A 72,089-nucleotide genomic window follows, 5' to 3' on the forward strand; every position below is an offset into this window, starting at 1 on the left:
AATGAAATTTAACGTAAAAAAAGTCATTTAAAACTGCTTGCGGTTTTAATGTAATGTCTGATTTCGGCAATACGGATGAAAACCATTGAGAAAAATGGCATGGGTAGCCCCCCTGCCCATTACCAGCCCCCTTGAGTCTTGTACAGGTATTAACGGGAACCCCGTACTCAAATTAAAAAAAGGAAAGGTGTCGGGCCCCAGGCCCTATATACTCAGAACAGCAGTATACAGGCGGTGCAAACAAGACAGGGACTGTGTAGGTTTGTTGTGTTAAGTAGAATCTGTTTGTAATTTTGAATTGGTAAATTTTTAAAGTGTAGCTCCAGTCAAAAAATCTATTTTTAAGCTTTTTGGAAAACATAGGGAAGGGTTATCACCCCTGTATAATTTTTTTTTTGCTGTCCGTCTTTTTTCATCTCCCTTCCTGTTGTCTCCTTCCGTTTGCGAGTAGGAGACGTTTGTAAGTTGGATGTTTGAAAGTAGGGGCCTGCCCTATATGCTCTGCAGAAATGTGGGCCTAAGTTGTTGGTGTTGCCCCAACACTGTAAGCCCTCAAAGTGACTCTTGGTGGGCGCTGGAGCTCCCTGCTGGGAATGATTATATCAAGAATTGTAATTACATACCATTATTGAACATTGGTAGAAAAATTGGGCTTTTGGTGGTTGTGGTGGTGGTGCTGGTGCCACAACACTATAAGTCCTCACAGTTACTCTCGGTGGGCGCAGGAACGTGCCCTGCTGTGAAATAATTTATCAAGAATTGTAATTACATGCCCCTGTTAAACAGGGGCTGAAAAAGTGGGCCTTAGGCACTGGTGCCATGACACTGCAACCTCTCGCAGATACTCTAGTTGGAGTGCAGGAAAGGAAGTCCACAGAGCTGCAGGCACAGGCTGTGGGCGGAGGGACGGCATGACAGGTGCTGGGACTGCACTGTCACCATTTTAAGAAAGAAAGGGGGCCGCTATAAGGGAGGACTGGAAGGCGGGTCTGGGGGCGGAGCCTGGGGTTTCGCCAGGAAGCCGAGCGGAAGTCAGGGCAGTCGGAGAGCGGAGGAGGACGAGATTCCCACCCACCCTCCCTTGATGTTGGGGGGTTGTTCCAGGGCTCGGTTACTGGGGTTCTTTGGGGTCAGTTGAAGAGGTTGCAGGTAGAAAATATGTTGTACCCATCCATGGGGATGGGGGTAGGAAGGGTAAAAGGGGTAGGTCACTGCGCTGGTTTGGGTATAGCCTCCGAGATAGGGGATTCCGTCTGGAGGTCAAGAGGTTAAAAAAATGACTGATGTAGTGCACAGTGACCAGTAGGTTCTTGGGTATACTAATAACCCATGATCCAGTACAAATAGAAGGTTTTACATTTACAAAGTTATTTATGGAAAGTTTATATTGATATATATTTGGTTAATAAATTAAGGCCGGATGGCCATTTACTCCAAACATAGTCTGGTCATTTGTTAATGGGGGCCGGGTTTGGAGGTGGGTTGGGTTTGTGGAAAGGTTTGATCATGGTGGGTGTCAGTCACTACAGATGTCATGAGCTCTGCTGCAAAGCATTGCATCAAAAATTGTAATTACATGCCCCTGTTAAACAGGGGCTGAAAAATTGGGCATTAAGCACTGGTGTTGGTGCCACAACACTGCAACCTCTCCCAGATACTCTAGTTGGAGTGCAGGAATGAGCCCTGCTGTAAAGCATTGCATCAAAAATTGTAATTACATACCCCTGTTAAACAGGGGCTGAAAAATTGGGGCTTAGGCACTGGTGCTGGTGCCACAACACTGTAACCTCTCCAATATATTCTATTTAGAGTGCAGGAATGAGCCCTGCTGCAAAGCATTGCATCAAAAATTGTAATTACACGCTCCTGTTATACAGGGGCTGAAAAATTGGGCCTTAGCCACTGGTGGCATCACCCAGAACCAAAAATGTTCTTCCAAGCTATCAGCAGGATCATTGAGGAGGAAGAGGATAGTCAGTCAACATAACAGGACAGTCACTCAGCATCAGGATAGGCAGTCTTGAAGGGATGTGACATTTCAAAAACAAATATTTGGTTGTATCAGCTTCAGGTGCTTGGTAGTTGGTGGTGATCCAAGACTGATTCATCTTTATGAAGATCAGTCGATCAACCGAGTCGGTGGACAGGCGCACCCTGTGATCGGTTACAAAGCCTCCAGCAGCACTGAAGGTGCATTCCGAAATGCAGGATGCAGGACAGACCAGTAGCTCAATTGCATACTGTGCAAGCTCTGGCCAGTGATCCATCCTCAAGACCCAGTAAGCCAGAGGATTTTCGGTGGGAAAGGTGTCCAAGTCTGACCTTGCCCCTAGGTGTTCCTGCGCCATATAAATCAGACGCTGGCGATGGTTGCTGGAACAGATCATACCTTGTTGCTGCAGACTAAAAAATTGTCTGAATGCATCGGTCAGACGGCCACCTTCTCCACCGCTACTTCTGTGACTAATACAAGTATCACTGATAAATATCCACTGACAAATATCACTGATCCTAGCGCTCCAAAGAAGATGTTCAAAATTCAGATCAAACTTCAAGCTGCTATCATACACAAAATACAATTTCAAAAGAACATATAGTATCACTTATTCTAGAAGACCATAACACGGTGTTACTATATTGACAGCGCTAGAAAAAATAAATAAATATAAAACGAACAGGAAATGGAAGTTAAAAAGTTCATAGGTATTGGGAGATGTGCTGAATCTTAGAATGTGAATAGAGTGCTCCACTAAGTTCTCAAAAGAGAAAAAGAAGTCCACTTCAACACCATCCACCGCACTATTTCTCTCCAATGTGAAACTTCGTGCTCCGTGTCACTCCCAATGGTAATGCACTTACCCCTAATAGGGTTATATACAGGCACTTCTAATTTTAAACCATTCCGGATGTTCTGAGACAAAACTTCCCAATCAATCTCTCTCCTCACAGCACCATTCGTAGATGTTTCACATATGGAAAAAATCAAAAGTACAATCCATAGTGCAAACCTTTTTAATAAGCAATCTCATACACACTTGCTAAAAACATACGTACAATGTAAAAGTAATCATGTGACATTAGACATCGCCAGTAGGGTACAGTCTGATCTCACCGCATCACAAGGGTAAAAAACGGTCTCAGTGTCTGCGGCGAGTCCCGGGAAGACCAACTCTCCCACTGCGAAGGTAAACATCTGCACATAAACGTTTCGACATCACATCTTCGTCTGTGGGCGTGGCCGCGCAGCGCAGCGAATACACAATATATAGGGAGAAGGGCGGCCAAGGACACCTCCCCGGCCGGCCTCCTCACCAATCAGAACCAGCAGATGGCGGAACATCTTATTCGACCAACCCTGCCTGTTACAAGGCAAACTATGGGATAACGTAAATCCCATGTTGGCATGTAAGACGCAGCTAATACATTTTACTTAGGGAGAACGGTCACCTCCCCGGCTGGCCTCCTCACTGATCACAACACGCAGATTGCGGTCCATCTTATTCGACTGAACCCGCCTATTACAGAGCGAATTGCGGGACAACATATATCCCCTGTTATCACATAGTCTGCATACACATTCATATTGATGATCATACACCCATAGATTATGTATAAATAAGGTATATACTCATACCAAACACTAATGGCAAGGTAAATACACTCTACACAAGACATGTATATTTATAGTGAGAGGGACGGCAGGCGAATCACTATCCCAGCCGGCCTCCTCACTAGTCAGCTGAACGCGGATTATGGGACATCTTATTTCAGAGGCCCAATGAAAACCAGAGCAAAGTACGGAACAATTCGCGTTCGGAATTTCCTCACAATCCGCGTGCATATTCATTACCTTCCGCAACCGAAAACACTTATAAATTAAATATATATACACATACCAAAAGAAAAAATAATTAAATACATACAAAATATACCTCAAATGTTATATGCATAAATGAACTGCATCTGTGAAGTCAGCATTGCACCAGAAGACCAGCGCATAGCCTCCTATCTTAATGGCGATTAAACCCATATTACTAGAGATACCTACTATGGTGTTATATGAGAACCACCAATGCTAACCGTGATTACCTCTTATTGGTGTCGAAAATATTTAATAATACTATAAGGAGACTGACTGGCCTCGAAGGTCTGACTGTCAGTACTACTCCCACTATCATCCTGTCAAAGGGAATATAAATCCACCAGAACTGGGACATCTATGCCACCTGGCGTCAACGCGCACCAGCGTCAAATATACACCAGATGCGGTAATCTATGTCAATGCATCGTCACCATGCAGGTATAATTCCAATACCGAAAAAAACGTTTTTTCAAAACAGCTGTGACTTACAATATGTAGTGATCTATCTAAAAAAAATATAAAAAGCTATAATCCTCTTGTAAATCTACATAAAAAACCCTAGATAATAGGGCTACTAACAAAACTGTAAACTGAGATAAAATAAAATAAATAAAATGAAATAAAATAAAAGTAAATATAAAGATAAAAATAAAAAAATAGCAGGGAACCCCAAGGATCAGTGAAAGTTACTTGGACACTCCAGCACTTTTTATCAATAATCACTGATGAAACAGTTCAAGTCTAATTTGATATTCAAGCCGTTAGGGCTTAAAGTATTGGTCAGGAAAATCCATTCAGTCTCGCGTTTGGATACCTCGCGTACCAGATTACTGCCTCTCCATGAAGGGAAAATTCTATCTACGCCCCAAAACTTAAGTCCACTGGGGTCTCTATTGTGTTTACGTCTGAAATGTAAAGAGACACTATGGTCTCTATAACCTATAGAAATATTGTATATATGCTCAGACACTCTTTTGGACAATGTTCTCTTGGTCCTTCCAATATACATAAGCTCACACGGGCATTGCAGCGTGTACACGACATGGGTCGTCATACACGTAATAAACTGTTCAATTTTGAACACTTCACCATTCCCAGTAGAGGTGAATTGGTCAATACCCCTCAAGTGTGTGTGCACTGACTTACAAGCTTTGCACCTACAGCAAGCGAAAAAGCCGGCCCGATCCCAAAACATACGAGAGCGGGAGGGGGGATCCAGTACTTTCTTGACTATTTTATCACCAAAAGATGGGTTCCGTCTGTATATACACTGGGGACCCTGTGGAATTACATCCCTGAGTGTACGGTCCAATTTTAGAACCCCCAATGCTTTTGAATTATGGATTCTACTTCTTTATATTGCCCATGCAGGGTACTAATAAAACCCCATTCATGTTTCGTCTCCGGGTCTCTCACCTTAGGTTGCAAACACATATCTTGGGTGGTTTCAAGGACTTTATATAAGTCCCAATCTAGAGACTCAGGCAAATACCCTTTCTCCTGAAACTTCTCCTTAACTATTAATGCCTGAGACAGATAATCTGTGTCTGAAGAGCAGTTTCTGCGAATACGCAGAAATTGCCCTTTAGGAATACCGCGCAACCATAAAGGGTGGTGACCACCATGAATGGGAATGTAGCTATTCCTGTCCGTCGGTTTAAAGAAAACCTTAGTGGAGAGGTTGGTGCGTTCTTTCGTTACCGTTACATACAAAAAGTGAATTGTATCACTACTCCAATGGAACTCTAGATTGATATTGTTCTTATTTGTATTCAGCCCATCTGAAAATGACTTTAAAGATTCTTCAGGCCCCTGCCAAATGAAAAATAAATCATCAATGTACCGCTGATAAAAAATTAACTCCCGTCGGCTGGAAGAGAAAATCCACTTATCTTCCCATTGACTCATAAAAAGGTTGACGAGACTAGGCGCAAATTTAGTGCCCATCGCCACACCCCTCTTCTGGCTGTAAAATTTACCGTCATACCAGAAATAGTTATGTGAGAGACAAAACTCTAAAGACATTTGTAAAAACTTTTTCTGAATATGGAGGAGATCATTCCTCTGACAGAATGCCCAATTTAATGCCAGTAGGGCATCCTCATGCTGAATAATTGTGTAGAGGGATGATACGTCAGCTGTGACCAGAAAGATTTCTGATCCTTCTGTGAACTCAACAGTACGTAGAAGCTGCAAGAAATTGGTAGGGTCTCTCAGATATGCTCGTGTGTTCACAACACTCATTTGTAAGAAATGGTCCAAGTATTGTCCCACTCTGGATGTTACAGAGTTTATCCCATTTACAATTGGCCTGACAGGGGGTTCGGTTGTGTTTTTAGGAATTTTGGGTAGCGTGTAGATAGTAGGGATCCTACTGAAACTAGGTGACAGGAAAGATTTTTCTTTTTTCGTTAGAACTCGCATATAATAGCCGAAATCAACTAGATTTGACAAGTCCTTTCTATATTCCTTGGTCGGGTCCTTCTCCAGCTGTGTGTATGTCTGCTTATCTAGCAGCATATTACTAAGCTGTGTATGATAAAAGTTTTTATCAAGGACCACTACACCTCCACCTTTATCCGCAGGACGGATAATTACATCCTTTCTTTTTTCCAATGCTCTAATACCCTCCTTAATATGTTTTGGACAGAGGTTTTTCTTAAGGGGAAGATCATTAAAATCCTTCAACACTAGCTGTTTAAATACCTCCACTTGATGATTTGATGGTAGGGGAGGATTAAATAACGATTTATTACGGAGGCCACGGTCAATACCAACTGTTTCAGCACTTCTATTGTTTTTCATCATGCTGCTATTAGAAAGCATGTATTTTTTAATATTTATTTTCCGCGCATATTTTTGCACATCTATGTAAATATCAAATTTATTCATGGACTGTCGGATAGTACACTTTAGGCCTGCATTTAGAATATTTTTTTCCTTCTGGAAGAGGGTGGCCTGACTTAGATTATAAATTCCGGTCACTCCATCTCCCTTCTTCTTTTTTTGCTGGAGCTTCCTTCCGGGCTCTACAACCCCTTCTTGGGTGGGCCTTGGCCGTCTGTTCTGGCTGTGTAGCATTCCCCAATCCGGAGGTTGCCTCCTTCCTTGATTGTTGTGTGGTACTGGAGGAAAGAACGGACGTCCTCTCCACGGACGGCCTCCCCTCGGTCTGCCCCTCCCCTGGTTGCTGGAACAGATCATACCTTGGGGTTGCAGACTAAAAAATTGTCTGAACGCATCGGTCAGACGGCCACCTTCTCCACCGCTACTTCTGTGACTAATCGAAGCCTCAGCAACACGTTGTCCAAGACCAGGAGTTCGTAACCTCCCAGTCTCTGGGAACGCGCTGCACAGACCTTTCTGCAAGGCCTCCCGGAGATGTCTCATCCTCTGCTCCCTCTGTGATGGCAAGATAAGGTCGGCAACCTTACCCTTGTACCGTGGATCAAGGAGAGTGGCCAGCCAGTAATGGTCCCTCTCCTTGATCCGAAGAATACAAGGATCCTTCCGCAGGCTTTGCAGGATCAGGGAGGCCATGTAACGTAGGTTAGCTGAGGCATTCGGTCTGGAGTACTCTGGGTCACTAAGGACAACATGATCTGCAGCCACCTCCTCCCAGCCACGTAGAAGTCCATGGGTTTCTTGGGACTGTAAATCATCCCTAAAAGGCTGCTGCTGCTGATGCTGAGTTCCAGGCTTCACCTCCATGCTGACACAATCCTCCTCTACCCCGTCCTCTTCCTGTGTGATGGGTGAGACAGCAGGAACACTGTCTGGATAAAGGGGGCCTTGAGAGGCTAGGAAGTCCTCCTCTTCCTGCCTCTGTTCTGTCTCAAGTGCCCTGTCCATTATTCCATGCAGAGTATGCTCCAACAGGTGGACAAGAGGTACAGTGTCACTGATGCATGCACCATCCTCGTGGCCTCCTCCAAATGGTGACAGGAAAGTGCATGCATCCCTGATCAAGCCCCACTGGCATGGTGAAAAAAACCAAGCTCCCCTGACTCTGTCCTGGTGCCGTAGTTGCACAGGTTCTCATTGATGGCCCTCTGCTGCATGTGCAGCCGCTGCAGCATGGCCAACGTTGAGTTCCACCTGGTGGGTCACATATAGGGCTGTTCTTGGGCAGGTTCAACTCCTTTTGGAGCTCAGCCAGCCGAGCACTGGCATTATATGATTGGCGGAAATGCACACAGACTTTCCTGGCCTGCCTCAGGACATCCTGTAAGCCTGGGTACCTGCCCAAGAACCGCTGCACCACCAGGTTAAGGATGTGAGCCACACAGGGCACATGGGTCAGTTGTCCCTGTTGGAGGGCGGAGAGGAGGTTGGTGCCATTGTTGCAAACCCCCATTCCTGGCTTAAGCTGGCATGGCGTCAACCACCTCTCAGCCTGCCCCTGCAGAGCTGACAAAATATCTGCCCCCGTGTGGCTCCTGTCCCCCAAACACACTAGCGCAAGCACGACATGGCATCTTTTTGCCTGTGTACTTGCGTAGCCCCTTGAACGCCTACGGAGCACCACTGGTTCCATGTACAAAGCACTGGAAGAGGCCATGGAGGAAGAAGAAGAGGAGGGGGTGGAGGAGAGAGGTGTGTCACAACCAGTAGTAGCATTTTGGAGGCGTGGTGGCGGAACAACCTCCAACACTACTGCAGCCTGTCCTGCATCCTTCCCAGCTGCCAGAAGAGTGACCCAATGGGCCGAGAAAGATAGGTAACGTCCCTGTCCATGCCTGCTGGACCATGAGTCAGCGGTAATATGCACCTTACCTCTGACCACCCTGTCCAGCGAGGCAAGGACATTGCCTTCCACATGCTGGTAGAGAGCCAGAATCACCTTCAGTGAGAAAAAGTGGCATTTGGGAACCTGCCACCGAGGAACCGCACATTGCACAAACTCACAGAAGGGGGCCGAGTCTACCAACTGAAGAGGAAGCAGTTGAAGTGCCCACAAATTAGCCAAGCTAGCATTCAACTGCTGGGCATGTGGATGGCTGGGAGTGAATTTCTTTTGACGGTCCAGCAGCTTGGGCAGGGAAATTTTCCTGCTACAATCGGACGTCGGTGTACTGCTAGCAGAGTACCCGCAAGTACTTGGCTGTGACACACCTAATTCTACACCTTCATTCCTCTCAGTGCAGGTTTCAGAGAGGACTGAAGGTCTAGTGGGGTTGGAGATCCCAGCTGATGAGGAGCAAGGAGAGGTCCGGTTTGTTCTTTGGTGTGGGACTTTAAGGTACGCTTGCCAACGAGCTGCATGGCAGGTCAACATATGTCTGGTCAAGCATGTGGTGCCCAAGCGACTGATGTTTTGGCCACGCGAGATGCACTTCAGACATATGTTGCAAATAGCAGCGGTGCGATCTGATGCACTCGTCTCAAAAAAGGCCCACACCAAAGAACTTTTGGAATAACACGCAGAGGCAGCGCCCTGCACAGCCGGAGCTCTGCAGTGAGATTCAGTCGATTAATTGCTGCCCTTAAGCTGGCCCCCGGAGGGCATCCTGCCTCCTTGGAGATGTGCCTCCTCCTCCTCTCTCCTATCAGGCACCCACGTGGAGTGGAGTCAGTGACCTCATCATCCCCTCCCTCTTCATCACTGGAGCAAACCTCACAGTATGCTGCAGCTGGTGGAACATGACTGCCAGATTGCTGTCCTTCTTGAGCATCCCCTCTATGCTACTGCCTTCCTCTTGCTGGGTATCATCATCAGAGCCTTCGAAACGCTGGACATCCTCCTGGAGCATGTACCCAACACTGTGCTCAAACAGTTCGGGGACTCCTCAGGAGGACATTGTGGGTCTAGGGAAAGAGTGACTGATGACATTGAGATGAGGGAAGAGGATGCGTTGGCAGCTGCTTTGCTAGTACCCTGAGCCTGGGTGAGAGAGGATGAGGAGGATGAGGTGGGCTTGGTCATCCACTCTAGTCTTCGGCATGATGCGGCTCAACATGTCCAGCTGCCGAAAAGAAGGACGAGTGTGTACCATGGCCACATGCTGATGACGATTCACTGCTTCCACAACCAGCACTTTTGTCTCTAGACACAGAGCCTGCTTGCCCTCTTTTATTGGCTTGTGACTGTCTGCCTCTCCTTGTTGGCCTTCCAGACACAGTAATGGCCTGCAGGGAGATGGGAAAACCAGTAATTGGGGTAGCTTTAGGTGCATACTGAGCAGATGACACAGTACACCGACTGTAATTACTGCAGCTGCCTGCCTGTGTTACAGAAACAGAACAACACCAGCAATAAGGGGTAGCTTCAGGTGGCACACAACACCCACTGTAAATGCCGCAGATGCCTGTATTACAGAAAAAGGACACCAGCTATAAAGGGTAGCTCGAGGTGTATACTGTGCAGGAGGCACACAACACCCACTGTAACTGCTGCAGATTCCTGTATTACAGAAACAGAACAGCAGCAATAAGGGGTATCTTCAGGTGTATACTGTGCAGGAGGCACACAACACCCACTCTAACTTCTGCAGATGCCTTTATTACAGAAAAAGAAAACCAGTAATAAAGGGTAGCTTCAGGTGTATACTGTGCAGGAGGCACAAAACACCCAATGTAACTGATGCAGATGCCTGTATTACAGAAACAGAACACCAGTAATAAAGGGTAGCTTCAGGTGTATACTGTGCAGGAGGCACACAACACCCACTTTAACTGCTGCAGATGCTTGTATTACATAAAAAGAACAACACCGGCAATAAGGGTTAGCTTCAGGCGTATACTGTGCAGGAGGCACACAACACCCACTTCAACTTCTGCAGATTCCTGTATTACAGAAACAGAACAACACAAGCAATAAGGGGTAGTTTCAGGTGTATACTGTGCAGGGGGCACACAACACCCACTTCAACTGCTGCAGATGCCTGTATTACAGAAACAGAACAACACCAGCAATAAGGGGCATCTTCTGGTGTATACTGTGCAGGAGGCACATAATACCCACTCTAACTGATGCAGATGCCTGTATTACAGAAACAGAACACCAGTAATACAGGGTAGCTTCAGGTGTATACTGTGCAGGAGGCACACAACACCCACTGAACAAGCGCTAGGTTCCCAAGTAATAAAGACACTGTCCCTGCCTATCGTGCTCTTTCCCTGACCAGAGTGCATTGTGGGCCGTGAGCGCCACACAAATATGGTGCGAACGGCCCACAGAGTTCTGGCTTTGCCGAACAGGCGAATAGTGATGGACGAACTTCCGATGGGACGTTTCGCGAACGCGGACCGCGAACGCGGCCGATAGTTCGCGAATCAGAACGTTCGCGGCGGGCCCCATTGACTTCAATGGGAGGCGAACTTCGCAAACCTACAGGTCAAATTTGCAGCCACAAAATAATTACTAGCTGTGCAAACATAGTCCCACCACATGGCCAATGACATAACACATGTATGAGGTGAATCTGGGATCGACAACTACAAGCATTCTTTTTTTATATGGGAAATTGTTGTGACAATTCAGGACTGTGGAGCGCATGAAGGCAATGGAGGAGAGGGAAGGTCAGGGACCAGGGTAGGCAAAGAAGAGGGTGCAGGAGATGATCACCAGCAGCGTGACATACAGCAATGACACCTGCACCGTGATAGAGTAATCTGACAAAGCACTGTGATAGAGAGCACTGACATCAGCAGCGTGACATACAGCAATGACACCTGCACCATGATAGAGTGATCTGACAACAGCACCGTGATAGAGAGCACTTACATCAGCAGCGTGACATACAGCAATGACACCTGCACTGTGATAGAGTCATCTGACAACAGCACCGTGATAGAGAGCACTGACATCAGCAGCGTGACATAAAGCACTAACACCAGCACCGTGATATACAGCACTGACAGCAGCACCGTGATAGAGAGTACTGACATCAGCACCGTGATATACAGCACTGACACCTGCACTGTAAGCAGCCCCAGGAGGAAGTCAGCATAGCACAGGGATGGTGGGAGCCCCTCATAATGAGCATAGCACAGAGATGGTGGGAGCCCCTCATAATGAGCATAGCACAGGGATGGTGGGAGCCCCTCATTATAAGCAGCCCCAGGAGGATGTCAGCATAGCACAGGGATGGTGGGAGCCCCTCATAATAAGCAGCCCCAGGAGGATGTCAGCATAGCACAGGGATGGTGGGAGCCCCTCATAATAAGCAGCCCCAGGAGGAAGTCAGCACAGCACAGGGATGGTGGGAGCCCCTCATAATGAGCATAGCACAGGGATGGTGGGAGCACCTCAAAATATGCACAGCAGAGGTACAGCCCCAGGAGGAAGTCAGCACAGCACAGGGATGGTGGGAGCCCCTCATAATATGCACAGCAGAGGTACAGGCCCAGGAGGATGTCAGCACGGCACAGGTATGGTGGGAGCCCCTCATAATAAGCAGCCCCAGTAGAAATATGACACCGCTCAACCTCTTCAAAGAGGAGGGTACAGGCATATAGTACGGTGTGATTTTTTTGGACAAGGAAGTGAGCCAAATGAAGAAAGAAGGTCTCTGTGCTCGTTTAAAAAAATTGTTTATAGACATATACATGGTCTACTGGTCACATGTGTTGAATTCCTCCGAGATCCATGCCTCATTCATTTTTAGAAATGTGAGGTAGTTAACACTGTTGTGAGCTAGGCGAGTACGCTTATCGGTCATGATCCCCCCTGCTGCGCTGAACGTCCTTTCGGACAGGACACTGGATGAGGGGCAAGCCAACAGTTCGATTGCAAATTGGGCAAGCTCTGGCCAGAGGTCAAGCCTGCCCACCCAGTAGTCCAGGGGTTCATCACTCCTCAGAGCGTCCACATCGGCCGTTAACCCGATGTAGTCGGACACCTGAAGGTCTAGGCGTTCCCTGATGCTGGATCCGGAAGACACCTGTCAATGGGTCGGCTGAAAGAATGACCTCATATCCGAAGTCACCAACACATCTTCAAACCGGCCTCTTCTTGCAGGCGCTGTTGGATTGGTACCCGCAACTCCTTCTCTGGGAGTGGGAATTGCTCCTCTGCCAGCGCACGCAAAGGCAGAATGCAGCATTTCTCGAAGCAAGGCCTGGAAGTGCTCCATTCTGCCAGCCCTCTGTAACGGCGGTAACATTTCCGCCATTTTGTGTTTGTACCGGGGGTCTAAGTACGTTGCCACCCAGTACTGGTCCTTGACCCTTATGCTTTTTATACGGGGGTCCCTATTAAAACACTGGAGCATGAAGGCCCCCATTTGCACTAAACTGGAAGCGGTGTGGTGGCCTGGCTCCTGCTCATCATCCAGGATAATGTCGTCCTCTTCATTCTCCTCTCCCCATCCACGCACAACAGGGATCCAAGAAAGGTTTAAAGCATGCTCTTCTTGCTCCTCCTCATCCGCCCATCCTCCTCTGACTCCTCTTCAGTTTCCTGTTGTTGACTTTTCTCAGATAGAGTAGCCCCCCCCCTGGGAATTCATCCTGCATTGCGACTTCCTCATCTTCCCGCTCCTGCTCCTCCACAGCTTGATCAATGACACAACGCAATGCACGCTCCATAAAGAAGGCATAAGGTACCATGTCACTGATGGCGCCATGGCTGCGACTGACCAGTTTGGTGATCTCCTCAAATGGGCGCAGAAGTCTGCATGCGTCGCGCATGAGCAGCCACTGGCGCGGTGAAAAAAACCCCAGCTCCCCAGAACCTGTTCTGCCGCAGAGTTCATACAGGTAGACGTTAACTGCACGTTTCTGCTGGAGCAGCCTATCAAGCATATAGAAGGTTGAGTTCCATCGTGTCGGGCAATCGCAAATAAGACGTCTGACCGGCAGATTGTGTCGCCGCTGAATGTCAGCAAGGCGAGCCATGGCCGTGTAAGATCTTCTGAAATGGGCCGAGATTTTCCTTGCCTGCCGCAAGATGTCCTGGACCCCAGGGTATTTGACAAAGAATCGCTGCACGACCAAGTTTAAGACGTGTGCCATGCATGGCACGTGTGTGATTTTGCCCTGTTTCAATGCGCTAAGCAGATTGACACCGTTGTCACACACCACTTTACCAACTGTCAAATTCAGTGGTGTTAGCCACTGATCTGCCTGTGAACGCAAAGCTGAAAGGAGTGCCGGGCCAGTGTGGCTCTTGGCTTCCAGGCACAACAGACGCAGCACAGCATGGCAAAGTCTCACCTGGCATGTCGAATAGGTTCTGGGGCGCTTGGGCGGCGCAGCGGAAGAGACGCTAGTAGCGGAAAAGGAGGAGTCAGCCGAGGAGGAGAGGGAGGAGGATGGAGTAGGAGGAGGAGGAGAAGAAGAGTCAGGCCTGCATGCAATCCGTGGCGGTAAAACCAAATCTACACGGGTGCCACGGGTTACATGCTTGACGGCCATCAGAAGGTTCACCCAGTGGGCAGTAAAAGTGATATACCTTCCCTGCCCGTGTTTGCTAGACCACGTGTCTGTGGTCAGATGTATCTTGGCACCGACACTGTGTGCCAGAGATACATTCACTTGCCGCTGAACATGGCCATATAGCTCTGGGATGCCTTTCTCTGAGAAATACTTCCTTCCTGGGACCTTCCATTGTGGTGTTCCAATGGCCACAAATTTGCGAAAGGCCTCCGAGTCTACCAGTTTATATGGCAGTTGTTGGCGGGCTATGAGTTCTGACAAGCCAGCCGTCAACCATTGGGCAAGAGGGTTATCCGGCGTCATCATTTTTTTACGCTCGAACATTAGGCCCACGGAAGCCTGCCTTTTTGCAGAAAAACGTGAGCTTGGCGTGATGGAAGGTGGAGTGGAGGACAATTGTGAGGAGAGAGGAGAAGGAGAAGACGAGGCTGGACGGTGAGAGCCTGGAGTGTGGCTTTGTGTGTTCCGTTGCTCTCACTGGGTTCGGTGATGGCTGCTCATGTGCCTTCTTATGGCGGTCGTCCCTAGGTGAGTATTGGGCTTACCGCGACGAATGCGTTGACTGCAAAGATTGCAGATGGCAACGCTATTGTCAGCTATTGTCAGCAGCGGACACGTTAAAAAAAGCCCACACTGCGGAGCCATGTCCTGGGAGCGCCAGATGTGACCGTACATGGTCGATGACTCACTCCTGATACATTTGCAGTCTGCTTTGTCCCTCCTGTGCAATGTAAGTTATTCCTGCTTCTCCTCCCTATCTGCTGGTCCATATCTCCCTCTGAACTCCCCTCCTCTTCCTCTCTTGTGGGCACACACGTGACATCACTAGACACGTCATCATCGACGTCACCTTCCCCAACGCTATAAGTAGAGATCTCGGCGTAGGCAGCAACACCGGGGACCAACCTCCTCCTTGGGCTGATCTGGGTACTGTCGTCAGACTGCTGAGTAGCGGTTGTTGCTACCTCCTCTTCCTGATCCAATACCAAGAGTGGCTGCGCATCAGAAATGTCTTGATATGGATCGGAAAATAATTCCTGTGACTCAAGTGGAAGGTATGTGGTGGTGGTGGTGTTGTTGGTGGTAGTGTCTTTGGGGGTGCACATAGCAGAGAGTGAAGAAGAGGGTGCAGATCGAGAGGATGAGGAGGGTGCAGAAGAGTAAGGCTGAGTGAGCCACTCAACCAAGTCTGGTGCGTCCTTTAAAGTAATTGAACGCACCTTCTGCAACTTCCCACTTTGGCTCAAGCCTGTTGCTCCTGCCCTACCCCTACCACCCCTGCGGAAGGGCCTGCCTCTTCCTCTGCCTGTCATTTTTTAAATGGCCCCGTGACAAAACTCTCAGTCCTTATACCGATGATGGACTGCTGCAGTATAGGGCAGCGGTCAGCAGTAGTGCACCTCAACCCTATGTATTGTGGACCTATACCAGTCCTTATAGAATGACAGACTGTACCTCACTAAACCCTATGTACTGTAGTACCCTATACCTTACCAGTCCTTATAAGGACCTTTGTGGAACAAGTAGGTTGTGTGTGACTGATTAGCAGACTGTACGTCAGTCCCTATACCGATGACGGACTACTGCAGCAGTAGGGCAGCAGTCAGCAGTAGTGCACCTCAACCCTATGTATTGTGGACCTATACTAGTCCTTATAGAATGGCAGACTGTACCTCACTCAACCCTATGTACTGTAGTACCCTAGACCTTACCAGTCCTTATAAGGACCTTTGTGGAACAAGTAGGTTGTGTGTGACTGATTAGCAGACTGTACGTCAGTCCCTATACCGATGAAGGACTGCTGCAGTATAGGGCAGCGGTCAGCAGTAGTGCACCTCAACCCTATGTATTGTGGACCTATACCAGTCTTTATAGAATGGCAGACTGTACCTCACTCAACCCTATGTACTGTAGTACCCTATACCTTACCAGTCCTTATAAGGACCTTTGTGGAACAAGTAGGTTGTGAATGATTAGCAGACTGTACCTCAGTCCCTATACTGATAAAGGACTACTGCAGCAGTAGGGCAGCAGTCAGCAGTAGTGCACCTCAACCCTATGTATTGTGGACCTATACCAGTCCTTATAGAATGGCAGACTGTACCTCACTCAACCCTATGTACTGTAGTACCCTAGACCTTACCAGTCCTTATAAGGACCTTTGTGGAACAAGTAGGTTGTGTGTGACTGATTAGCAGACTGTACATCAGTCCCTATACCGATGAAGGACTGCTGCAGTATAGGGCAGCGGTCAGCAGTAGTGCACCTCAACCCTATGTATTGTGGACCTATACCAGTCCTTATAGAATAGCAGACTGTACCTCACTCAACCCTATGTACTGTAGTACCCTAGACCTTACCAGTCCTTATAAGGACCTTTGTGGAACAAGTAGGTTGTGAATGATTAGCAGACTGTACCTCAGTCCCTATACTGATAAAGGACTACTGCAGCAGTAGGACAGCAGTCAGCAGTAGTGCACCTCAACCCTATGTATTGTGGACCTATACCAGTCCTTATAGAATGGCAGACTGTACCTCACTCAACACTATGTACTGTAGTACCCTATACCTTACCAGTCCTTATAAGGACCTTTGTGGAACAAGTAGGTTGTGAATGATTAGCAGACTGTACCTCAGTCCCTATACTGATAAAGGACTACTGCAGCAGTAGGGTAGCAGTCAGCAGTAGTGCACCTCAACCCTATGTATTGTGGACCTATACCAGTCCTTATAGAATGGCAGAATGTACCTCACTCAACCCTATGTATTGTAGTACCCTAGACCTTACCAGTCCTTATAAAGACCTTTGTGGAACAAGTAGGTTGTGTGTGACTGATTAGCAGACTGTACGTCAGTCCCTATACCGATGAAGGACTGCTGCAGTATAGGGCAGCGGTCAGCAGTAGTGCACCACAACCCAATGTATTGTGGAACTATACCAGTCCTTATAGAATGGCAGACTGTACCTCACTCAACCCTATGTACTATAGCACCCTACACCAGGTTATTACCAGTCCTTATAATGACCTTTGTGGAACAAGTAGGTTGTGAATGATTAGCAGACTGCAGCAGAAGGGCAGCAGTCAAGTATAATATTATTTCTATATTTGGAAGAAAGAATATTATACGTGTACAAGCCTATTACCATACCACTGATACCAGTCCTGAAAAGAACCTTTGTGGACCTAATATAGTAACAGCTACTGATTAAACTGACCCTCACTGCCTCACACACTGCTTCCTGCCTGTCCCTATATAAACTGACAAAACAGAGGCTACTGGAACAATAACTGGAATAGCACTTTTGTGGACCTGATAGTAACAGCTAATGACTAAACTGACTGTCCCTACAGCAGACACACCGTCCTGTCCCTTTCTCTAAACTGACAAAAGACACTCAGGCTGCTGCAACAATCAGTAGCACAGCAAACCTATATACACCTAACACCTATACCAGTCCTGAAAAGAACTTTTGTGTACCAAATAGCTAGCGATTTGGGTCACTGCAATCTCTCCCTTCTCCACACAGCAACCTCTCCCTATAGTGACAGAAGAAAGAATGTAAAATGGCCGCCGGATCGGGTGTATTTATAAGTTAGGGGGAATGTCCAAGTGTCCATGTGCTGTAATGTCTCAATTGGCTGTCCTGTACCCCATGATGGATGTGTCATCATAGATCAAAGTTCTTTTACACAGAAAACACGGAAGTCTGCCGGGCGAACGGCGGCAATAGTCCGCCGAATGGGCGGACCGCGAACAGCCGAAATTCGCCACGAAACGACCGCCGGGCGAACCGTTCGGCCATCACTACAGGCGAACAGTCGGTGTTCAAGTTGAACATTCGTGCGACTCAAACACTGAGCTCATCCCTACTCTGCAGGCCGCAGCTTTAATCGCCATATTGCTTTTTCACATCACTATTTAAATGGACCTTTTAAGAATCTTCTCTGAGTGAGAATAGAGTGAGAGAAATTGGATATGTTATATTCTGGTTCTCCAAGTCAGGTCACATTAATCCAGTTAAAATGTATGGGAATACTTGCAATTTAAATATTGCTTTATTGAATCTAGGAATTTGAAACCTACATTTCAGATCATAACAGTTTGAAAATATAAAGAATAAAATATACTAAAGAACATTTATATAGTAAATGATCATGCAATAGATTCTCAAAAGTACAGACTTCTGTTATCAGTCTAAAATACAGAATGCTACTTTTTGTATTGTGTAGGCTGTGGTCAGTGTATGGAGTGATAAAGAGATACAGTATGTCATTGTATCAGCCACTATGGATCACTGACATCATTCTTTGTATTACAGATAAGAGGATGGGTGTAACTACATAGCTAGCCAATGGAGAATGCTTAGGTGATTTTTTTCTAACCTGTTTAACTTTAAAACAACTGGGAAGCTTAGTCGACAAAGGGACTGTTATACATCTGCACTAACCTGAACCAACCATGATTTTTATTGCTGCTGAGAAGGCATCTATCACCTCTATCTGTTCTATGGTGGCTGGTCATGAGTGCGCCATTGGAGCGGAGGCTTTGGAGAGGTAATATAAAATATAATATTAGTTTTATTACACCCAGAATTTGGTCACATATCCTTTACATCCTGTTGCTGGACAACTTATCATGTGGCTTATTATTGGATTTCTATTGAGTGGCCATACAATTTGACCTAACAGAATTTTTCTACTTTGTTACTGTATATTTTGCATAGTTCTGCTAGTGCTAACAGGAAAAAAAAAATACTCCACTCAAAAAGTTTTGTTTTATTTTGATTAGCAAGTAATCAAGAGAACTTGGGGGGGGGGGGGGGGGGGCATGAAGAGTTGCACACACATTATATTGTATATAGTGTACTGAATTGCACATGTAACTTCATTGAGCTGTTCCCTTTTTTCAGCCAACTTAACCACACGCATAGGGGCTAGTTTACTAAAGGAGTCAATGATGTATACTTAGAAAATTGCATGTTAACTTTAAAGGTGTATTTTTACTTTACAAATTTAATGATAGTAAACAAGTTGAACTTGTGCTTACTTTAAATGTGTGAGGAAACGAAAAAAAAAGACACAGGATTTTTGTTAACACATGATTGATTCATTGAACATAGCTTCACCATATTTAAGGTGTGTGTGGCTGTTCCTGTTCATGATAGGAGGAGCGAGGGCCACTTTATCGTCACGGGCCACAATGAGCGTAAAGGGGCGATGGCAGGTCTGTGTCCATTCTGCATATGTAGAACAGACACGGATTCAACCCGCTCTAACCTAAGCCCTTGTACACACGGTCAGATATTCCGACCACAAAATCTGTCTGATTTTTTTCAGACGGATTTTGTCTGAAACTGGTGTTGCATACACACGGTCGGACAAAGTTTTGGGAAAATCCGATCGTTCGGAACGTTCAGGCTAGTAGCCAATAGGTCTGGTCTCGTAATTTGATCTGAGCATGCGTGGCACTTTGTCCAATCGGAATTCTCTACAAACGATTGGACAAAGTCCGATCGGATCATGTTGTCGGAAAATCTTATATCCAGCTCTCAAACTTTGTTGGTCGTAAATTCCGACAGAAAAAGTCTGATGGAGCCCACACACAGTTGGATTATCCGACAACACGGTCCGATCTGACATTTTCCGTCTGAATTTCCGACCATGTGTACAAGGGCTAAGGGTCCCCCCATCCACCCAGACAGAAGGGGACAGATCCTCTTCTGTTTTTTTTTTAAGGAGATCGGATTGCAGATTGAGACGAGTTCATATATATCTGCGGCTCTTTAGAGGTGTATGGAGAGTCCGTTTGAGTCCACCTGAAAAACAGACAGGCAGACCCGATCGGACCGATCATGTGAAAGGGGCCTAAGGCTGCTTTCACACTGATGCACAGCGATTTACCTGCTCCTCAACTAACTTCAATCTTCACTTCTTCCTCAGGATTCCTGCAGCTGGCTGGAACTGCTGGTTGGTACTGCTGACAGGTGCTGGTACTGCTGGCGGGTACTGTTGGCTGCCACTGGTACTGCTGACTGTTACTGGTAGCTAGTATTACTGGTGGGTACTGGTACTGCTGGCTGGTACTGCTGGTGGGTACTGATAAGCTGGCAAATACTGATGACTGGTACTGCTGGAGGGTACCGATGCTGGTACTGGTACTGCTGGCGGGTACTTCTGGCTGGTACTGCTGGTTTATTCGGCTGGCTGGTACTGATGACTGGTATGTATGGTGGGTACTGGTATTACTGGCTGGTACTGTTGGTACTGGTGCTGTTTGTACTGGTATTGCTGGTTGGTACTGGTACTGCTGACTGGTACAGGTGCTGCTACTGGTGGCTGGTACTGATACTGGTGGCTGCTATCCCAGATCGCAGGTTCCTGTGTCCCGACCCGCCATCCCCGAGCATAATTGTGACAGAAGCATGCAGGTGCAGTAGAGAGCAGAGCCGATGCTTCCTGTCACTGGCGGAGTACATTTGGTGTCACTCCGCCTGTGAAGGAGCTATACAGGAAGCATTGTCTCTGCTTCCTCTAGCGGCGGCTTCGTTCTTTGCACTAATGCTCGGAGCTGGTGGGTCGGGAACCCGCGATCTGGGCTTGCTGACCCGCCATCTCAGTGCATGACAATGCGGGCCACATAGGAGAGCGTCGCCGGCCAGCGGTTGGGCACCCCTGATCTATGGTCAGCCTTAGTTTTACTTAGCAAAGTTAACATTGACTCTCCTAAGTGACCAGTCTCTATTGCTTTAGTAAATCAGCCCCTATCTGTCACACAGTTAAAGTGGTTGTTAACCATTGAAAATTTTTTTGTTTTGTTTTTTTACACCCTGCAAGGTAAAGGCATAATGTGCTAGTATGCATTGTTAAACTGACCTCAAAACGAAGCCTTCCCATGCTGAAATCTCAGAGCTGCAGCAGACTCCCATCTTCACCTGTCTTGCTTCTGGGTTCGCGGATTCCAGCTCTGTGACTGGCTGGAGCCATGATGCATGCGGGAGCCACTGATTATGGCACAGGGCTCGGAAGGAACGGCACGGCTGGCCATTCCTTCAGAGCACATGTGCCAGTGATGTCACTGGCTGCATATAATGTAAATATCTCCTAAATGGTGCCCGTTTAGGAGATATTTACACTACCTATAGGTAAGCCTTATTATAATTTACCTATAGGTAAAAGTAATGTGTAGAACTTTACTTCCAAATTAATGTCTTATCTGTGCTGATAGTATGAAGCTGAATTAGTAAAAGTGAAGACGGTTAACTTACCAAAGTGAATGTTCAATTAGTTTACTGAATAAGGCGAAACTGTGTTCACTTCAGTCATAAATTCATGTACTAAGAGAAATCATGTTTCTTTTTTATTGATTGAGTACTCAATCTTCTTGATTGAGTATTCAAAGTGAATCTGCTAACCTCCATCATCTAAGCATGTATAAGCAAAAAATTATGTTTTTTTTATTTTAATTTTCCTTTTACATAATTGGGCATTCTTAGCAAAGTAAGGCTTCATTGAAGTTACTAAGCTCTAGGGGCAACCTTCCTTGCAAAATGAACAGCCTATTTTCCTTTATTGAATCAACCATCAATTTTTAAGCAAATCAGTCACAAAGCAATTTATATGGAAGCAGCCACTCATTAACATAAGACCCCTTTCACTCTTAGGCGCTTTTCAGACGCTTTCAAGCTAAAAAAGAGCACCTGAAAAGCTCACGAAAACCTATTTCCATTAAAATCAATGAATGCTTTCACACTGGGGCAGTGCGCTGTCAGGGCGGTGAAACCATGCCCCTCTCCATTGAAATTAATGAAAAGCTCTTCAAAAGCGCTCAGTGTTTTACTGGCAGTTAGAAGCGCCTCAGTGTGAAAGGGGCCTAAATGTCAAGTCTTAGGTCTGGGCATATTTACATACAGACAGGACTTTACTTTTTATTTTATTTTTTACAAAACAATGCTGCCAAAAGAAAGCCTTGCTTGTGTCCTAAAATGACAATTTGTATTCATTTGGTATGTAATTTACAGTATTTCCAAATCAGACAGCCCATAAAATGAAATGAAAAATGTGCACTGATCCATAAGGAGTATCTGGTTGCCCAAGGAGTAAAAGAAATTTAAACAAAACATGTTGGCTTGTCAAAGTTTTCAGTGAATTTGAGTCACATTTATTGGATTTGGTAAACAGCTTTACTTAACAATTGATATATTTGTAAAAGTAAAAGTCTATTGCCCAATCACACTTGTTAACTACAATATGCAGTAAAATGTGCACTTTTACCAAGCCTTACTGCAATACATGGCAACACACAAACAGTTACTGTGTGGTGAATGTGGAATGACATCCTAATTCACTAATACAGTGGCTGCCAAAACATCTGCGCTGCAGAGCACTAGAATGCATATACAGTGCACTGTGGTGTGGTGCATTGGAAAAATGAATAATGTCTATTTACAATATGTCTGTGCTGTGTGTTGTGTTGTGTGTTAGTAACTCATTCACAGCTGGCTGCCTTTATGCAATGCATGTTAACAGATGACAATGTAATGTGCACGTATTAGCATTACACAAATGCCAAGGTGTAAATAGGCCTTAAACCCTGAGTGGATAATGTTTTTTTTTTTAGCCTATATTGCATCTTATCACTGTTGATTTCCTCCAGCCTTTTTCAGTCACTTCCTGTCTACTTGCACTCACTTTAGCAGCAGCTGCACATCATATATCTGGAATGACTGTAGCCTCTATCAGGGTGACAACATAATGTGACAGGGTGACACCAATTGGAAGAGAGTTGTAACCTCACAACTGGAAGTGCCTGAAAGGGATCTTTGTGCAAAGATCACACGTATGAATTTAGTGAAAGCAACCATTTAAAAAAAATTAAAAACTATTTTTGAAATTATATTAACATGTCAACTAGTTCCCACATGGGCCTATAGTCAAATGACAGCTGGGCGGGACCTTTATCATTACTGGTGGATATTATATGATGTCCTCCCGGAACACGCCTCATGTGCACCCCACAGGCTTTTTTAGCAAAAAAAATAAAAAATCACAGTGATTAACCACTTGACCACTGGGCACTTAAACACCCTTAATAACCAGACCAATTTTTAGCTTTCGGTGCTCTCACATTTTGAATGACAATTACTCAGTCATGCAACACTGGACCTATATGAAATTTTTGTCCTTTTTTTCACAGAAATAGAGCTTTCTTTTGGTGGTATTTAATCACCAATCGTTTTTTATTTTTTGTGCTATAAAAGAAAAAAGACCGAAAATTCTGTAAAAAAAATTATTTTTCTTCGTTTTTGTTATAAAATGTAGTAGATTAGTAATTTTTCTTCATAAATTTTGGCCAAAATTGATACTACTACATATCTTTGGTAAAAATAAGTACAAATTGGTGGATATTATTTGGTCTTTGTGAAAGTTATAGAGTCCACAAGCTATGGTGCCAATATCTGAAAATTTATCACACCTGAAGTACTGACGGCCTATTTCAATTCTTGAGACCCTAACATGCCAGAAAAGTACAAATACCCCCCAAATGACCCCTTTTTGGAAAGAAGACATTCCAAGGTATTTAGTAAGAGGCATGATGAGTTTTTGAAGTTGTAATTTTTTCCCACAACTCTTTGCAAAATCAAGATTTTTTTAAACTTTTTTTTTTTTTCACAAAATTGTCATATTATCAGTTTATTTCTCACACACAGCATATGCATAACACAAATTACACCCCAAAACACATTATGCTATTACTCCTGAGTACGGCGATACCACATGTGTGAGACTTTTATACAGTGTGGCCACATACAGAGGCCCAACATGCAGGGAGCGCCATCAGGCGTTCTGGAGCATCCAGGCCAATTCTGACATTTCTCTCCTACATGTAAAAATCATCATTTATTTGCTAGAAAATTACATAGAATCCCAAAACATTATATATGTTTTTTTAGCAAACACCCTGGAGAATACAATGGTGGTCGTTGCAACTTTTTATCTCGCACGGTATTTGCGCAGCAATTTTTTGAATGCTTTTTTTTGGAAAAAAAACAATTTTGTGCTTAAAAAAAAAACACAGTAAAGTTAGCCCAATTTTTGCATAATATGAAAGATGAAGTTACGCCGAGTAAATAGATACCTAACATGTCACTCTCCAAAATTGCACACGCTCGTGGAATGGCGCCAAACGTCGCTACTTAAAAACCCCCATAGGCGACAGTTTAAATTTTTTTTACTGGTTACATGTTTTGAGTTACAGAGCAGGTCTAGGGCTAGAATTATTGCTCTCGCTCTAACGTTCGCAGCGATACCTCACATGTGTGGTTTGAACACCGTTTTCATATGTTGGCGGGACTTACGTATGCGTTCGCTTCTGCATGCGAGCACATGGGGACAGGGGCGCTTTAAAAAAAAAATTCTTATTGTTCATTTTACTTTATTTATTTTAGTTTGACATTTTTTTCCCTAAAAATAAATTTTTTGATCACTTTTATTCAAATTACAAGGAATGTAAACATCTCTTGTAATATGAATATGGCATGACAGGTCCTCTTTACAGTGAGATATGGGGTCAATAAGACCCCACATCTCACCTCTAAGCTGGGAAGCCTGAAATAAAAAAAATAAAAAAAAAATAAAAAAAGATTCTGGCTTTGATCGTATTGGCGAGTCGGTAGAAGCACCGGAGGGTGGCGGGAGGGGGGGATGTCTATGGCTGGGTATTGCAGGGTATCACCGAGTATGGCTGGGTATCTCCGAGTATGGCAATTTATGGCAGGGTATGGCAGAGTATTGGCAGGGTATTGCAGAGTATTGGCGGGTACTGCAGAGTATTGGCGGGTACTGCAGAGTATTGGTGGGTATTGCAGAGTATTGGCGGGTATTGCAGAGTATTGGCGGGTATTGCAGAGTATTAGCTGGTATTGCAGAGGTTTGGCGGGTATTGCAGAGTATTAGCTGGTATTGCAGAGTATTGCAGAGTATTGGCGGGTATTGCAGAGTATTGGCGGGTATTGCAGAGTATTGGTGGGTATTGCAGAGTATTGGTGGGTATTGCAGAGTATTGGCAGGTATTGCAGAGTATTGGTGGGTATTGCAGAGGATTGGCGGGTATTGCAGAGTATTGGTGGGTATTGCAGAGTATTGCTGGGTATTGCAGAGTATTGGCAGGGAATTGAGGGGTTAAATTTCAGTGAGCAGTGATGTGGGCACTGCAGATGCAGCCCACAGCGCTGCTGACACCGATCTCTTCCCCCTCCGCTGTACCGATCGGTACAGAGAGGGGAGGGAGGAACTGGCATCATAACATGACGCCGGTTTGTTTACAAGTGATCTCTCCGTCATTTGACGGAGCGATCACGTGGTAAACGGCTGCGATGAGCGGCCATTTACCGTGATCCGTGATGCGGACCCGGCGGTCACGGATGCTCTCAAGTGCGCGCCCCAGGGGGGGCGCGCGAGAGCGGAATTCTGGAGGACGTCATATGACGGCCTCCCAGAGTTAAACAACCGCCTTGTAGCCGTCATTCGGCTATGGGCCGGTTGTTAAGTGGTTAAATACCACAAAAATAAAGCTCTACGTATGTGAAAAAAAAATTATAAAAATGTCATATGGGTACAGTGTTGCATTACAGTGCAATTCTTATTCAAAATATGACAGTGCTGAAAGCTGAAAATTGGCCTGGGTAGAAAGGTGGTAAAAGTGCCCTGTATTGAAGTGGTTAAAGCTTACATGATTTTAGTGATTGAGTTTATATCTACTTTTAAAAAAACAGCAAATAGCGATAGGTTAATATTAGTTTTACAACATTTTAGCACATTGCCTTTCAGAGTGCTAATAATAAGTAATAAACATTTGCTTCTTTCCAATCCAGATTGTTTCTGAGCTTTCCTCAGTCAAAAACCTACTTCAGCCATTTTGACGTGAGCCATGGCTCTAAGGATCTTCAAAACCATGGTGGAAAGGTTTTAAAAGCTATTGGAAGTGCTGCTCAACATCTGAATGATCTTGACTTTGCTCTGTCTTCCCTCAGCGAGCTTCATGCCCGCAAACTGAGGGTTGACCCTGGTAACTTCAGAGTAAGTTCAACTTTCATATACACTGAGGCCCTTTTAGCATCTAAAAAAAAACAGGGAAATGCCAGTCAAATTTGTATAAATATTTCAAAGGATTTTTAAAGATCAATCCAGTGAGAAGATCATTGCAGCTAGATTTCCCCTTTCATACCTGGTGCCTCTATTATAACGGCTGCACATTCTTTTTGTTATATTTATTTATTACAGGTATTTATATAACACTGTTAATTTACACAGCACTTTACATATATATATTGTACATTGTACAGTCCCTGCCCTCAATGAGCTTACAGTCTAAGGTCCCTAACTCACATTCATATCTACACATAATAGGGCCAATTTGCCTATAAGCATGTCTTTAGAGTCTGGAAGGAAACCCAGGGGAAACCCACATAAGCACAGGGAGATCCATGATTGGGATTAGAATCAACAACCCATGTGCTACTATGCAGAAATGCTAACCACTCAGCCACTGTGTTGCCTATATGTCTTCATTTATCTTACTTTGCAAAAATTGCAGCACCAGGAGACATGTCAGCTTAAACCTTATCTAAAGCTGCTTTAGACAGAATGTAGAGTTATAACTCCTATTTTTTACTGCTTTGTGCCTCTACTGGGTGGATTTAGTCTGGGTTTACAGCAGGGTTCCAGTGCATCCCTGTTCTCTGTTTCAAGGACAAGTCAGGGCCAAATTTTAAGCTGGATTTGGACCTGAAATGGACCAAAAGACACATAGGACTCTTGTGCAAACTGCTCTGCAGTCGTCCCCGGGGATGTGTGAACTGGCTCCATTGAGAGCCGGTGTTCTATCGAGAAATGGCCTCCACCGAAAAATGCCTCCGATGGCTCTGTGCATGCGCAGTACTCAATGTCACTCCAGCTGATATGTTGATCAGCTAGCATGACGTCCACAGGGCGAAAGCGCAGTTAGTCTGAGGCAGTATCTGATGATCTGCTAAACACTGAGAAAGAATGAAATTGTCAGATTCTGCCTCCCTGTTTCGGGGCGGGTTTCGGCTATATTGAATGGCGTGTTTTATTTCTGTTGCGCAGTGGCTTAAGTGTTTTAAAAGGCAGATTTTGGCTGTGTCTAAGGGTGCTTTAAAACACACAAAACCCACCCTTCAACACACCCACAACCGCCACACAATAGAAAGGCAGAATTTGAGAATTGCATTTTCCCTTGGTGCTTAAAAGATCAGATACTGCCACCGACGATCTGTGCATGCACCATGTTGACATCACGCCAGCTGATCAACATATCAGCTGGAGTGACGTTGCGTACTGCGCATGTGCAGACCCATAGGAGCCATTTTTTCGACAGGGGGCATTTCTCGATAGAACACTGGTCACAGTCTCCTGACATGCAGATTGGATGCGGGGGAACCAATTTGCACTAGTGTGAACCCAGTCTTAGGCCGCGTACACACAGGCGGACTGTTCGCCCAACTTTGTCCGCTGAACAGTGTTTCAGCGGACAGTCCGCTCGTGTGTGGGCTTCAGCGGACAGTTTCAGCGGACTGTCTGACGAACAAAGTCTTACGGAATTTCCGTAAAACTGTTCGCTGAAACTTGGTTTCAGCGGACAGTCCGCCCGTGTGTGTGCCAGTCCGCTGTACTTTCGAAATGAGCAAACTGTTCCCGCCCAGAGAAAAGTCTGCTCATTTCGAGCGCGTCTCCAGGTAGGCGGGGCCCGCGAAGGAGACGTCACGGGCCCCGCCACCTGGTATGGACTTAAAGGGGAACCCAACGCCGAAAAAAATCGGCGTGGGGGTCCCCCCAAAGTCCACAACAGACCCTTGTCCGAGCACGCTACCCGGCCGGCCAGGAAAGGGGGGCGAGCGAGCGCGCCCCCCCTCCTGAGCCGTACCAGGCCGCGTGCCCTCAACATGGGGGGTGCCTTGGGGAAGGGGGGGCCGCGCGGCCCCCCACCCCAAAGCACCTTGTCCCCATGTTGATGAGGACAAGGGCCTCTTCCCGACAACCCTGGCCGTTGGTTGTCGGGGTCTGCGGGCGGGGGGCTTATCGGAATCCGGGAGCCCCCTTTAATAAGGGGGCCCCCGGATACCGCCCCCCCACCCTATGTGAATGAGTATGGGGTACAATGTACCCCTACCCATTCACCTGTAAAATAAAAGTACCCAAAAAAAAACACAACACACGAGATAAAATATTTTATTGCACAGCTCCGGGGGTCTTCCGTCTTCGGGGGTCTTCTCGCCGGACTCCTCCGCTATCTTCTTGTAGCTCTTTTGCTAGCGGAGGAGTCCGGCTTTCTTCCTCCCCGCCGCCGGCCTCTTCTCCCGACTTCGGGGGTCTTGTCCCCCTCTTCGGTTCTTCTGCCGGGCCACCGCGCCTTCTTATAGCTCTTTTACAGGCGGTGGCCCGGTCTTCTGTCGCCGCTGTCGCCGCCGCCTTCCGTTCTTCTTCTTCTTCTTCTTCTTCTTCTCCAGGAGATGTTGACACGACGCTCTCTCCGGCCGGAATGCCAGAGCCGCGCTGCGCTGCCACTTATATAGTGACAATGGAGCGGTGTCACATGGTATATGTCACATGGGTTGGTCTGAGCATGCGTGGCACTTTGTCCGTCGGAGTAGGCTACACATGATCAGAGTATGTCCGATCGGAGCATTTTGTCAGAAAATTTTACGGACAAGTTGCAAAACAGTCCGATGGAGACCACACACAGTCGGATTACCCGACAAAATGGTCCGATAGGACACATTCCGTCTGACTCTCCGACTGTGTGTACAAGGGCTTACGATTATCGATAGTGGCGGCTACAGAAGCTAGCAATAATCAATGTCTTCTCCCGGTGGGGACAGATACCCCTGTCTGCACCAACCCCCCCCCCCCCCCCCCCCCCCGATGAAGAAAATGGCTGGGCAGGGGGGATTCCCCTGTCAGCACTGTCTGAGTTGATGAGGGAATCGTACAAAATTCTTTCCTGCAACCCGTGGTCACACCGTGAATGTCCTATATGTCCCACCGATAGCTAAACATCCAAATCCCAGTATACAGAATAGTGAAACCAGACAGATGAATCTAGACAATACTGGATGGGGAGGAGAGCCACCCACCCCATACTTTGTCAAATTTACAAAATGCACCCCGATTGGAATATGTGACCTTTTAGAAAGGGACAGATTTATTCACCAGCTTAAGTTTACTTCCATGACAAACAATCAATTTTCTAGCATAAAAACAATAGCAATGTATCGAGTGTATGTATTGCATTTTTAGGAGCCATAGAGTCATCAAGACTCAATAGCCAGACCTCTACTGAAAGGGAAATCGGAATAGCAGCAACCAGGGTAATCCTGGTCAAAACCTCCCACTAGTATTGTTGGATAGCTGGGCAATCAAAATATGAGCAAAAAAAAGCATACGATGAGGAGCAGTGGCGGCAAGAGGAGGGTTTATTTCCATGTATCCTGGCGAGTGAAGTAAATTTTGTGTAGGAATTTGTAATGAATTAGATACTATAATATAAGTACCTGAATGACCACAACATACAGGGATATACAATGTAATACTGACATATAATCACACTCATAGGTTGGACTTGATGGACTTGTGTCTTTTTTCAACCTCAGCTAATATGTAACTGTGTAACTATTAGTTTAAGCGAAATTCCTCAAAAAGTGGGATTTTAACAGGCCAAAACAAGCGATTTTATAAAAGTACAACATTTATTAACAAAACAATTAAACAATGTATATTGAATAAAAAGAGGGACTGATCAATAAAAACACACACAGGGGATCATAAACAGCATTGAATCAAACCAAGGAATAACCTAGGAGTCAACTGTCTGTGATACAGAAGAATTCCAATGCGTTTCAACATAAACTATAGGAGTCTCCTTCAGGGACAATAGGTTATATAATTTCCAGGTTTTTGCAGGATCAATCTACAATTATAGAATGCATATAATTACAAACATGAACAGACTTCAATGGTGTTTATAAAAAGGTCATATACAGAGACAGTCATATATAAAACTGAACATACAGACCCTATGTGTTAATGTTTCAAACTATGGAAATCATAGCTCAAAAACGAAAGAATATATACTGCTGGAGCTGTGTCAAGCAAGCCGGGAAAGAACGAAACACAAAACGTGAAGCAAGATCACCAAGCATCTAAATTGATACAAATGTTTAAAAATAATTAAGTAGAAATATATAATAGACTTCATAGATAAAAGGATTCTGTGATGGTTCTAAATGTACCTGTATCATATAAAATGCAAGGAGTAATGACGTAAATAGGTAATAGGATTACATTGATCCAAACATCGATGGCAGTTTAAAGTTGTCAAAGGTTTGATTTGAAGCCATAGGCATACAGCACCCAGATGAAAGGGGGGGGGGGGGGGGGGGGGTTTGCACAGGTGCACTCTTGATTGAGTCCAGGTCTGGTGCATCTAGTTGTGATGCTCTAATGTGTCTATAACTGCTTAAGGACTGTCTCCTGCACAAATACTTTGGCAAAATGGCACGGCTGGGCACAAGCACATACCTGTATGTTACTCTTTTAATGGCCAGCCGTGGGTCAGGAGCGCGCTGCCGGCGGCACGCTCCCGACCCGGTCCTGAGCTCCGTGACCGTGGGACCAGCGCACCCGATGAAGACAAACCTGTAAACAAACCTCTCCCCATGCTTCCTACTGTAACTGTCACCGATCGTCTGTCCCCTTTTATAGGGAAAGATGATCAGTGATATCACATGTTTGCCCGCGCCCCCTACAATAAAAAAAAAACACATAACGTCACACATAACCCCTCCTCGCCCCCTAGTGGTTAACTCCTTCACTGCCAGTGTCATTTACACAGGAATCAGTGCATTTAAATAGCACTGATTGTTGTATAAATGACAACGGGCCCAAAAATGTGTCAAAAATGTCCGATGTGTCCGCCATAATGTCTCAGTCACAATAAAAATCGCTGAACACCGCCATTACTAGTAAAAAAAAAATTATAAAAATGCTATAAAACCATCCCCTATTTTTTAAACGCTATAACTTTTGCGCAAACCAATCAATAATCGCTAATTTTTTTATATATATTTTTGGGGGATATTTATTATAGCAAAACATAAATAAATATTACATTTTTTTCAAAATTGTCGCTCTATTTTTGTTTATAGAGCAAAAAATAAAAACCACAAAGGTGATCAAATACCACCAAAAGAAAGCTCTATTTGTGGGGGAAAAAAGGATGTCAATTTTCTTTGGGAGCCATGTCGCACGACTGCGCAATTGTCAGTTAAAACGACGCAGTGTCGAATCTCAAAAAGGGGCTTGGTCCTTTGGCTGCAAATTGGTCCGGGGCTTAAGTGGATAATAACAATAACAACAAGTGTTTGTATTGCACTAATGGGAATGACAAACCCATCAGAATAAAACAGAGGGCACCAAATAGAAAATTGACACAATTAGAGTAGAAAGTCAAAATGGTTGACACTTCGTTAACATGCAGCAGAACAAAGATGCAGCTGATGTCTTATGTAGCAAGGGAGTGAGCACAGGATGAGGCTTAAATCCCTTCCCGGTTACATAGGGTGTGGCAAGACTAACGTTACAGAACAATCGTCCAATTAAGCTCCTGGATGGCCCCCTGAGCAGCAACACACCACAATGCGCCGTGGACCCAGCCGCAGCTGGTCTCCATCACGCTGGAGGTCCGAACGCTGGGAGATGACATCACCCAGGGCGTTGAACCCCCCGAACATGTGACGGCATAGCGCGGTGCGTCACGCGCCCACCGACGCACGTTAGGTCCCATGGCAACCAGGAAGGCTCCTGTGATAACAGACCAAGTGAAATCTTGGCTCACGTGCGCCGGTGTTCTGGCAGATAGTGTCCTGCCATCATATAGCATCCACCCCATACTGCGCATGCGCAGTACGGAGCAGACGAAGCTTCGGAAAATCTCAGAAGCCGAACGGCGCCTGCGCCGTGAGTGGAGGTGGTAGCCCCACCATCCAAGCGGACACAGGGTTGTGAATATTAGAGGGCCCCTCACGGGCCCCTCACGGGCGAGCTTCGATCGCCACACTTCGGGCTCAGCCTCGCTGCGCTCGGCTCTTTTATATTCCTACTCTATGTCCACTTGGATGGTGGGGATAGAACCTGGACTCACGGCGCAGGCGCCGTTCATCCTCTGCAATTTTCGGAATCTGTGTTGCTGTGTACTGCGCATGAGCAGTACACAGCGGACACTATCGGATGGGGGACCTTATATGATAGGACACCGGATGGGAGGAAACAGTCAAACAAATAGGGGAAGGAAAGCGAGAACTCACCACCAAGCAAGCAGGCGCAGAACAACATGCGGTACATCTCATCTAAATCAGACATTAGTATAAGATGTATATGTTAAGAAAGAATCAAGCATATATCAAAAGGTGTATATTGACAAGGAAAAGGAGGGGAATGATAAAAGAATAAGATCAAGTGGCACATATGAGGGGTACCTCTTAATGAATCAAAACTGAAAAAAGGGGAAAAGGAACATTGGAATGAGTCGGAAAATCATTAAAAATTTGTAATGGATTAAGTAGTCTCTGGCGGACACCAAGTGGGTAAAGGAACCTCCAAAATATCATCCCAGTCATGATGTCAGTATCTAACCCTGGAGCAGCAGCTTCCCAAGCAACATTAGATATGCTTTAACCAAATTAGTAGCAAACAAGGAATCAGGATGTGCTTTGCACCAGTACATTCCCTGAAATATTTGGGAGCCCATTGCTTATTTTGCTATACTATTCTAAGTTTATTGTCCACTTGTGGACCTTGGGTGCTGGAGATATGCCCTAAAAATCTTTCTAGGGTATATCTCCCATGCTCTGCTCACCTCCCCTGCAACCAGCTGCTATTATCAGCAATTCCCAGCAGTCAAAATGATATGTATCCCATTAGAGCTGCAATTAACGATTAATTTGTCTGTCGACTAATCTATTGATTATTTCTTCGATTAGTCAATGACTATCCGATTATTTTTTTTAATAAATTTTTTTATGAATCTAGTGTTTTTTTTTGATTAGCTAATTAATCCTTTGGATAACCTTGAGAGTATTGTATTGCAGAGTATTGTATTGCATTGGCTGGCAGAGTATTGTATTGCATTGGCTGGCAGAGTATTGTATTGCATTGGCTAGCAGAGTATTGTATTGCAGAGTATTGTATTGCATTGGCTGGCAGAGTATTGTATTGCAGAGTATTGTATTGTATTGGCTGGCAGAGTATTGTATTGCATTGGCTGGCAGAGTATTGTATTGCAGAGTATTGTATTGTATGGGCTGGCAGAGTATGGGCTGGCAGAGTATGGGCTGGGTATGGAGGGATGGCTGCTTCCATCTGACCTCTCCCCTTCACTGCACAGATCAGTACAGAGAGGGGAGAGAGAAACCAGCGTCATGTCATGATGCCGGTTTGTTTACAAGTGATCGCTCCGTCAGTGCATTGTGGGCACTGATTGGCATCCATTATGGGCACTGATTGGCATCCATTGTGGCACTGACTGGAATCCCTGGTGGTCTAGGGTGGCATACCTTGTGCTGGGCATCCCTGGTGGTCTGGTGGCGTCCCTGGCGATCCAGTGTGGGCATCCTCGGGGGGGGGGGGGGGCTGCGCTGATAATCGATCAGCACAGACCCCCCCTGTCAGAGGAGCAGCCGATCGGCTCTCCTCTACTCACGTCTGACAGACACCGGCTCTTCCTATTTACACTGTGATCAGCCGTGATTGGACACGGCTGATCACGTGGTAAAGAGTCTCCATCGGATTTTGAAACCACTTTGCCGCCGTGTATCTGTTATAGGGCGGGCGGCAAGTGGTTAAATAAACAGCATACCAAATGTGAACACAGCTTTGCAACCTCACCCTGTGCTGTATTATCCTGTATGTGCACCATCCTCCCTGTCAGTGCCTTTAAAGCACCTGAAAACTGCCTCCCATGCTGCCCAAGTGTGAAAGCCACAGTGCTTTCACACTAGGGCGGTGTGCTTGCGGCACTTTAGAAAATGTCCTACAAGCATCATCTTTGGGGCAGTTTGCGAGCGCTGTATACAGCGCTCCCAAAACGCCCTGCCCATTGAAATGAATGGGCAGCGCTTCTAAAGCCCCTGAAAAGTGCTTTGGAAGCGCCGCAACGCAGTCATTTTCGGCCCCTTCTTTAGGGTTAAGGCCTCATGCACACGAGACGCAGTTAAACGCGCGTTCAGATGCAGTTGGACAGTTTTTTCAACTGCACCTGAACTCATTCAATGTTATCCTATGTGTCCATGCACACAGTCTCGTTTTTTTCAGTTTATATGCAGTTGCGTTTAATCTCGTTTTTCCAGAAGCAAAAAAATGCGTTCAGAAACAAAAATTTCTGCGTTTCAGACGCAAAACGCGGCTAAACGCGGCTAAACGCGGCTAAACGCGGCACCCGCGTTTAGCCGCGTTTGCGTTTATATGCGTTTTTAAAGGTGACCTTTTTTTTTACATTAAAAATCTCAAAAATGATTGCAAATGATGAAAAACCATTAGAAAAATATTTTAAACAATTGCAATTGCAAGTGGACAATCCACAACTTGTGGCAAGTGACGTGGCAAGTGGACAATCCACAACTTGTGGCAAGTGACATGGCAGGTGGCAAGTGATGTGGCAAGTGGACAATCCACAACTTGTGGCAAGTGACGTGGCAGGTGAAGTGGCAAGTGACGTGGAAAGTGGACAATCCACAACTTGTGGCAGGTGACGTGGCAAGTGACCTGGCAGGTGACGCGGCAAGTGACTTGGCAGGTGACGTGGCAAGTGGAAAATCAACAACTTGTGGCAGGTGACTGGCATGTGACGTGGCAAGTGGACAATCCATAACTTGTGGCAGGTGACGTGGCAAGTGACGTGGCAAGTGGACAATCCACTTGTGGCAGGGGACGTGGCAAGTGACGTGGCAAGTGGACAATCCACTTGTGGCAGGTGATGTGGCAAGTGACGTGGCGAGTGGACAATCCACAACTTGTGGCAGGTGATGTGGCAAGTGATGTGGCAAGTGGACAATCCACTTGTGGCAGGTGACGTGGCAGGGGACGTGGCAAGGGACGTGGCAAGTGGACAATCCACAACTTGTGGCAGGTGATGTGGCTGGTGACGTGGCAAGTGGACAATCCACATCTTGTGGCAGGTGACGTGGCAGGTGACGTGGAAAGTGGTGTGGCAAGTGGACAATCCACAACTTGTGGCAGGTGATGTGGCTGGTGACGTGGTAAGTGGACAATCCACAACTTGTGGCAGATGGCATGGCAGGTGACGTGGAAAGTGGACAATCCACATCTTGTGGCAAGTGACGTGGCAGGTGATGTGGCAAGTGACGTGGCAAGTGGACAATCCACAACTTGTGGCAGGTGACGTGGCAGGTGATGTGGCAAGTGATGTGGCAGGTGATGTGACAAGTGGACAATCCACATCTTGTGGCAAGTGACGTGGCAGGTGACGTGGCAAGTGACGTGGCAGGTGACGTGGCAAGTGACATGGCAAGTGGACAATCCACATCTCGTGGCAAGTGACGTGGCAGGTGATGTGGCAAGTGACGTGGCAAGTGGAAAATCCACAACTTGTGGCAGGTGACGTGGCAGGTGATGTGGCAAGTGACGTGGCAGCTGACGTGGCAAGTGACATGGCAAGTGGACAATCCAAAACTTGTGGCAGGTGACGTGGCAAGTGACGTGGCAGGTGACGTGGCAGGTGACGTGGCAAGTGATGTGGCAAGTGGACAATCCACAGCTTGTGGCAAGTGACGTGGCAAGTGGACAATCCACAACTTGTGGCAGGTGACGTGGCAGGTGACGTGGCAAGTGAACAATCCACAACTTGTGGCAGGTGACGTGGCAAGTGACGTGGCAGGTGATGTGGCAAGTGACGCGGCAAGTAGACAATCCGCAACTTGTGGCAGGTGATGTGGCAAGTGACGTGGCAGGTGATGTGGCAAGTCACGTGGCAAGTGGACAATCCACAACTTGTGGCAGGTGATGTGGCTGGTGACGTGGCAAGTGGACAATCCACAGCTTGTGGCAGGTGGCATGGCAGATGACGTGGAAAGTGGACAATCCACATCTCGTGGCAAGTGACGTGGCAGGTGATGTGGCAAGTGACGTGGCAAGTGGACAATCCACAATTTGTGGCAGGTGACGTGGCAGGTGATGTGGCAAGTGGACAATCCCCAACTTGTGGCAAGTGACGTGGCAAGTGGACAATCCACAACTTGTGGCAGGTGCCGTGGCAAGTGACACGGCAAATGCAAGTGTACAACTGCTCTCTATGCTGCTGCTGCTCACTCTGATCAAAATAGCAGAAATAGTTAAAAAAAATGCTTTGAGAGCTTGGGGAGGGTCTACATGATGTTATCTTTATAAACGCGTTTAAACGCAAACGCGTCTAAACGCGTCTAAACGCGTCTAAACGCGGCATGCAAACGCGGCAAAACACGCGTTTCTAAACGCGCGTTTCAGCTTTTTTTAACAGAGGTTTCATCTGCGTCTCGTGTGCATGAGGCCTAAAAGCTCCCCGTTAGCGGCCGAAAAGCGCTGCTTGAACAGCGGTAAAGCATTGCTAAAACAAGAGGTACTTTACAGCTAACACACGGGTGGCCCAGAGTGAAAGGGGTCATAGAGTAACAGGTGGCTCCAGCTGCACAAACCACTCATTCACACTGTATGATTTAGATAACTGTATAAATGTGTATAAATGAGCCTTTTATTTTTTTATAATTTTTTAAATTATTTTTTTATATATAACGCTGTTGGGGGGGGGGGGGGGTGGGAGGGTGAAATTTCTATGATGACCCCTGATATCTCTTTTTGAGAAAGAGAAAGGAATTGAGGCCATAGATCCACAATATTTTTTCTGCATCTTCAGTGGCACTGTAGAAGCATGAACAGGAAGCACTCTGTTCAGAGGCTCCCTCTTTATTCACAAACAGAAGCAGAGTGACACATTTACTATGCTTCAATTATGAATGAACACAGTGCGTGATTGGTACCAATCACTCACTGTGTTCATTCAGAAAAGGAAGGGGTCGTTGCCTCCCAGTACCCTGCTCTCCATCCTGAAAAGATCCCCCTGTGTGTCCCCAGCATCTAGTGGGAGGAAGAGGAGGGAAATCTGGCAGAGCTGTAGGGAAAAGAGCTTGACCACGTGACCCGGCTTCCCTGTGTCAGCCAGCTTGACTGCAGGGGAAAGGAGAGAGCACCAACAGTGGATTGACCATTAAAGTCTATGGTTAGCATTACTGTCCCAGGCTTTACTAGCCTTTATTGGAAAAATCTTCTCCCCTGCAGCTTCCTCTTGCTGACACAGGGGATAGAAAGACTGGACCGGAGTGAGCTGAAAGTAAGGAAGTACATACAATACATCTTTCTTACACAGGTTAGGTAACATATGTGTTAGGGGGGGGACAGTTTTAGGGCTAGTTAGGTGAAAGCTAGAATTCCACTAATAGCATTTCCAATAATTTCACATTACTGTATCGTGTTCCCTTGCAGCTTCTGTCCCATGCCATTCAGGTGACTCTGGCTGTCCATTTCCCGAACCAATTTACTGCTGAAACCCAAGCTGCCTGGGACAAGTTTCTGTCTGCTGTGTCTTCAACCCTGGTGTCTCAATACAGATAAACTTCATCGCTCATTGTGAAAATGTCTGTTTAAATTATTACTCAATGTGGAAACCATTAATAAACTTCAAATGTCTGTAGTTGTCAGTGTTTTTTTGCTGTCTCTTTAGATGCTTCTTATAGATCCCATTCCCATGCTTACGCTCTGCATAGGTAATTTGGCGTATGGTCAAAATAAATTGCAATTCGATGCACTGCAGTATGTATGTTGCTGTGCCTTGTGGTAACACACATTAAAATACATACATTTCTGCAAGGCATAGGAGAAAAGTTGGCGTTAGGGTTCACAAATACTGCTTGATTTATTTATGCTTGGAGATTTGATTAATAATAGTACAATGCTCAAAATGTGTGTGCATTATGTTTAAACTACTACATGCTAACAATCATAGGTGATTGCACAAGCAAAAATTAGCCATGGGCCCAGTTATACAATACACCAACAACCTCTACAACCTACAACACCTGTTACCACTACCTTCAATGTATGACTGTAAGGCAGTTCTGTCAACTCTGACAGCTGTGTACCAACAGACCTTGCCCTCCAAAGGTTGAGAAGATAACACCAGACATGCCATCTTGTGAATTGTTTTGAACATCCATAATACATATGATTGGTTGCGTTTTGAAGAAAACCTGTACTAAGAGAAATATGGTGGCTGCCATTGTTGATATCCTTCTAAAAAGAACTAATTGAGAAGCTGAGTCTAGCTCCAACAATGCGAATTTGAATCGTACAGCAGGTAAAGTTAAAACTTCTGATTTGCATACTTGTTCAGTTACTCAGAAAAAGTTATAGCACTGACACTACAGCTAGGTAGCTAGCATTTTCAGAAAAGCTCAGCAATGCCACTTTACATATTTATTTTACATATAGGTACAGGTTTCTTGAACAAAAATTGACAGTGCATACATGAAGAAAAATCATTACAAAAACATACATATGGGCAGGGGCCAACTGCATTTAATGTTTTATTGTTAAATTGCATATTGTCTTCTGTCATTTTTATTGTTGCTGGTACTGCAGGGCTTAAGAGTATTTTGTGAGTTATTCTTATTCCAAAGTGTACATGTAATTTCCTTTTTTGGGGGGGAATAATTACAGGTGAAGGTGCGCCTCGTCTAAGAAGGAGGACCTGGTATGCTCCTGTGATCTGTTCAGTCTGTGCAACTCCCTCTAGTGTGACCAATCTGGGGTTCCAGGCAGTGATGTAAGTAACTCAGTTAAAATTAACGGAGTTACTTAACGCAGTTACTTTAGAGGGTAACAAGTAATCGTATTACTCTTTCCCTCATGGTAACGCCGTTCCCATTACTTGGGCTGTGTTACCGCAATTACATATACTGCCTGAGACCAGGTAGACGGGACTAGCGAAGGAAGTATATGTCACCGCCTCCATCGGCAAGATTGACACCTCATGAGCCCCGTCGCCTGGTATGGATTTAAAGAGGAACCCCTATGCCGAAAAAACAGAGTGAGGGTCCCCCCAAAGTCCATAGCAGACCCTTATCCGAGCACGCAACCCGGCTGGTCAGGAAAGGGGGTAGGGACAAGCGAGCGTCACCCCCCTGAACCGTACCAGGCCGTGTGCCCTCAACATGGGGGGTGCTTTAGGGAAGGGGGGCCCTGTGCCCCCCCACCCCAAAGCACCTTGTCCCCATGTTGATGGGGACAAGGGCTTCTTCCCGACAACCCTGGCCATTGGTTGTCGGGGTCTGCAGGTGGGGGGCTTATCAGAATCTGAGAGCCCCCTTTAATAAGGGGGCCCCCAGATTCTGGCCCCCTACCCTACGATGTACCCCTACCCATTCACCTTGGGAAAAAGTGATAATGAAAAAAAACACAAAACACAGGTTTTTAAAGTATTTTATTAGACAGCTCCGGGGGTCTTCTTCCGACTTTGGGGGTCTTCTCGCCGGGCTCCTCCGCTATCTTCTACTCTTTTACCACTAGCTCTTTTACTAGCGGAGGAGCCCGGCTTTCTCCTTCGTCGCTGCCGCCTTTCGGGGGTCTTCTTCCGACTTCGGGGGTCTTCTTCTGACTTCGGGGGTCATGTCCCGCTCTTCGCTTCTCCTGCCAGGCCTCTGCTATCTTCTTACAGCTCTTTTTACTAGCGTTGGCCCGGTTTTGTCGCTTGACGCCACCGCCTTCTTCTTCTTCTCCTTCTTTTTCTTCCTTCCGATGTTGACACAACGCTCTTTCCGGGCGTAATGGCAGGGACGCGTTGTGTGGCGAACAATATAGGCATAGGGGCGGGGTCATCGGGTGATATCACATGGTGCCTTATTAAAGGGGCCTCTCCTTATGATGTCACAGTCCCGGGGGATGCTGGGACTGTGACATCATAAAGGGCGGGGTCACCGTGTGACATCACTCGGTGGCCCCGCCCATTATGCCTATGTAATCGCCGCACAACGCCTCCCTGCCGTTACGGCTGGAGAGAGCGCTGTGTCAACATCAGAAGGAAGAAGAAGGAGAAGAAGAAAAGAAGAAGAGGAACAACAACAACAAGGCTGCAGCGACAAGTGACAAGACCGGGCCAACGCTAGTAAAAGAGCTATAAGAAGATAGCAGAGGCCCGGCAGAGGAAGCGAAGAGTGGGACAAGACCCCCGAAGTTGGAATAAGACCCCCGGACAGTGACGAAGGAGAAAGCCGGGCTCCTCTGCTAGTAAAAGAGCTAGCCGTAAAAGAGCAGAATATAGCGGAGGAGCCTGGCGAGAAGACCCCCGAAGTCGAAAGAAGATCCCTGGAGCTGTCTAATAAAGTACTTCAAAAACTTGTGTTGTGTTTTTTTAAATTAACACTTTTTCTCCAGGTGAATGGGTAGGGGTGCATAGTACCCCATACTCATTCACATAGGGTATGGGGCCGGAATATGGGGGCCCCCTTATTAAAGGGGGCTCCCGGATTCTGATAAGCCCCCTACCTGCAGACCCCGGCAACCAACGGCCAGGGTTGTCGGGAAGAGGCCCTTGTCCTCATCCTTCCCCAAAGCACCCCCCCATGTTGAGGGCATGCGGCCTGGTACAGTTCAGGAGGGGGGGGGGCTCGCTCCTCCCCACCCCCTTTCCTGACCGGCCGGGCTGCGTGCTCGGATAAGGGTCTGCTATGGACTTTGGAGGGACCCCCACGCCGTTTTTTCAGCGTAGGGGTTCCCCTTTAAATCCATACCAGGCGACGGGGCTCGCAAGGTGTCAATCTCGCCAATGGAAGTGGTGACATTCACTTCCTTTGCTAGTCCCGTCTATAGGTATATTAAAAAAGTCACAGTTACTTTGCTGAGTAACTAATTACTTTTCCAATGTAGTAACCAAGTTACTAACGCAATTACTTTTTGGGAGAAGTAATTTGTAACTTATTTTATTTACAATTTGCTGCGTCATCCCAAATTTGCAGAGCTGTGCAGGAAGATGTAGTACTTTACTGTACTCTGAACGGGTCGGAGCTGTGTGTCCTCCCCAGCCAGAGTACAAAGGGATTCCCCTCTACATACCGAGCAGTGTAAGGGGAATCGCCCAAAGATTTTATCCGCTTGGGCGCACGGCTGGCTGGAGAAAATTTTAAAGTGTAATGGAGGCCTAAGTGCTGACCAGTGACCACTGACCACCACGTAACTAATCTACCTCATCCAGACTAACTGACTGTCGCAAATATGGAAGATCAGTTGCACTTGTAGAAAAACATATCAGCTATACCAGCTATTAACCCTTTCCCGCCGAGCGTACGCAGATATGCGTACTCGGCTTCCGGGGGTTATACCGGGATGATGCCCGCACCTGCAGGCATCATCCCGGTACCGTTTTTTGCAGCAGGCGATTGGCTATCCAGGCATAACAACCAATGCGGCTAAAAGCCGCTCGGCTGTTATGCCGGAGGAGCGGGAGGGGGACGTCCCCCCCTCCCGCCGCCTCTCGCCGCTGTTACCGGTGCTCCCGCTCGATCGGGAGCACCGATCAGAGATCCGACGCCTCCGGCTGCTGCGGAGGAACTGGAACGAAGCCGTAATCGGCTTCGTTCCAGTCTCCTCATTGTAAACACGGAAGCGACGTCATGACGTCACTTCCCGTTTACTCGGCTGCCAATGGCGCCGGTTTTAAAAAAATATCCGGTATTCAGAATCGCCGTTTTCGGTGATCTGAATACCATTAAGTGTAAAGGAGGGGTGGGGGGTCTTTTAGACCCCCGATCCCTCCATAAAGAGGACCTGTCACCACCTATTACTGTCACAAGGGATGTTTACATTCCTTGTGACAGCAATAAAAGTGATCAATTTTTTATTTATTTTTTTAAACAATTTAGTCATTTTAAAATAAATAAAATAAATAAAAAATTTTTTTAAAGCGCCCGCCGTCCCCGCGAGCTCGCGAAGCAAAGAAAACGCATACGGAAGTCGCGCCCGCGTATGTAAACGGTGTTCAAATTACACATGTATCGCCGCGATCGTCAGAGCGAGCGCAATAATTCTAGCACTAGACCTCCTCTGTAACGCTAACCTGGTAACCGTAAAAAAATTTTAAAGCGTCGCCTATTGAGATTTTTAGGTACCGTACTTTGTCATCAATCTACAAGTGCACGCAATTATAAAGTGTGACATGTTTGGTATCTATTTACTCGGCGTAACATTATCTTTCACATTACGCAAAAAAATTGGGCTAATTTTACTGTTTTGTTTTTTTTTTATTCATGAAAGTGTCCCTTTTCCCAAAAAGTTGCGTTTAAAACACCACTGCGCAAATACCGTGTGACATAAAATATTGCAACAATCGCCGTTTTATTCTCTAGAGTCTCTGCTAAAAAAATATATATAATGTTTGGGGGTTCCAAGTAATTTTCTAGCAAAAAATATGGATTTTAACTTGTAAACACCAAATTCCAAAAATAGGCTTAGTCATGAAAGGGTTAATATTAAGTTACATTACACTCACCAAAGAGAAGCCATTGCATTAGGGATGACCTAATAAAAAGTTGTTTCATAAAATATAACAGGCTACTTTTTAAAGGTTATAAATTTTGTGTGGCCACTGACTGAATAAGCCCCACTTCTGTTCTAGGCTAGGTAGATTATTACTCACTCCTGGTCTAGGCTAGGATGTATAACAGAGAATTTACAATTACTGAACCTTCGATATCCCAGCAGCCAGTGCTTCATCTGCTCCCCTCTGCTACTGCAGTGGTCTGGTCTCTTCCTGAGCTTTCAAGACCTATGCAGGTCTTAATAACTGAGGGTGCATGGAAATGTGTCCGACCACTGGGGATCCAAGGATCAGTAAGTCTAAAACTTCTAAAACAAAAACCACTAGACAAAAATGAGCAGCAGTTAAAGAAAAACTCCAGGGTACATGTAAAATATATCAGTAAACAAAACAAACAGCCTGTTGCCAATGTGCAACACAATACACTCTGGAGTCTGAACTATAGCCTAAAGACTACATTTTTATAGACCTTTGCCTGCACAAAGATCTACGAGGTCACAAGGTCATTTACAATTTTTTGCTTTAGATGATGCCAAAGAGGAGGCACCAGACATCATGAGGAAAGTGTTAATGCATGCATTATGGGCATGGCAGAGATTGAACATGTCCAGGGACAATAGCTGGACATTCTTGTCTGACACACCCCCTCCAGCCTGCTTTGTTATTCACGATGATTGATGATTATGATTAACAGTGATTGGCTCAGACTGGGAATCTGAACTGTAGCAAGAAGGTGGCGTGATCAGGGAAGTGACATTGAGGAAGTAACAATCACAGGTCACGCTAACAGGAAGACTGGAATCAGCTGCAGAGGGGGACTAATTTAATTAATAATTCCAGCTAAACCGAAGCCTTGTAGAATAAAGCACAACCATTTCTAGACAAGGTATGCCACCAGCATTTCATATTTAAAATACTATTTGCCTGGAAAATACTAAAAAAAGTTGTACTTACTCCCTGGATCTGCATCGTCTGGCTGGTCACCTTCTGGCGCATCCCCAGCAGCCTCTACAGGGCAGGTCTCCTCCACCTCCTGCTCAGCCTCAGCAGCTGTTGATCAATTTAATATAGAAAAGAACATTATAATCTGCAATGTACAACAATCTCACACATATTAGTACAAAAACATTGAAACACGTGTGATCATTCAGCTGCAGATACCAGCAAGATTATACTAATTTACAGTACATGTGGGTGTTGTTGCCTCAGCCTCCTCCTCAGTCTCCCCCTCTTACTGGATGATGACACCTATTTAACCACTTGCCGACCGCCGCACGACGATATACGTCGGCAGAATGGCACGGGCAGGCATATGGGCGTATATGTAAGTCCCTGCCTTCCCGCGGGTGGGGGGCCCGATCGGGCCCCCCCCCGGTGCCTGCGGCGGTCGGCATTCGTTCAGGAGCGATCCAGGATGAGGGGGCAGCCATTCATTCATGGCCACCCCCTCGCGATCGCTCCCGACGAATAGAAATGCTCCACGACATCACTTCCTCTCCTCACAGGAGAGGAAGTGATGTAATCTCTCCTCCGTGTCGGTATTTTTCGTTCCGGCACCGAGGAGAGAGGATCGGTGAGTTGCACAAACACTACACAATACAGTAGAACATGCCAGGCACACTCACACCCCCCCTTTACCCCCCGATCACCCCCCCAATTACCCCTGCCCCCCCCCCCAGTCACAGTGACACCAATTGCATTTATTTTTTATTTTTTGCATTGGTGTCATTTGTGACTGTAATAACTGTTAGGGCAGTTAGGGTTAGCCCCCTTTAGTTCTAATGTGCCCCCCTAACCCCCCCAATAAAGGTTTAACCCCGTGATCACCCCCCGTCGCCAGTGTCACTAAGGCTGGGTTCACATTGCAGCGGTTTATGAGAACGAATGTGATTCGCACCGCACTGCAGTGCAAATCACATCCGATCTCTGTGCGATTCGAGTTCAGCCATACAGATAGTATGGCTGAATTCGCGCCGCACCCGCCGCAAATTCGCACAGGACCCTTTTTTTGGTCCGCAGCAGAATCGGATCGCATGGGTGTTCACACCATGCGATCTGAGTTTGCAGATCGCACTGCGATATGCGAACTGATCTGGGGGTGTCATTAACATTTCACTGACACTCCCAGCAGTTCGCATAGGGCAGTGTGAACTGCCGCCGGGAGGCATGCGATGCGGGAACCCGCTGCGTATTCGTGGCGTTCCCGCATCGCTCCAGTGTGAACCCAGCCTAATAAGCGACCATTTTTCTGATCGCTGTATTAGTGTCACAGGTGACGCTAGTTAGGCAGGTAGGTATTTAGGTTCGCCGCAACTTTTTATAGCGCCAGGGACCCCCATATACTACCGCATAAAGCCCCCTGATTGCCCCCTAGTTAACCCTTTCACCAGTGATCACCATATAACGGTTACAGGTGACGCTGGTTGGTTAGTTATTTTTTTATAGTTTCAGGGCACCCGCCATTTATTACCTAATAATAAAGGTTTAACCCCCTGATCACCCGGCGGGTGTCATTTGTGACTGTAATAACTGTTAGGGCAGTTAGGGTTAGCCCCCTTTAGTTCTAAGGTACCCCCCTAACCCCCCCAATAAAGGTTTAACCCCGTGATCACCCCCCGTCGCCAGTGTCACTAAGGCTGGGTTCACATTGCAGCGATTTATGAGAACGGATGTGATTCGCACCGCACTGCAGTGCAAATCACATCCGATCTCTGTGCGATTCGAGTTCAGCCATACAGATAGTATGGCTGAATTCGCGTTGCACCCGCCGCACCCGCCGCAAACTCGCACGGGACCCTTTTTTTGGTCCTCAGCAGAATCGGATCGCATGGGTGTTCACACCATGCGATCCGAGTTTGCAGATCGCACTGCGATCTGCGAACTGATCTGGGGGTGTCATTAACATTTCACTGACACTCTCAGCAGTTCGCATAGGGCAGTGTGAACTGCTGCCGGGAGGCATGCGATGCGGGAACCCGCCGCGGATTCGTGGCGTTCCCGCATCGCTCCAGTGTGAACCCAGCCTAATAAGCGATCGTTTTTCTGATCGCTGTATTAGTGTCACAGGTGACGCTAGTTAGGCAGGTAGGTATTTAGGTTCGCCGCAGCTTTTTATAGCGCCAGGGACCCCCATATACTACCGCATAAAGCCCCCTGATTGCCCCCTAGTTAACCCTTTCACCAGTGATCACCATATAACTGTTACAGGTGACGCTGGTTGGTTAGTTATTTTTTTATAGTTTCAGGGCACCCGCCATTTATTACCTAGTCTCACTAGTGTACCCCTAAATTTAGGGGTGTCTACTTTCCAAAATGGGGTAATTTGGGGGGGGGGGGGTTTGTGCCATCTTGGCATTTTATGGCCTTCAAAACTGTAACGCCCTTAGAAAGCCTGAAGGCGGTGCTCGGTTTTCGGGGCCCCGTACGCGGCTAGGCTCCCAAAAAGTCCCACATATGTGGTATCCCCGTACTCAGGAGAAGCAGCAGAATTTATTTTGGGGTGTCATTTCACATATGCCCATGGCATGCGTGAGCAATATATCATTTAGTGACAACTTTGTGAAAAAAAAAAAAAAAGTTTGTAATTTTCCCGCAACTTGTGGCAAAATATAAAATATTCCATGGACTCAACATGCCTCTCAGCAAATAGCTTGGGGTGTCTACTTTCTAAAATGGGGTCATTTGTGGGGGTTTTGTGCCATCTTGGCATTTTATGGCCTTCAAAACTGTAATAGGTAGTGAGGAGTGAAGTCAAATATTTACGCCCTTAGAAAACCTGAAGGCGGTTCTTGGCTTTCGGGCCCCGTACGCGGCTAGGCTCCCAAAAAATCCCACACATGTGGTATCCCCATACTCAGGAGAAGCAGCAGAATTTATTTTGGGGTGTCATTTCACATATGCCCATGGCATGCGTGAGCATTATATCATTTAGTGACAACTTTGTGAAAAAAAAATAAAAAAAAATTAAAGTTTGTAATTTTCCCGCAACTTGTGGCAAAATATAAAATATTCCATGGACTCAACATGCCTCTCAGCAAATAGCTTGGGGTGTCTACTTTCTAAAATGGGGTCATTTGTGGGGATTTTGTGCCATCTTGGCATTTTATGGCCTTCAAAACTGTAATAGGTAGTGAGAAGTGAAATCAAAAATTTACGCCCTTAGAAAGCCTGAAGGCGGTTCTTGGCTTTCGGGGCCCCGTACACGGCTAGGCTCCCAAAAAGTCCCACATATGTGGTATCCCCGTACTCAGGAGAAGCAGCAGAATTTATTTTGGGGTGTCATTTCACATATGCCCATAGCATGTGTGAGCAATATATCATTTAGTGACAACTTTGTGTAAAAAAAAAAAAATAAAAAAAAAAATTTTTTTTGTCATTATTCAATCGCTTGAGGCAAAAAAATAAAATATTCAATGGGCTCAACATGCCACTTATCAATTTCCTTAGGGGGTCTACTTTCCAAAATGGGGTCATTTGGGGGGGTTTTGTACTGCCCTGCCATTTTAGCACCTCAAGAAATGAGATAGGCAGTCGTAAACTAAAAGCTGCGTAAATTCCAGAAAACGTACCTTAGTTTGTAGATGTCACAACTTTTGCGCAAACCAATAAATATACAGTTATTGACTTTTTTTTTACCAAAGACATGTGGCTGAATACATTTTGGCCTAAATGTATGACTAAAATTGAGTTTATTGGATTTTTCTAATAACAAAAAGTAGAAAATATCATTTATTTTCAAAATTTGCGGTCTTTTTACGTTTATATCGCAAAAAATAAAAATCGCAGAGTCAGTCAAATACCTTTAAAAGAAAGCTCTATTTGTGGGAAGAAAAGGACGCAAATTTCGTTTGGGTACAACATTGCATGACCGCGCAATTACCAGTTAAAGCAGCGCAGTGCCAAAGTGTAAAAAGACCTCTGGTCATTTACCAGAAAAATGGTCCGGTCTGAAAGTGGTTAATAAAGGAGAAATGATGAACGTTACAATGTTCAAGCTTCAAAGAAATTATTACTATAAATAAATACTGTATATAGATATATAGATAAAATTAATTATCCATTAGCATGGCAATCCAAAAATAAAATAAGAAATCTGTAAAAAAAAAAAAAAAAAAAAGGAGGCACTTACCTGTCCTGGTTCCAGGGCGAGTGCTAGGTGCACCGACACTGATCAGACACATCAGTTCAGAGCGGCAACGTTCTGTCAGATTACGTAAGTTACACAAGCTGCCTGTCACTACTTGAGCGAGAAGCAATGACATTGGAATCGACAATGGAAGGCTGGACAAATGGAAAAGGACCCACTGTATTAGTGTCAACACTATAGTACTTACTGCATGTTGATGTGGAGGACTCCTCCTCCGCCCTCCGCTTCCGGCAGCGCTGGTCCTGGATACGATCTTTAAATAAAATCAAACACAACATAGTAAATGTCGGATGCTTGACAAAAAAAAAACGTCCTGCACAATGCAATGCTGACACCAACCTTGATGAGACGGGAGCTGGTTGATCTCCTCCTCCCCTACGCCCTCTAACAGCTCCGCCTCATGGGGGAGGAGAGGCACCTGCTTCCCTCTGCGCCCCGCCTGCCTGCGTTTACTTGCAATGGAACTGCAAAACAAAAAGAGCACCTTTTTGGTGCATAATAAAATATAAAAGACAGGATTGGGATTGTGCTGAGTAAATATTAATAATATAGATGTCCAATCCACCTTTCTAGTTAGGCGCTTGTGTGAACTGTGTATGGTGTACATTTCCTTTCTTGTTTCTTTTGCAAAGCATTAACCACTTGTGGATTTGGACCCCTCCACATATGGTGGCGGGTCCGCAAGCTGGTTAAGTCCAGCCACCATAACTTTTTTTTTATATTTAACTCTTTTTTTTCAATAACAAAAAATGTAAAACCCAGCAGTGATCTAATGCCCCCAATAAAAGCTCTATATGTGGCGGGAAAAGGGCATACATTTAATTTGGGTAGTACATCGCAGGAGCGTGCAATTGTCAGTTAACCACTTCCCGACTGGCGCACGACGATGTACGTCGGCAGAATGGCATGGGCAGGCATATTGGCGTACAGGTACGTCCATTTCTATATGCCGCCCTGCCATCGCGTGCGCCCCGCCGGTCGAGACCCACGACCTGACTCACGGGGGTCCCGCCCGGCGGCGCGCACGGGGATACCCGCAATCGTCTCACGGGGCGGCTGAACGGGGAGATGCCATTGTAAACAGCATCTTCCCGTTCTGCCTGCCAACAAGTGACACTGATCTCTGCTCCATGTGATTGGAGCAGAGATCAGTGTTCACTAACACACTGCCACTCCCCGCAAAGTTAGTAACACGCCCCTAGGACACACTTAACCCCTACGCTGCCACCCACTGGTTAACCCCTTCACTGCCAGTGTCATTTACACAGGAATCACTACATTTGTATAGCACTGATTGCTGTATAAATGACAATGGTCCCAAAAAATGTGTCAAAAATGTCCGATGTGTCTGCCATAATGTCGCAGTCACAATAAAAATCGCTGATCACCACCATTACTAGTAAAAAAAATAATTATTAATAAAAATGCCATAAAACTATCCCCTATTTTGTAAACGCTATAAATTTTGCACAAACCAATCAATAATTCCTTATTGCGATTTTTTTTTACCAAAAATATGTAGAAGAATACGTATCGGCCTAAACTGAGGAAAAACATTTTTTTAATATATTTTTTTGGGGGATACTTATATAGCAAAAAGTAAAAAAAAAAGAAAAAAAGAAAGCTTTATTTGTGGGGGAAAAAAGACGTCAATTTTGTTTGGGAGCCACGTCGCACAACCGCGCAATTTTCAGTTAAAGCGACGCAGTGCCGAATCTCAAAAAGTGGCACGGTAGTTTGGCAGCCAAATCCTCTGGGGCTGAAGTGGTTAAAATGTAAAAAAAAAAAAAAATCAGACACGTTACTTACCGTTTTATGTCGCTGAATTTTTTGCAGCAGGCAGTCGGGTCACGCTGGTGGTGGTATATCTCCTCCACTTTCTTGGAGATCTCCTCCCACTTAGGCCACTTCCACTCAGGTGTGGACTCCCTGGAGCGGGGGCCACACAGCTGCATCCAGCAAGGAAGCGTTTCCCTTATGAGGACCTGGGACTCAATATGAGTCCACATAATGTTGCGCTTCCTGCTGGATGCAGTTTGTTTCCCCCTCCTATGCTGCTTTGTCGATGCTGCTGCCACAGTAGATGGCCCAGGAACTTCCTCCTCCAGTGCCACTGCCTGCATCTCACTCTCATGTGTTGCCACCCTTTTCATTCTCCTATCGATTCGGCGCTGACCACCTGGACGCTGCTGCTGAGACGCACGTAGAGCATTCATTCGACATGAGCGACGGATATTCGACAAAGCAACGTAAAACATACATCTTTATAATATTCGATGGAACGTCGAAACTGTACAACGCTGCAATCGTACATTTCCGGAATCAAACGCTCCGCCTATAGGCTATATAGAGTTTAGCAGCTCCATCTAATCTTCTTTATACATTCGACAGACACCATAAGCCTTCAAAGACAGATTAGACTGTAATTCATGTGGATTTTCAGACGAATGCAATTTTTGAACGAAAAACGAAATAAATAAAAACGAATTTCGGGAGTAACTAAATACATTTATTTTTGGACTAAAACAAAATTACGAAATGAAATATTTCACTCTGCACATGTCTAATAGGCAGCACCATGAGAGAGGACACAGAGAGAGTATACAGCTAATTGCTAATTAATTTTATTGCAACCAGATATCTGCAATGTTCTTGATGTTAGAGAAGGATTTATGTTACTTGAAGATCTATGCACTTTCTGTGCGACTATCCCTGCATTTGAAAGTGTTTGTTAGTAAATTTTGTTTTTACTGCAAGAAGAGTTGCTTGGTCTAAATTACTAAAGGGAAAACTAGGGTATTTCTTAAGTCGTATATTCATGGTGTTTTCAAAAAGAAATGGGTAACGGGAGCCATGTTTAATCCTCTGGGTTATCTAGAAGGAGTAATCATACAGAAACAAGTGTATCTGAGTTAACCCTTGAGGTAATGTACCTAAGAGTTAACATTCTGGTCAAACTTTATGGTTCGATAACAAAAGGACTGTAACATAAGGAGTAGCGGCCAACCGGCAGAAAAGGCATGTGACAGTTACAGGTGACGAGGCCCAGGGAGTGCAGGAATAGGTGGTACTTCATGTTCCCCACTTAATGGCCTGGTCTCCATATTGGAGCCTGCTGCGTTATAGAGCCTAGCTAGGGACTGATTCTATGGTCATGTAATGCAAGTCATTGTAGAGTAAAGTAAAGTGGCTTCCATGTGTACCCAAGGGTGTATTATGTAAAGAGAAGTGTCAAATGAAGACACGAGACAGCCTGGTGGAGTTAAGGACATACTCAGTATTACTTTCTCAAAACGTTATGGTAGCGGGGAACCCCGTTGACAGTTGATGACTCATCGGTTGTTAAGGACGTGACAGCCTCCTTCTCCATAACAACCAGTACATATTCCACAAATACCACATGCCTCGACCACTACTTAATTTCTGCATACATTTAATTATTTATCACCTTCTGTGAATGGAGTTCATTTTTTCAATGTTGAACAGTTGAACGCCTTTTCATGTGATATTTACTAATCGTTTCTAGCATTATGAGGTAAATACAGTAAAACAGCATAGTGAATTGACAGTTTAAGGATTTCATGCGATATTTAGACAAAATATGGTTTATTTACTAAAGGCAAGTCCACTGTGCACTAAAAGTGCACCTAGAAGTGCTCTTGGAAGTGCAGTCGCTGTAGATTGAGGGAAAGATCTGAAATGAGGGGAACCGCTCAGTGGAGCCTGGTAAAGTTTTAGGATGGGGGGGCGCCAGACCCCGCCCTTCCTGTTTGACCCCTCCCACTTGGGGAAAATGGGTGTGGTTTCAGCAAAATAGTGGATGTGACATAAAGGGGTGTGTCTCTAAGGGGTGTGGTTAGCGTCTAGATGAACGAGGGTTGGAGGGAGACCAAAGATTGGAAAACTACTAGTGGTGGACTTTTTAGGCACGTACAACAAATATCAAGTATATAAAGTATTAAAAAAAGTTTATTGAATATTAATATAATAAAAAAGTTGTATATAACAGGGAATGACAAGCTATTAGTATGTATACAACAGACTCTAATGCTTAAAACAGCCTACGCGTTTCGTAGAATCTGCGTCTCCTTCTTTAGGGGTAGGTATAAAGCACAGAACAATTCTATTCAAAAAAATTGAATAATATGTGTTAGAAGAATACAGAGCATAAGTAAGTACATATATCGTATGCATTTTTTATGTTTTTATGTTGGAGGGAGAGGGAGGGAAGGAGGGATGGAGGGACAACAGGCCCAGATCCTACACAACAATAAAAATATGTGAATTCCAGAAAGTTTAACAATCAGCAGATAAAGATACTCCAAACAACTGGTGTCCTGAGGCACCTCAGTTTTTTCACCAGTGTCTATGGTGGTTGGTCACGTAAAACATGTGCTATGAAGAAAGTTCTGTGCAGGTCCCTGCTGGGGCCTAAGGGCTACAACAAACCGGATCCATATCTCGGGCCGATATTTGACTCCCAAGATGGTATGGTACCTGGGCCTCGTCATCCGAAGAAACGAGGTTTGGTCTGTAAGTCCTCTCCTATTGGAAGACTGGGCTCTGGGAAAACCAGACTTGGTGTACTGTTTACATAGTGGCACGAAAGTTTCTGGCAGAGTCTTTTACAAGGTCCAGGTAGGAGGTTCTTCTGAGAAAAAACCCCAGAAAAACCTGAAGGTTGGCACAACTCTGCCCGCCGTGATGGGTGAAGGCTGGAATCTGTCTGTTTTCAGCAATTCCTGTGGCGAGGACAGGTAAGGGAAGTTAATCTATATATAATTATATTATGGATTTCTTCATTTGAGTAGTTGTATGTCTTACCTGGTTTCCACCACTAGAGGTAGTAAGAGCAGCCTGATGCATACTTACATGCCTTTCAGTACACACGCTCAGTGAGGCCTGGTTCTCCAGAGGTCTCACGTCTCCACTACAGTCCCTGCCACAATAAGGTAATACAGGGTCCCACGTAATCTGGGTGTCCCACGCAGCTCTGGTGATTCCTCCCCCCCCGGATTCCGGAGGTCCTCGTGCACGCTCGCGATCGCGTGCACGCGCGCCAAGCGCGCTCCCGGGCTAATAGAGGAGGGGGGAGTGTGTTTGTGCTGTACTGCGCAGGCGCCAGGTGGCAGTTTTAAAAGCCCAGAGCGTCAGGGGGCTGTAAGTGAGAGACACAGGAGATGTGGGCAGTAAGCATCCCAAGGGATTGGATCCAGGCAAACCTTAGACACCTACTCAGCATCAGGTTGTGCAGTATTAAGCATATATATTTTATTGTGAGACTTTTAGCACAACACTGATTGCACTTTGTATTAGTACCTCTGCTTTGTAGCTTAGGACTATGTCTCCTCGTAAGAGGGTCTCTGGGGGAGGTAACAAGGGCACTGGTAAATCACCGCCTAGGTCAAGGGGTTCTAAAAATGCCTGTAAGTTACCATCCCCCCCTTCAAGACTGGAGCCAGCCTCACAGGATGAGTCAGTGCCCCTGTCAGGTTTTGCAGCCTCTCCTAATGTCTCAGCCCCGGTATACGTCACTGAGGACTCCCTTAGGGCTACATTGGAGGGTTTTGAAGGGAGAATCATGAATTTTATTTCTGCTTCTCTGAAAGATAGCAGGAAAAGGGGTAGATCCCCTCCCTCTGCTGAGGTTCCTCTTTCAGATGATTCTTCTGACTATGAGGAGAGATCCCTATCTGGGGACAGGGATCTTGAACAGTCAGAGGAATCAGAGGAAGAGGAGAGAGTCCCCTCCTCCCAGGCGCTCAGAAAGCAGGTGCAGTATTATAATGAATTGGTGCGTACCACATTCAGAATGCCTGCTGCTGAAGTCGCTACTTCCTCTGTTTCTTCCCTGGGAGTCAGGAAAATCCCACAGACTGCTTTTTCCTTTCCAATTCATCCCTTAATGGATACATTGATGTATGAGGATTGGGGACATCCCGATAAACTGTTTGCTCCTCCTAAAAGGTTTTCTATGCCTTATCCTCTGGAGGAAAGTTTCACCAAGAAATGGGGGGTCCCACCTGTCGATGCGGCTGTCTCTTGCGTGAATAAAAACCTGACCTGTCCGTTGGATAATGCTCAGGTATTTAAAGATCCAACTGATAAGAGGTTGGAAACATTATTAAAAGCCTCCTTTTCCATGACTGGCGCTGCAGTGCAACCTACAGTCGCAGCCGTGGGGTTGTGTCAGTTCCTCAAGGAACAGGTTAAGCAGATGCTTGGCTTCCTTCCCAGTAAGGAAGTGGAGAATTATGCAGAAATACCTCAAATTCTGTGTTTTATGATTGATGCGATTTTCGATTCTGTCCAACAAGCATCTCGTTTGTCTCTCCTGTTGGTACACATGCGAAGGGCCCTATGGCTAAAGAATTGGGCAGCAGAGCTATCATGCAAGAAGCACTTGATTGGGTTCCCGTTTAAAGGGGAACGCTTGTTTGGAGAAGAATTAGACAAATTCGTCCAAAAAATTTCAGGGGGTAAATCTACTCGCCTTCCAGTCAAAAGGAACAAACGTCCATCTTTTAGACGTTGTCTCTCTCCCGGAGCATCAAGCTCTAAGCAGTGGCAATGGCCTTCTCAACCCTCCTCTACAGGAAAGGTTCAGGGGCAGAAAAAGACTTGGGGGCGAAAGCCTGCCAAGCAGAGCCCAAAAGCTTCCTTGTGAAGGGGCGCCCCTGCTTGGCCGAGTGAGGGGAAGGCTTCGGCAGTTTGCGGAAGCCTGGCGGGAAGAGATCCGGGACAAGTGGGTGATCTCTTCGGTATCTCTGGGTTACAAGCTAGAGTTTCAGGAGATTCCACCTTCTCGCTTTCTAGGGTCAAGGATCCCCAGGGACCCAGTAAAGCAAAAACCGCTATTTCTAGCCTTAGATCATTTACTATCCTGGGGGTGATAGTAGAAGTGGACCCAAAAGAACAGGGTTCAGGCTTTTACTCAAATCTCTTCACCATTCCAAAGCCAAATGGAAGTGTCAGACCTATCCTGGATCTGAAGAATCTGAACCGGTTTTTACACATCCGGTCCATGCCTTTCTGCAGTCTTCATTCCAGGAGTGGAAAATTGGCAGGCGGATTTTTTGAGCCGCCAGCAGTTGTGCCCAGGAGAATGGGCTCTGCACCCCGACGTGTTTTTGGACATATGTCGCAGGTGGGGTACTCCAGACGTAGATCTGTTTGCGTCCAGGTTCAACAGAAAACTGGACAAATTCGTGTCAAGAACAAGAGATACACTTGCTCAGGGGTCAGATGCTCTGACAGTTCCCTGGAAACAGTACAATCTGATTTATGCCTTCCCCCCGTGCCCGCTTCTGTCGCGGTTCCTGGGAAGAGTCAAGAGGGAGACAAAATCGGTTCTTTTGGTAGCCCCGGCTTGGCCCAGGCGACCGTGGTATGCAGAGATCATGAAGTTGGCAGTAGGCAGGCCATGGATCCTCCCTCTCCGGACAGATCTGCTCTCACAGGGTCCGATTTACTATCCTGCTTTACACAGTCTGAATTTGATGGTTTGGCTGCTGAGACCCACATTCTGAGAGACCGTGGGCTTTCGGGGCCAGTCCTTTTTATTCTGGTTAATGCCAGAAAGCCGGCCTCCAGGCTTATTTACTACAAAATCTGGAGGGCATATGTTTCCTGGTGTGAACTCAGGAAATGGCATCCTAGAAAGTATGTCATTAGCAGGATCTTGGCCTTCCTCCAGTCAGGCCTAGAAATGAATTTGGCCGTAAGCACTATCAGGGTGCAGATTTCGGCCTTGTCAGTGTTTTTTCAGAAGCCACTTGCATCGCATTCCCTGGTGCGGGCTTTCATCCAGGGGGCTATGCGGATAAGGCCGCCAGTCAAACCTCCGATATGCCCATGGGATCTGAATTTGGTTCTCTCGACTTTGCAGGGGCAACCTTTTGAACCTTTGCATCTGGCTTCATTGGTTCTTTTGACCAAAAAATTGGTTTTCTTGGTAGCCATATCCACGGCTAGAATAGTGTCAGAACTAGCAGCTCTCTCCAGCAAAGAGCCGTATCTAATTGTTCATAAGGACCGGGTGGTCATGCGCCCCAACAGGTCCTTTCTACCTAAGGTGGTTTCGGTATTCCATTTAAATCAAGATGTCATCCTACCATCCTTTTTTCCGGACCCACAGTCCGCAGAAGAATCTTTGCACACTTTGGATGTGGTTAGGGCAATCAGTATCTATCTTCAAGCAACTGCTCAGATAAGGAAAACTGATTGCTTATTTATTTTGCCAGGCGGCATCAAAATCCACTCTCTCAAGGTGGATTAGACAGACTATTTCTCAGGCCTATAGTGTTAAAGGGAAAATCCCTCCTTTTCAAGTGAAGGCGCACTCTACTAGGGCTGTAAGTGCTTCTTGGGCAGTGCATCACCAGGCCTCCCTGGCTCAGATCTGTAAGGCTGCAACTTGGTCATCAGTCCACACATTCACCCTTTGGGTGCAGTGTACGGCAGGCTGCAGTTTAGGTCCTCCGACCCATGGCGGTCTTTAATTATGATCTGTGTCTCCCTCCCCTCAATCTGAGCATTGCTCTGGGACATCCCACTATGTAATGAGCTCCTGTGTCCCGTGATGTATGATCAAGAAAATAGGATTTTTATATACAGCTTACCTGTAAAATCCTTTTCTTGAGAGTACATCACGGGACACAGAGCTCTCGCCCCTCTTGGGTTTTACGTGGTTTCCTATTGCTTTGATACAAAACTGAGGTGCCTCCCATATGGGAGAGATTATATAGGGGAGGAATTCTCCTTAATTCGGGTTAACCAGTGTCCAATCACCAGAGGTGCCTATATAACCCAATATGTAATGAGCTCCTGTGTCCCGTGATGTACTCTCAAGAAAAGGATTTTACAGGTAAGCTGTATATAAAAATCCTAATTTTTCAAAGTTTTCTCAATTTTTTCCAAATAGAAACCTAGGGAAAAAAAATATATGTAACCAACTTTACTATTAAATATAAACACTATCAAAGGCAATTTCTAAAAATGTAATTAACAAACATGTTATACTCACCTGCTCTGTACAATGGTATTGTACAGAAAGGCCCCAAACATTCTCTTCTGGGGATCTCCACTGGTGCTTTTTCTGTGTTTGCCCCCATAGCAAGAAGCACTTGCTGCTGCCTCTGAGTCCTGTGAGGAGAGTGAGAACAGTAACCTGCTGCTCTCAAGCAGTGGGCTGGATCAATACATAATTCTGGTAAGTATTTTGGGGGAAGTTGATACTCAAAGGTTTTTTTACCTTAACGCGTAGAATGTATTAGGGTGAAAAACCTAAAAGTGTAAGTTCACCTTTACAGAAAATCTGTAATGTGAACTTACACTGGACCCCCTCCCCATCCCCCTCAGTCCTGCTGTACCTGAGGCCAGCGATCACCCGCTAAGGGACACTGGGTCGCCGCTTTACTGGTCCAGGGATTTTAAATCACATGGCTTTCTCTCTTCTTCTCCCTCGCTGATGGGACAGGCTAGGAGGGTTCTTATTGGTCGGCGCTGACCAATTAGAATGCCTCCTATATGTATCTTTACGAGGTACATTTAGGAGATTATGCCTTGAAGATTTTAAATCCCTGGACTGGTGAAGTGGCAACCCAATGTCAAATGAAGGGGGGGGGGGGGGTGGTGAGGTGGTCCAGTGTAATTGCACCTTCCAGATTTTCTGTAAAGGTGAACTTATCCTTAATGCTGTATCATATCTGTCCTGAAAAAACACTAATAGAGATGGGCCGAAACAACCCCCAGTTTGGTTTGGGGCAGAACTTTAGAACATCTCAAAAATTCTGAACCAAATAGTTGTCCCATTGAAGTGTATGGAAAAATCAAAAGTGTTCATTTTGAAGGCTTATATGCAAGTAACTGGGCATACAAAGTGTATGCGGGTGCGGGTACTGTCCCAGGGGACATGTATCAATGAAAAAAGTTTGTAAAAAATAAAAATTTTAAATGAGCAGTGATTTACTGATGCTTAAAGTGAAAACATAAAAATGAGGAATAACAATAAAAGTGAAAAATTCCTTTAAATATAGTGCCTGGGGTCCCCTTTAGTCTGCCTGTTACAATAGTTACTTTTTTTTTCTAAAGCCAAAGAAATTGCACTTTCCATTCAAGCTTTCTTTATTTTATAAACAGGGGAGAGCCAGTCTGTATGGAGTGGAGAGCCAGTCTGTATGTTGAGGCCACAATTTAGTGCACTAAACAAGATTAGAGATTTTTTTGAATAAATTCTGGTGCCTCTTTCGCAGACTTTGGATAGAAGTAACTACTGCAGAAAAAATTGGTCTTTGGATGTCGGTGGTGCCTTCACACCGTAACCCTATACCGGTACTGTAAGAGAACTATTAGTTCCCATCCGGTGCGCACTCACGCACATGCGCGCACACACAGGCGTCTGAAGATGCCTGGGTGCATCAATGTGCATGCACCTGCACGGAGGACTGCATGCATGCGCAGGAGAGTGCCCATAACACCAATTGCCACCAGACAGCCTATTTAAGGAAGTGCTCAGACCATTGCTGACTGGTCTTCAGCTGTTTCCTGTTATCTGAATCCTGCTATTATCCTGCTTGATACCTGTTGATGAACCTGGCTTGCCTTAACCCTGCTTCTGGATCCTGTTCCTGCTCTGATTACCGGTTTCTGTTCCTGGCTTCCCATTTGACTCTGCTTCTGCCTGCTTCCTTGTACCGTGCTGTCCGCCTGTTACCAGACCTGGTTATCCTTGTGACCTTACTTCTGCCTGCTGCCTTGTACCTCGCTGCCCACCTGTTACCAAACCCGGCTATCTTTGAGACCAAGCTCTTGCCTTCTGTGTTATTCCTCTACATTCTCCAAGAGTCTGCAACCACGGTTCCGTGACCCACTGCGACCTCTTGCTGCAAGTCTACCAGGAACTTTACATCACCTAACATTCCAGTATCACTGTTGCTGTGGAATGCCTATTTAATCCCAGCTGATCCTTGGTGCACGGCTACCGATCCTGATCTGACGGTTCTCCCGCTTTTCCAAGATTTGCTCTTCCAAGGCACTGTGAAAAAAAAAACAGCTCCCCAGAACCTGTTCTGCCGCAGAATTCATACAGGTAGACGTTAACTGCACATTTCTGCTGGAGCAGCCTATCAAGCATATAGAAGGTTGAATTCCATCGCGTCGGGCAATCGCAAATAAGACGTCTGACCGACAGATTGTGTCACCGCTGAATGTCTACCATGGCCATGTAAGATCTTCTGAAATGGACTGAGATTTTCCTTGCCTGCCACAAGATGTCCTGGACCCCAGGGTATTTGACAACGAATCGCTGCACGACCAAGTTTAAGACGTGTGCCATGCATGGCACGTGCGTAATTTTGCCCTGTTTCAATGCGCCAAGCAGATCCGTTGTCCCACACCGTTGTCACACACTACTTTACCAACTGTCAAATTGAGCCACTGATCTGCCTGTGAATGCAAAGCTGAAAGGAGTGCCGGGCCAGTGTGGCTCTTGGCGTCCAGGCACAACAGATGCAGCACGGCATGGCAACGTCTCACCTGGCATGTTGAATAGGTTCTGGGGAGCTTGTGCAGCGCAGCAAAAGAGACGCAAGCAACGGAGAAGGAGGAGTCAGCTGAGGAGGAGAGGGAGGAGGATGGAGTAGGAGTAGGAGGAGAAGAAGAGGCAGGCCTGCATGCAATCCATGGCGGTAAAACCAAATTTACACGGGTGCAACGGGTTACATGCTTGACGGCCGTCAGAAGGTTCACCCAGTGGGCAGTAAAAGTGATATACCTTCCCTGCCCGTGTTTGCTGGACCACGTGTCTGTGGTCAGATGTATCTTGGCACTGACACTGTGTGCCAGAGATACGTTCACTTGCCGCAGAACATGGCCATATAGCTCTGGGATGCCCTTCTGTGAGAAATACTTCCTTCCTGGGACCTTCCATTGTGGTGTTCCAATGGCCACAAATTTTCGAAAGGCCTCGGAGTCCACCAGTTTATATGGAAGTAGTTGGCGGGCTATCATTTTGACTATTCTGACATTTCTACTATTCTGACAAGCCAGCCGTCAACCGTTGGGCAAGAGGGTTATCCGGCATCATCATTTTTTTATGCTCGAACATTTGGCTCACGGAAGCCTGCCTTATTTGCAGAAAAACGTGAGATTGGCATGATGGAAGGTGGAGTGGGGGACAATTGTGAGGAGAAGGAGAAGTAGAAGACAAGGCTGGACGGTGAGAGCCTGGAGTGTGGCTTTGTGTGTTCCATTGCTCCCACTGGGCTCAGTGATGGCAGCTCATGTGCCTTCATAAGGCGGTCGTCCCTAGGTGAGTGTTGGGCTTACCACGACTTATGCGTTGACTGCAAAGATTGCAGATGGCAACACTATTGTCAGCAGCGGACACGTTAAAAAAAGCCCACACTGTGGAGCCATGTGCCGGCATCCTGGGAGCGCCAGATGTGACCGTACATGGTTGATGCCTCGCTCCTGATACATTCGCATTCTGCTTTGTCCCTCCTGTGCACTCTAAGTTCTTCCTGCTTCTCCTCCCTATCTGCTGGTCCATATCTCCCTCTGAACACCCCTCCTCTTCCTCTCTTGTGGGCACTCACGTGGCATCACTAGACACGTCCTCTTCAACGTCACCTTCCCCACCGCTATAAGTAGAGATCTCGGAGTAGGCAGCAACAGCAGAGACAAACCTCCTCCTTGGGCTGATCTGGGTACTGTCGTCAGACTGCTGAGTGGCGGTTGTTGCTACCTCCTCTTCCTGATCCAAAGCCAAGAGTGGCTGCGCATCAGAAATGTCTTGATGTGGATCAGAAAATAATTCTTGTGACTCAAGCGGAAGGTATATGGTGGTGGTGGTGTTGGTGGTAGTAGTGTCTTTGGGGGTGCACAAAGCAGACAGTGAAGAAGAGGGTGCAGATCGAGAGGATGAGGAGGGTGCAGAAGAGTAAGGCTGAGTGAGCCACTCAACCAAGTCTGGTGCGTCCTTTGACGTAATCGCACGCACCTTCTGCAATTTGCCACTTTCGCTCAAGTCTGTTGCTCCTGCCCTACCCCTACCACCCCTGCGGAAGGGCCTGCCTCTTCCTCTGCCTGTCATTTTTTAAATGACCCTGTGACAAAAGAGAAGTGCAGTATGTATGTGGAAGAAGGTATATAACACCCCGCTTCAATCTGTCCTTTTTGGGAGCCACTGGTCTATCACACCAGTTATAATACTTTTTTTTATTGCGTTTGTCACTCTTTGTAGTATCGCTGCAGAACCACTCAACAGTCACAATGCTGCACAGTGGAAATGCACTATACTATGCTTTCTATATTTGCAAGTATTTTATACGTGTATTACACACCTATATACTGCACACCAAATAGTACACCTATACCAGTCCTTACAAGGACCTTTGTGGACCTAGTAGCTAGTGATTTGTGGACTGTACCTCAGTCCCTACACTGATAAAAGACTGCTACAGAATTGGGCAGCAGTCAGCAGTCAGCAGCAGTGCACCACAACCCTATATATTGTACACCTATACCTGTCCTTACAAGGACCTTTGTGGACCTAGTAGCTAGTGATTTGCAGACTGTATCTCAGTCCATACACTGATAAAGGACTGCTGCAGAATAGGGCAGCAGTACACCACCACCCTATATATTGTACACCTATACCAGTCCTTACAAGGACCTTTGTGGACCTAGTAGCTAGTGATTTGCAGACTGTACCTCAGTCCCTACACTGATAAAGGACTGCTGCAGAATAGGGCAGCAGTCAGCAGCAGTGCACCACAACCCTATATATTGTACACCTATACCAGTCCTTACAAGGACCTTTGTGGACCTAGTAGCTAGTGATTTTCAGACTGTACCTCAGTCCCTACACTAATAAAGGACTGCTGCAGAATAGGGCAGCAGTCAGCAGCAGTGCACCACAACTCTATATATTGTACACCTATATCAGTCCTTACAAGGACCTTTGTGGACCTAGTAGCTAGTGATTTGCAGACTTTACCTCAGTCCCTACACTGATAAAGGACTTCTGCAGAATAGGGCAGCAGTCAGCAGCAGTACACCACAACCCTATATATTGTACATCTATACCAGTCCTTACAAGGACCTTTGTGGACCTAGTAGCTAGTGATTTGCAGATTGTACCTCAGTCCCTACACTGATAAAGGACTGCTGCAGAATAGGGCAGCAGTGCACCACAACCCTATATATTGTACACCTATACCAGTCCTTACAAGGACCTTTGTGGACCTAGTAGCTAGTGATTTGCAGACTGTACCTCAGTCCCTACACTGATAAAGGACTGCTGCAGAATAGGGCAGCAGTGCACCACAACCTTATATATTGTACACCTATATCAGTCCTTACAAGGACCTTTGTGGACCTATTAGCTAGTGATTTGCAGACTGTACCTCAGTCCCTACACTGATAAAGGACTGCTGCAGAATAAGGCAGCAGTCAAGTATAATATTCTTTCTACATTTGGAAGAAAGTATATTATACGTGTACAACCCTATATACTGTACACCTATACCAGTTCTTAAAAGGACCATTGTGGACCTAATAGTAATAGCTAGTGATTAAACTGACTGTCCCTGCTGCACACAGCGTCCTGTCCCTCCCTGCACTGACCAAAGACAGGCTGCTGCAATCACCAGCACAGCAGTGCACTGAACCCTATATACTGTACACCTATACCAGTCCTTAAAAGGACCTTTGTGGACCTAATAGTAATAGCTAGTGATTAAACTGACTGTCCCTGCTGCACACAGTGTCCTGTCCCTCCCTGCACTGACAAAAGACAGGCTGCTGCAATCACCCGCACAGCAGTGCACTGAACCCTATATACTGTACTACACCTATACCATACCAGTCCTTAAAAGGACTTTTGTGGACCTAATAGCTAGCAATTTGTGTCACTACAGTCTCTCCCTGCTTCACACAGCAACCTCTCCCTATAATCACATAAGACAGAATGTAAAATGGCCGGCAGATCAGGTCTATTTATAAGGTAGGGGGAATGTCCAATTGTCCATGTGCTGAAATGTCTCAATTGGCTGTCCTGTACCCCATGATGGATGTGTCATCATGGGTTAAAGTTCTTTCACACTGTAAACACATATGTCCGCCGGGCGAACAGCAGCAATAGTCCTCCGATCGGGCGATTCGCGAGCACGTAAAATTCGCAGCGAAACGACCGCCAGGCGAAGAGTTCGGCCATCCCTAGTCACAAAACCTCCAGCAGCACTGGCTGTGTATGACTGCCTGAAATGGCTACATACTCTTATGGTAAAAAACGCTGTACCACCAAATTGAGGACATGCGTGAACATGCGTGCCTGTCTAAGGGTGGAAAGGAGGTTTGAGCCATTATCGCACACCACCCTTCCTGGCTCCAGCTGCCATGGCATGAACCACCTCTGGGCCTGCTGCTGAGCTGTCAGAATCTCTGCTCCGGTGTGGCTCCTGTCCCCTAGACAGACCAGCTGAAGCACTGCATGGCACCTTTCAGCCTGAATTATTGAATAGCCTCTGTCCTGCATCCTTCCGAGTTGCAAGCAGAGTTACCCGGTGTGCTGTGAACAAAATATATCATCCCTGAATATGCTTCATGGATCACGTGTCAGCAGTAATTTGGACCTTGCTGCTGACTGCCTTGTCCAACGATTTCACAACATTGCCTTCCATGTGATGGTAGAGAGCTGGAATAGCCTTACGTGAAAAGAAATAGTGACTGGGAACCTGCCATTGTGGTACAGCACATTCTGCAAATTCACGGAGGGGGGCAGAATCCACCAGACAGAAATGCAGGAGTTATAAAGCAAGCAGCTTTGGCAAGCTGGGGACATAGGTGGCATTGACTGTATTTTTTGTTTGCTTGCTGCAACAGAAGGGGCAGAAAAATTTGCCTTCTGTTGTCTACAACTGGTGGTGTGCTACTGGCAGATGTGCTGTAAGGACCTGAGACACCCTGCACAATACCATCATGGCTTTCAGGTGCTCTTGCCAACAGGCTGAGTGGTGGGGGGTTAAATGCCTTGTCAAGCATGTGGTATCCAAAGGGATGGTGTTTTTGCTTGAGGCAAAGTTTGCAAATTGCAACAGTGCGATTGGCTGCACATGTGCTAAAAAGCCCAAACAGCTGAGCTGTGGGAAGTCTGCTGGGAGACAGTCTGGTGTAATAGTGTTCCATCAGTGCAGCTTTACCAGTGCCCATACAGTGCAGCTTTACCAGTGTCTCATCAGTGCCCCATCAGTGAAGCCTCACCAGTGTCCCATCAGTGCAGCCTTATCAGTGCCTCAGCAGTGTCCCATCAGTGCAGCCTCATCGGTGCCTATCAGTGCAGCCTCACCAGTGCTTATCAGTGAAGCCTCATCAGTACAGCATCATCACCACACATTAGTGTAGAAGAAAAATGTTTTTTCATATATTTAGCAAAACATAAGATCCCATTGGTAATTAAATACCACCAGAAGAAAGCTCTATCTGTCTGAAAAAATTATAACAATTGAATTTGGGTGCTTTGTTGATTCAAAGCAAATTTGTCAAATCCTGCACTAACACACTGAAATATACTGCGTTAAATGTGCAGTAAAGCACTTAAATGTACTGTGTTAAATGTGCAGTAGTGCATTCAAATATACTGCGTTTAATGTGCAGTAATGCACCGATATATGGAAATACAGATATATGCAGCGCTACAAACAAAAGCATAAAAAATGCAAGAAAATAGTTGTAAAAAAAAGTCCACTGATGTTTAGCATGAAAAGTCCATATTCATAAAACTGTAATCCCCCACAGTGTATATAGGACAAACTAAGGTGAATTGAAATATCCTCCACTGAACACCAACACACCGGGCCTCTTAACGCAAACAGTGGACCACTAGATCATAGGTGGTCAAACAGGCATAATGTGTCCATATTATCACAAATCCACTCAGATAAGACAGCTGGATCTCGTACAGTCCCCACAAGTAATGGGTCCACAGGTTCTTGCATTAAATAGAAAAAAAGCAACTCCCCATGGTACAGCATATTGAATCAGGGCAAATTTATTCCATTAAAAATATCCAGAATACTTACATTTCATGGATTAAAAACGAGCATCTCATGAGCCAAATAACGATCCTAAGTTTCAAATGTTTCCAACCAACAAGATGGCCACGGTCAGCATGTGTATCAGCATGATGTCAGATCCCAGGCTCCACCCTATGCGTTTTGACCAATGAGGAACGTCGTCAGGGTCGTGGCTAGAGACTGTCACTTTCTCTATATATAGGGAGAGGGTGAAATGTGCTCTTCCTCTCCATTAGGCTCCAAGCCTCACTCTCAACAGCCGGAAGTGGAAACATATCAAAGCCAGATGTTGACAACACGGCTGAGACATATACAGCCTATCCTACCAGTGGCGGCCATATTTAGGGAGACCAGAAGCAGAGACAACAAGGATCTCATTATTTCGGTTCCTGAGACTGGGCTGGATATAAAATGGAAACAAAAATATGTATAGAAAAAAAACATTTAATGACGTCTATAGAAATATCTAAAAGATCTAAATATCAAACTAACTATAAAGGACCTTGTCAAGGACCCAATAGGGAGATGAAAAGGTGCTACCATCTTATGGTTGAAAACAAATAACATGAAAACAATTGAAAACAATTCATACAAATTCTAAATATAAACCATTAAAATCAATATAAAAAGGATACAAAAATTTATATCAACAACCTGGAAACTCAACTATTATTAATAAAGGTGTTAAAGTCCCATTCTATATTAAAACCATGTGGTCTATAGGATTTTTTTTTTTTTTGCTACTTCAGTGAACACTTTAGAGCAGTGATTCTCAACCAGGGTTCCATGGAACCCTAGGGTTCCTCCAAAGGTTGCTAGGGGTTCCTTCAGCATTGGGCAATTTCTGCCTCTCCGATAAGTTCTCTCTAACACCATTGATCTTTTTAGCTATCTGTAAGGAGATAATTCTTCCCAATGACCACAAGTGTAAGGACCATTCCTCTCACTGACCATCACACTAATCTATCATGAGTTGTAGATTTCTAATTTTTAGTAGGGGTTCCCTGAGACCGGAGAACTATTTCAAGGGTTCCTCTGTGTTGAAAAGGTTGAGAAAGGCTGCTTTAGAGAGACCCAAATCAACTCTATCATTCATCGTTGTCTCTTCATCTTTCAACATCATTGTAGCAATAAATATTTTAATTTATTCTATTTATTATCTTAGCTTAATTTTTTTTCTTTTTATACATTTTCCATACTTATTCCATTATTAAATTAAGGGCAACAAACACACCCATTTACAAAAAACATGGATTTACAAATAGAAATGATCCCCCCCCACCTCGATTTACCCCCCCCCCCCCACCCCATTAATGTCAATCCTAATCTCTAAAGACCAGACCTACTCATTTTGTTTTCCATTTCTAACCTTGGTCATCCTGTGGTACATCTAACATCCTGTCTGTATATCTCAATGACTGCTTATATTCAACCCAGTCCTTCCATCTATTTTCGAACCCAGCTTCTCCTATTTCACCGGTATGCTTTAAAGACTCAAGATTGTAAATCTGGTTAATTTTACAGAGCCAACTCTTCAGGGAGGGGCTTTCTGGGTCCTTCCACTGGCGGGGGATTAAGCTCTTTGCTGCATTCAGGGACGCTGGAATCAGTGTTCTCCTATATTGTTTTATGGGCATACTTGTCCCGTGGAGCAGGCATACCCTTGGCTCTTCCGGGATTTTAAGACCCACAATTTCTTTGATTATTAATAGAATTCCTTTCCAGAATACTGGAAGTCCACCAAATATGGAGCATGGTTCCAATTTCTGAGCATCCCCTCCAGCATAGATTAGAAGCCCCTCTCTGAAATTGAGATACTCTGTCTGGTGTTAGGTACCACAGCGCCAAACATTTATAGTTCATTTCCATTGTACTAACCTCTGGTGATGCATGCGGCATCCTTAATATTTTATATACCTCCGTACTTCCTATCCCAAAATCTTCATCCCATTTTCTTATATGGAGGGGGGGCGCCGTAATTTTAAGATCATTCAAGATTTTATATAACTTTGAGATCCCTCTCCTTCCGTCAGATGTCACACATAGCCGCAGGCTATCTTCTGATCTGATCGGCTGGGGTAGGGATTCCACGAAGTGTTTCATCTGAGCATATCGCCACCAATTTATATCTAACAACTCTTTTATTTCTGAGTTCTTGAAAAGTGCAAATTTTACCGTTAATTGTGATATCTTTTAGATATGTATCTTTATTCCTAAACCACTCCCCATGTATCCTCTCTATCCCCGGTGCAAAAAAATGTGTATCACATAATGGTATCAAGGGGGTATTGAAATCCCAATTTTGTGTTTTTTGGACCTTATCCCAAGTTAACATAGCTAAATGTGTAATCGGGTGTGTGTGGACATCTAATTTTCTAGTGTGTGTAGTGGGACCAAATTACCTTCCCCAAGGAAACTTTACTAATCCCACTTTCTAATTTAACCCAACTTTTTTCCTTATTATCTCGTACCCATTCAACCACCCATGCCAATAAAATCGAATTATAATATGTTTTAATGTCAGGAACACCCAATCCCCCTTGTGTCTTATCTCTAACTAATATTCCCAGGCTTATTCTCAGCCTTTTATGCCTCCAGATAAACCTACGGAATAGCATGTTTAATTTTTTTAAATATATTTTGGGATAGGGGCGTGGCTTAGCAGCGAATGTAGAAGGACGTGTGTTCCTGGAGCTCCGCCGGCCATCCGTGCATTCATCCTCCCCAGCCCACTTTCGGGCAGCGATACACCCCAGGATTGCTCCACCGGGTACCGGGAGACGAGCGGGCTTTGCCGCCGCACGCCGTAAGACAACGGACATGTATAAGAGGCATAATGTGAGCAAGGCCCTGGCGGACCCCCCTGACCAAGATGGCGCCGGCGCGTGGCGGGCGGCGAAGGACTGCTACAAGGAGGCCGCACAGAAACTCCTGTATGGAGGGAAATCTTACAAGGAAGCCCTAGCTGGTCAACCCACATCGGGGGCTACCCCTAGGGGGTCTCCGGATGCCGATGACACTCTCCTTCTGGAGGATGCTGACGGATTCCCTGCAGTGTGGAACACAGTGAGTACCCCCAATGGCGATGTCCCTGAGTCGCAAGCTCACTCTCCTGCTGCTGATGTGACAGAACCCACCTTGAGAGACATATTTACTGCTGTCACCTCATGTAATCATTCTATAACTGCTCTCTCTGCTGATATCAAAGGTGTAAAAGCTGAAATTACATTTGTCCGCCATGATATGCAAAAACTCAGGGAGAGGGCCTCAGCCCTGGAAGGGCGATTGAGCACAGTGGAGGATGACATGATACCTATGCAGAGAGACTTGAGATTTAATTGCCATCTCACTGAGCAACATGCTATGCAACTCGACGAAATGGAGAATCGCATTAATGTGCGTGCCCTGGGGATACCGGAAAGGGCTGAGGGCAAAAATCCTGTGGACTTTATTGAGAACTGGTTGACCTCAACGTTTGGTAGAGAGTCCTTCTCCACCCTCTTTGCTGTGGAGCGAGCTCATAGGGTGCCCTCCCGCCCGTTGCCCCCGGGTAACCATCCTCGACCCTTCCTGTTCAAACTTCTCAACTACAAAGACAGGGATGCTGTACTTTCCAAGGCAAGGGGATTCTCTGACAAGATGGTGATTGATAATGCCAGAATATCGCTATTTCCTGACTTCTCAGCAGAACTGCAGAAAAAACGAGCAACATTTATTGAAGTCAAAAAGAAGCTCAGGGATCTTAATGTCCAATATGGCATGCTGTACCCAGCTCGTCTTCGGGTTACCGCCCTGGGCTCTACCCATTTCTTTGATAGTCCTGCTGCGGCCAGGCAATGGCTAGACCGTGAGGATAAAGGACTTAAAGAAGCCAGGCAACTACGATCTCCTGTTTGACCCCAGTATCGGCTGTCTCTTTCTGACGGGGACTATCTACATGCAGACTCGGCGGAGTGAAAAAGAACTCAGATCTTACTTCTACCTAAAGATAGACTTATGCTGCTTGTTCGGGTGAAACCCCTTTTGTTACCTGGGAATGTTTTCCCTGGGTGTTTCCGTGGCCCCCCCCCCCCCCCCCCCCCCAATAGAGGTTTTACAGGTCCAGGGCCAGGTTGGCTCTGCAACTGACTTCCTTATCTCCTACTTTTTGGATTTTCTTTTCCTTTTTTTCTTTGCTTCCCTTCCCCTCCCTTTTTTTTTCGCAGAGTCCCTCTGATTTCGTAACCTTCTCTTTGCTGCAGAGACATCACCCTCATGATCGGTTCCAGAACTATGGAGGGAGGCCCTTCCTTCTCCTGCCCGGGTACTTTAGCATCAGGAGTGACTGTACCTGGGTGGTTTGGTTCAGTAATATCTCTCTGTTTATCCTACCATTGCTAACACTTATGCTGGGTATGCACATTTTTATGTTTTTGTACAATGTCGACAACCGTTAAGTGCCTTTCCTGGAATGTTAGGGGGCTGAGCAGTCCTGTGAAACGTCTGGCGGTCCTAAGACATTTGAAGGCCATGGGTTCAGGAATTGTATGCCTTCAGGAGACTCATTTCCCCCCGGATCATATACCTAGCCTTAGTCCAAGGGTATACCCTACTCAATTCCATTCCACGTTTTCTGCATTTGCTAGGGGAGTGAGTGTCTTGATTCGTCAGGATGCCCGCTTCACTTGTTCCCAGGCGGTTATTGATCCTGGGGGAAGATATATATTTCTATTTGGTAGACTTGCTCACTGGGCATGCATTATTGCTAATATCTATGTACCACCCCCTTACTCAGCTGAAGTTCTCCGCTGTTTAGCCAGGTTCATGGCCCCAGACCCCGTGGTCCCCCTGTTGGCGCTGGGTGACTTTAACAACTATCTAAATCACCGGTGGGACAAGATACCCGTCCCCCCATCCATGCCCTCTCGCCCTACGGGTGATACTCCATTTGCAGACCTATTGGCCGAAATTGGGTTGACGGATGTGTGGCGGACCTCTCACCCCCAGGTCAAGTGTTACTCGTGCTGCTCTACCACTTATGGAAGCCTATCGCGCATTGACCTGGGGCTGGGTAATAAGGCCTTACTCCCTTTGGTTGTAGACTCCGGTTATGGAGATAGACACATTTCTGACCACTCATCTTTTTGGGTTGAACTTAAACTATTTACTGCTGTTAGCCCTAGGGCGTGGAAATTGAACCCTTTTTGGCTGGCGCTTTTTCCCTCACCCGACCCCATTAGTGACAATCTCCAGCTCTTTCTGCGGGACTACCTTGGTTCTGCCTCCTTGGGTACGGTTTGGGACACAGCGAAAGCCTTTTTAAGGGGTCAGTTCATTACTGCCATTAATGCTATTAAAACAAACACCAAGGCCTGGGAAAGGGAGGTATGCAAAACACTTAAAGACGCGGAGGACCAATATGTCAACCGCCCCTCAGACACTACCAAAAAGCTCTGGCTGGGAGCCCAGGCTATGGCTACTCAGCTTGCTCTTCAGTTAGCGGAAAATAAGAGATTTTTTTTTGCAGCAAACGCATTTTGAGGAGGGAGAGTCTACTGGTCACATGCTGGCCATGCTGGCGAGAGCCCAGGGATCCGCCCCAATGGTTACTTCCCTGTGTGATGCGCAGGGAGTAATCCACACGGACACCCCCTCTATATTGCAAATTTTTCGCTCATTTTACGCAGATCTGTATGCCTCCAAGGTCCATCCCAGTGCAGAAGAGATAGATGCTTTTCTGGCAAGGAGTGAACTGCCTCGCTTATCTGCTTCAGACGCTCGTAGGTTGGATGCCCCATTAGACATAGACGAACTTGCTCTGGCACTGGAGCAAACCCATAACAACAAATCTCCAGGGGCGGACGGGCTTCCCTCTGAGGTGTATAAGCGATATAAGCGGCCACTTTACTACCAACACTTTTGAAAGTTTTTAATAGTGCTTTGGAATCTGGCATGCTCCCGGATTCCATGAATGAAGCAGTCATAATTGTGATATTGAAACCGGGTAAAGAGCCCACGTCCCCTGATTCCTACCGACCCATCTCCCTACTTACAACGGATATCAAACTGTTAGCTAGAGTCCTGGCAACCAGACTATCCCAAGTTATTCAGAAGTTAGTGCACAGTGACCAGTCAGGCTTCATAACCACGAGATCCGCGGCACACAATATACGACGTCTCTATTTAAATATTCAAATCCCCGTACTGAATCCTGGTAACCGAGCCATCCTCTCGCTGGACGCAGCTAAGGCCTTCGACAGCGTCGAGTGGCCTTACCTGTGGAAGGTTTTGGAGAGAATGGGCCTGGGCAAAAGGTTTATTAGTTGGGTTAGATTGTTTTACGCCAAACCTGTAGCTAGGATCCGGGTTAATTCTGCAACGTCAGAGCCCTTCCCACTGTTTCGTGGCACTAGACAAGGTTGCCCTCTATCTCCCTTGCTCTTTGCCCTGGCTCTAGAGCCTCTTGCTGCTAGAATAAGGGGGGGTGACTGTATTGTGGGCTTTACTCGATCTACAGGAGTGGACGTGGTGTCACTGTACGCAGACGACACTCTGTTATACCTAGGTGACACGCAGGGCTCCCTGACGGCCATTATGACCCTGATTACGGACTTTGGAGCTCTATCTGGCTTCTCTATTAATTGGAATAAGTCGGTGCTACTACCCCTGGATCCTTTACCGGCCCCCCTCCCTGACTGTGCAGCTACGATTCAGATAGTGTCCACTTTTAGATATTTGGGGGTACAGGTCTCCTGAGAGGTCGCTCACTATGTCCAATTAAATCTGGTGCCCCTGCTGGCTAAATTTAGGGAAAAATGTCATTGTCAGTGGTAGGGCGGGCTAATCTTATAAAAATGGTCTGGGCCCCCCAGTTGTTATACATTTGTCATAATGTACAAATACCCCCCAAATGACCCCTTTTTTGAAAGTAGACATT

General features: G+C 46.0%; 1 protein-coding gene across 1 annotated transcript; it reads left to right on the plus strand.

Annotated features, from left to right (window-relative positions):
• The first annotated feature begins 18,640 nt into the window (after positions 1-18,640).
• Positions 18,641-38,056, plus strand: LOC143924480 (hemoglobin subunit alpha-5-like). The gene is made up of 3 exons (XM_077448805.1): positions 18,641-18,798; positions 26,115-26,319; positions 37,849-38,056. Exons 1-3 carry the CDS (start codon positions 18,704-18,706, stop codon positions 37,975-37,977), a joined length of 429 nt encoding a protein of 142 aa, XP_077304931.1. The 5' UTR covers positions 18,641-18,703; the 3' UTR covers positions 37,978-38,056.
• Positions 38,057-72,089: the final 34,033 nt, after the last annotated feature.

This window comes from Lithobates pipiens, unplaced genomic scaffold (assembly GCF_037356315.1).
Source record: "Lithobates pipiens isolate NorthernLeopardFrog02 unplaced genomic scaffold, aLitPip1_a1.2 Scaffold_22, whole genome shotgun sequence".
NCBI classification, from domain to species: domain Eukaryota; kingdom Metazoa; phylum Chordata; class Amphibia; order Anura; family Ranidae; genus Lithobates; species Lithobates pipiens.

What these genes read in the sequence shown, in the direction of transcription:
- LOC143924480 (XM_077448805.1), top strand. Translation starts at nt 18,704, where the DNA reads ATGATTTTTATTGCTGCTGAGAAGGCATCTATCACCTCTATCTGTTCT. An exon ending in GGAGCGGAGGCTTTGGAGAG is followed by an intron (nt 18,799 to 26,114) that starts GTAATATAAAAT and finishes TTTCCAATCCAG; the next exon opens with ATTGTTTCTGAGCTTTCCTC. An exon ending in TTGACCCTGGTAACTTCAGA is followed by an intron (nt 26,320 to 37,848) that starts GTAAGTTCAACT and finishes GTTCCCTTGCAG; the next exon opens with CTTCTGTCCCATGCCATTCA.